The 72,089-nt window shown below is 41.8% G+C and overlaps 1 protein-coding gene across 2 annotated transcripts; it reads left to right on the forward strand.

The window, feature by feature from the left end:
* The first annotated feature begins 16,791 nt into the window (after positions 1-16,791).
* Positions 16,792-50,426, forward strand: NR4A3 (nuclear receptor subfamily 4 group A member 3). Of its 2 annotated transcripts, none has more exons than XM_069474478.1 (7): positions 16,792-16,876; positions 19,099-20,063; positions 23,728-23,857; positions 24,326-24,498; positions 35,015-35,214; positions 37,602-37,780; positions 50,069-50,426. In XM_069474478.1, exons 2-7 carry the CDS (start codon positions 19,101-19,103, stop codon positions 50,314-50,316), a joined length of 1,893 nt encoding a protein of 630 aa, XP_069330579.1. In that variant the 5' UTR covers positions 16,792-16,876; positions 19,099-19,100; the 3' UTR covers positions 50,317-50,426. The 2 variants fall into 2 exon arrangements, with proteins under 2 accessions (XP_069330579.1, XP_069330578.1); XM_069474477.1 differs by lacking the exon at positions 16,792-16,876 and adding an exon at positions 17,801-17,831.
* Positions 50,427-72,089: the final 21,663 nt, after the last annotated feature.

Consider the following 72,089-nt stretch of genomic DNA (forward strand, 5'->3'; position numbering starts at 1 on the left):
GAGAAAGGGGGATGAAAGGAGAAGGAAAAGAGGAAAATAAACCTATGAAAAAATCTTGAGGTCAAGCATAAGACACAAAATATGCAAGAGCAGGGACCAAGATCAAAGCAATAAATTAGAATCAGGAAAAGAAGGAACAAACGACAAACAGGAGCAGTCACACCACTAGATGTTCAAACAACCCAAAAGGTTCCAGAAGAGATGATGACTGCTATTTGGCTCCTTGCTGCTTTCTGTGATGAACCCTGGTCTAAGGCAGAGCCCCTTTGAAAAGACTGAGATGAAAATTGGTAAGTTAGAACCTACACTTTATGAAACCAGAAGACAGCGGGAGGTAGGAGCCCTACTAAAAAGAAACCTATCAAAATAAAAACAAATCCACCTGACACGAATCTGCTTGGGACAAAGTAAGTATACCACTCAGGATGTTTTTGGCTACAAGTAACAAAATTCCAGATCACGCTGGCTTACACAATGAGGAACTGTACTATCTCACAGAACTGGAAGTTCAGAGGTAAGGCAGACCAAGTACAACACAATCAGCAGTTCAGTAAGGTCATCAAGGGCTCAAGTTTCTGCCATCTCTCTGTTCTGCCATCTCTAGATCAGCTTCACCCAAAGCTAGTTTCTCCTATTATCCCAAGATGGCTAGCACAGTTCTAAGCATCATACTCAAACGCAACTTCAGAGGGAGAGGAGGCATCATCTCTTTCTGTTCTCTCTTTTTAGGACCAGGAAATCCTTCCCTAGAAGTACTCCAGCCCTCCTCCAGAGTTTCCTTCACATCTCACTGGCCAGACTAGGTTATCAGGCCATTCTGAACCCTTTACAGGCAAAGGAAATAGGATTAACCACAACTGCTTAGACTAATCATCTGGGGTGGAATGAATACTGGGGAGTCAATCACCATGACCATACCATGGCAATTTATAATGATGAGTATTATTGTGACATTGTTTTCACTCCATAACAAGTCTATAATTTAATTATGCTGCTTCCATGATCTTAACCATGAGGCATGTGCTTTGCCTGAGATCCAGATAATTATTCTTTGCTCGTATCCCATATTTAACATCATAAACTTGTTTATAAGATATAAAACATTTTATTATAACTTTTTTGGTCAATCCACTATTAGAAAAAACAACATAATGTAACATTTGAGAGCAAGAATGGTAATTAGGTTTGTCCCCACAGCAATTCTAGTGGATACAGCTACCTAGAACCTCATTTTGAGAAAGACTGAAAGCCAATTTTGGATCCAGTGAAAAATAGTACCATGACTGATTAGTGAGTCTACCATGGACTTGGGTTTAGGCACAACACATAGCACTTATTTGTCAACCCTATTTTAGAGAAAATATTTTTAAATAACTTCTCCCTAATGATTATGGATTTCTCTGCTGCAATGCCTTTTATTTTCATTTTAATAGAGACCCAATCTAATCTCTCCCTTCTCTTTACCTTCTCAAACTAATTTGCATACATAAACCATAACATGTATCAAGCATGAAGCCCCCAAAATATTTTATGTATAATCAGAGAGTTCACAGGAATTCTGGAACCGGGTCTCTTTGGTAAATCCATTGAAAGGCTTTACAGAATGGCTTCATTTACAAACTGTCTCACTTAAAGCAAGCAGAGAGGCCTCAGGGGCTGGGCTAGATGCAGGCCTAGGCAAGACTGAGAGACAGAAGGGAAAAGAGAATGGAAATCTATTCCCTATCAAAGGTGGACTGGCCCACAGTTGCAAAAGGAACCAAAATATCCTAAACAAAGGTGACTGACCAATAATTGGAGAATGATTAAATAAATTATGGCAAATTACAAACAGTAGGCAGAGTTTATGTGTATAAAATGCATTTAAAAGGACAGGGAAGGACAATAGTGGTTATTCCTGGGTGAATTAACTTACTGCTTTTTTTATTCCATTACTTATCTATATTTTTCTGAGTGTCCTGTACTGCACATGCACTGCCTTTATGAGGAGAAAAGAAAAATGATAAAGGAAACATGTTTATCTTATCACTAGATGGTTCGTTTTTTCCAATTAACCTCTTATTGCCTTTTAGTTAAAATCACTCTTACTCAAGTATACTCCTATTTGGGGGCAGCTGGGTTGCTTCAACTTTTTGGTATCACAAGCAACAACATGCTGTTCTAGCTGAAAATATAAACTTGAAATATAAAATAGAAAAATCAGAAAAATCCCCCAAAAATGGGCCAAAAGTGTTTAATCACCCCATAATACAATAAAATTACTACTCAAAAACTAATAACTTAGGATACTCATTTTTTACCAAATCATTGTCTTGACCAAATCATTGTTTTAACCAAATTGACTAGCTGACTAGTTGTCTTCAACTAAATTGTGTAACAACTTTTAAGTCAAATTGGTACACTAAACAAAGAATGTACTAACAACATCAGGGAAAATCTGAAGGCAGAGATAAGAAATAGGATCAAAAGGTAAGGTTCAATAATAAAGAACAAGCAAGATGGCCTGGACAAGTTTAGAAGGGAAAGATGGCCTGGGGCAATGGTTCAAAGTGGAAGGAAGTCTTTTATCAAAAAGTTGTAAAACCAGCCCAAGTAGCTTAGAGAGTGCTAAGTAAGGGTATCAAATAAAATCAGTTTCACCTGCCTGCTTGGACACTCTTTTCTGGTAGAACAAAGCTAGGGTTTTCCCTAGATTTCATAGATGAAAAAACTTCATCTGCTTGGGGTTTAAATTGAGGAGGCATGTTTCCAAAACCATTCCTCCACAATCATTTTCCCAGTAAATGAGGTTCTGGAGCTGGCCATCGCATGATGAGAAATCCAGCACTACGTTTTTGGCATATTATGGTTCCCATTCCAAATTACAGAAGGCAATATCCCCATACTGTCAGACAAAGAAGAGATGGCAGATGATACGAATTTGCATGGAGGAATGCAACCCAAATTGGACTCCTTCAAGAGAGAAGGACCCAGGTAGTGCACCTTAAGTTTCTGGAATACCTGGTTAGCATGACTAGAGACAGCCAGAAGACATTTCCATTGGAACAGTTTTCTAGGGCTGCAGTCCCAACCTCCCTCCCCACCAGGAGGTGAATGGCAGCCCCGTGAGCTAAGCTTCATCTGTATTTACAGCCGCTCCCCATCACTCGCATCATGGCCTGAGCTTCACCACCTGTCAGATCAGTCACTGTCTCCCATCACCCCCAGATGGGACCGTATGGATGCAGGAAAACAAGCTCCCACTGATTCTGCATTATGGTGAGTTGCATAATTATTTCATTATATATTACAATGTAATAATAATAATAGAAATAAAGTGAACAATAAATGTAATGTGCTTGAACCATCCTGAAACCCTCTCCCCCTCCCCCCATCCGTGGAAAAATTGTCTTCCATGAAACCAGGTCCCTGATGCCATAAAGGTTGGGGACCACTGTTCTAGGGAACCTGATTACAGTTAGGATTTCTTTTTAACCAGTTACTGCTCAATGAAAAATCCTGAAGAGCCCTCTGAGCAGCCTGTACTTGTTCAAATATTAATTGGCTGCCAGGCTATGGTATTGCTGAGGAGAAGCAGGGAGGCAGCATGAAGAAAGGCATCTCTGCCACTGAAGGTGTCTTACAGGAAGGAAAGCGGAGAATTGTATTCATATTCAGTCAGAGCAGAGTAGGTGTGAAAAAAAAGGAGATGAATCAGTCTTGTTTTGGGTAAGAAGTAAAACAGTGTAGAGGTAGACTTCACAAATGGTGCTGAGGCAACTGAGTAGCCATTTGGAAAAAAATAAAGTTGGACCAATCCCTCACACCATATATTAAGAAAAATGGATCAAAATTTTAAATGTAAAATAGAAACCATAAAAGTAGAAAAGGCCAATATGAGAGAATTCCTTCATAACCTTGGACTAAGCAGGTTTTTCTAACTATGACTAAATCCAGAAGTCATAAAAGACTGACAAATTCAACTACATTTTTAAAAAAAATCTACATAGCAAAAACATCATAAGCAAAGTTGAAAGACAAATGACAAACTAGGGGGAAATATGTTGCAATGTGTATTACAAAGGGCAAATCTCCATATTATAAACAGCAACTACAGAGTGATTTTTAAGCCACCCCCGCTTCCCAAAATAAGCAAAGGATATAAGAGACACTTCACAAAAAAGGAAATATAAATGGCTCCTAAACATGTGAAAAGATGTTCAAACTTACTCATAAGAGAAATAGAAATTAAAATTATACTAAGATAACATTTTTCACCTACCAGATTTTTGCTGGCAAGAATATGGATAATCAGGCACTTGCCTGTATTTCTGGTGGGGTGTAAATTGTACAACCCCTATGAAGGGCAATTTGGCAGTACCTATCAAACTACTCTGATACAATTCCACTTCTAGGAATTTACCCTATAAATATATTTGCACAAGTGTGAAATAATCTGTGTAACAAAATTATTTATTGCAGCATTGCTTATAACAGCAAAAGATGGAAAATTTCCCAAATGTCCATCAATATGGGGCTTAAATAATGATATATTAATAGTTACACAGTGAGGTGGAAGAGATCTCCAAGATACATTATTAAGTGAAAAAGGCACAGCAATGTATGTAAGCTTTAATTTGTATAAAAAAGGAAAAGGAAACAGAATTTATATTTGTATTGGGTTACAAATGCATTTTAAAACTCTGGAATAACTGTAATTTAGTAGGGAACAGGAAGAGAAGGGAAATTTCTCATTTCTAAATGATTTGTTGTTTGAATGATGTGAATGCATTATATTCTCAAAAATTAAATCTTAAAATGTTTAAATACATTAAGTAGACATAATTGGAGTTCCTAGGTAATGTTCTCCATGTGGGCCCCTCAGTCTATGGTTGATTGGTAATAGACAAGTGACTGTGCACTTGGAGGCCTTCAATAGTAGCATCCAGAAGTGGAAAGTAAAGTGAGGGTTACAGCTGGAAGTCTGATGACTAGAGATGAGAAACTCACCAATGAATGGGTTGTATATGCCCAGGCAGAGAGTGAAGAAAAGAGAGAAGAACACAATCTTGTGAAGTATCATAACAAAGGTGGTATATCAAAATGAAGAGATAAGCCAGAGATTAATTCTTGGGGGTGTTTGAGATCAAAAGATGGTAAAACAATTCCTTAGGATACCTGAATTGTTTCTTAGTTCAAATACAGATATCACACAGTGGTGTACTCAGGCATACTGTCCTCCAATTCTCTGTTGACTCATTCCAGTGGGGGGACGGGGCAGTGTAGCAGCAGCAGCACAATGCCATAATGACATACAGCAGGCCTTCTCTGCTCCTCCCTTATGCCCAACTCCTGAGTAAAACCATCCAGAAAAGTTCTAAGGCCATGAGGCCGGTCAGGATAAAGAAAATAGAATATTTTGAATGGAGCTTCCTGAAAACTGGTTTCATTTAGTCATCAAATGTTTACTGAGCACCTACTCTAGGTCAACAACTGCCCTAAGTGCTCAATAAATTCATCTCAAACAATATTCATCCCAAAGAATATATAGGTTCAAGATGATTGAAACAAAAAGACATTTTTAAAAAGTTGAGATAATAGAAGCTCTTCTCAAAAAATTTTTAAAATATGGAAAAGTCACTAAAAAGTCAATCTGACAACTATAAAACACTATGAAACTATGGTAAATGGATCTCAAATTTTATCCAGTTTATTCTGTTGTTTAAAAAAATGAAAATAGTGATTTAACATGTAAATTTAAATTAAGAATCATTTTCAGAAATTAAAAAAAATGAGGTAGGTTATTTCAATTTTACTACACTTAAATAGCAGAAATCTTTAAAATACGGCTTTCTATTCTTCTCACCACAATTGATAAAACGGGAAAACATAACTAGAAAAGGGAACTAATTTAGAACAGATGTCAGGGAAGAATTTTTCCAGTAGTGAACTATAAACATGTGGAATAAATACTGGAAAATGTATTATGGCAAAAAATCAGAATCAGTTACTAATTACATGATCTAAGTAGAAAATCAGATGCCTAAATATGTAGAACAAGCATTTAAAAAATAACCCTAAATTAATGGAAAAACCATGTTTTTACTATCTAAACCTTCAATATAATAAATAAACCTGCAATCTGTTAAAATAAAGATACTTCCCAATGCCTATAAAGTCAGCTCTTATTTATTTATAAAGATGTGTCCAACTATAAAACCTAACAAGTTTGCAAACAAAAGTCAAATATATTTTTTCTGATTATTTGCCAACATTTTTTCAACTTAAGACCTACATGGTACTTTCCCTATGACCTGCCTTCTTAGTATTTCACTTTCTCTATTTACTCACACTCTGAAAGGAGATATAAAGACTTACAACCTCACCATCACCAAGCCTTCTCTAGGAAAAAGCAGAAAGTGGACAGTTCTGCTTCAGCTGCTATATTTAAGAAGAAATGGTTTATACCTAGAATGCAGGGAGGATTAGAAATGAAATAAGAGCAAATAGAATCCATTCTGATGAAAGTTTGCTAATTTGTATGAAGTCAATTTGCGGCTCATCCATATTCAAATGAATGCACAAAAACAAATTCCAAAGCTAAATATAAAATGACTTTTGGCCTATCCAGGTTTCTGCTCGTTTCTACTACATGGACAGGAGAAGGCTATGATGCTGGCAGTATATTAACTCTCTCAGGCCATCAAGATCTCATTCAATGACTATATTTAATTTCCATGCAGGCCAAAGCACTTTAATAATATGACTACTAAAAGCACATGTGTTGTATACAAAACAGTTAATGAGCATCCTGACCACAGCAATCATGGAGTGACTTAGGAGACCAGGGCAGAGATGATTCATGATTCACAATATTTAACTGGCCTAAAATAGCATTCAACTTTAGAACCTGAAAGATCTTTAAAGATCATAAAGTGAGCCCAACCAACACTATCATTGTAGAGATAATGATGTTTAGGCCCTCAGAAAGATTAATTTACCCAAGGCTGGGCAACTTCATGGCAGCAAAGCCAGACCTATGCCTCTGGGAAGCAGTCCCATGCTCTTGTGACATACAGCATGTTACTCTTCGGGAATATGTTCAAGGAAGTGAATTGTACATGTGAGGCAATTTTTTTTCTCAGGGTTGGGATGATGGGAAAGGGTTATGCAGTTATATTTTCAAAGAGGTTATTTACTTCGTCTGTTAATTCTAGTTAAAATGCAGATCTTATCTCACAGACGTAAGTAATATCCTGAATTGATTTATCACAAATGAGGAATAACTTTTCTCCCCCAAATTATTGAAGTCTTCCAGAGTTACCAGTGAATGGGGAAAACATGACTAAGAAATAAACTGTCTTTTTAACCACATTGTAAGCCTGTCCTGACTGCTGTTATTACTAATAGATGGAAAAACATTATTTAGTGAGATTTTAAAATATTATTGGCCCTTATAATATTAAGTAATCTTTCCATCTCAAATTTTTACTTTTTTCTAAAATTTTCTACAACATTGAAAGTCTTTCCTGATCTATTACTTTTTCCTTGTTAAAGTAAATTTTAATATTCAAAGTCACATGAGCTTCTATCTAAAAATTCTAACAAATGATAACTCCATAATCTTTTTGCCTAATTTACCTTTGCATATAGTGTCATATAAATCTATTTAAATATATTTTAGAAAAGATAAGAAATTCAAGAATTTTTATATGTAACTGGTTATACATGTATCTTATCAATTTTCTAAACCTTAAGAAATTTTTCTGAAAGAAGCCAATATTAACATTTCCTAGCTTATAGCATCTATTTCATCATTGAGAGAAAGCAGCATAAGAGAAAGTACAAATTGAGAGAGAAAGCGGTTAGAATAAGATTCAAACCAAAAGTCTACAAGGAAAAAAAAATCATAGCAAATCTTCCTACGCAGATATAACAGGTACAAGCCAAACTGCCATTTCCTCGTATCACCACGCAGCTAGCTGTCTGGGCTTGTGGCAGGCACCTTGACAATATTCAATCAGGAGGATCAAAAGCTGAAGTAAAGAAAACAAGTAACGTATGGTCTCACACATGTCCATTCATGCCAAGAATATCCTAATCCATATAATTTGTTACTTATATTATGGTTGCTGTCTATATTCACATTAGATGAGGTAATATTTTATGGATATTTACTATGTTGAACATTCTTAGGTGCCACAGAGATTTCAAAGATGTGTGAGGCATGCTTTGAGCTTACAGTTAGACAAGGCAATAGACTATGTACGCAAGAGCACAAAAAGAAGGCAGTAAAATGAGAACTTTGTGAAAGACTAAAGCACAATCTGAGTTCACTTCTTGAGCTACTTTTAGAGGAAGGGTAAGATTTCAATTAGTAGAAAAGAAGGGGGAGGAGGGAATGCCATAAAAAGGAAAACTATGAACAAATGTGGGTGGTTGAAAGGATCTTTGAAGAACAGTGAGAATACCAGTTTGACTAGGACAGGGAAATTCTATGGAAATAAAAGAGGTCTTTGGGTTTGATTTTGTAGACAATATACAGCTGCTGAAGATTTTTAAGGCTGAGAGTGAAATAACAAAAACTGTATTTTAGAAAAACTAATCTGGCAAAGTTAGAATTGATAAGAAAGGGATGGTACGCAGGTAGGTCGGATAGAAAATTACTGTAATAATTCCAGGTTCCTCAGCCAGGTACATCTTATGTGTATAAATCAATGTCAGCCAAAGTTACTAAATTTTATAAATGTACCTTAAATATAGCATAGAACTTCTACAGTGATACTAGAAAACTTGGGTAAACACACAATTTTTTATTTTTCCTTCCTATTTTCACCTTAGGTAACAACTTCTGGCTCAGGATTTTTATTTCACTTTTTCTCACCTAATATTTGCATTAATAAGAATCATCATCTTTCTTATTAGCAAAATCCACAACATTGTATGTCTTTGCTTCATCAGAAGAGCATTTAAAGCAATTTTTAAAATCCAACTTTGTTAAAACAATTGCTTCACATCACACACAGTAAGTTTCCCCGAAATTTCATATTTTATGTTCCAAGAAAGAGTACTTTCTTTCTTGCAGGCAGATTAGGCCTACAAATCCAAAACAAACTGATACGTAATTATCTAGTGACTCTGTAATAGCTACTTTATAGAAAGAGTTTTTAACAGATTGGCTGCTCTAAGTATCATGAAAGCAGAAACTGTAATAATTGCTGCTTTCTTTACTTTGTGTGTGTAAACTAAACCACACATGAATGTCCCTCTTCTAGAAAAAGGACTGAACCAGGAAAGTTTTAAACATTTCCCAGATTATGGTGGTCCTATTTTATTTGATTTCCCAAGAGGAGATTTAATTGCAAAGCATTAAGTTTCACTTAATGTTTTTTAATTTTAAAAACGTGATTTAGATTGCTGAAAGTCCTATTACATATGCCTTACAGAATAGTATACCTGATTTTTAATAAATCAGACTTTTGAAGAGGTACAGAGCCAATAGATTCTAATTTGAAAAAAAAAATAGAGAAAAATTAATTCCATTTGGGTCACCTAAAGAATCGCATATGTTTAGGGACCTAGGATTAAGCAGAGGATGGTGTCTCTTGTATGTAAGAGAGTATGTAAGAGAGCTGTGGTGTCTCTTGCTTCCATGACTTTGCACTTGTGTAAAAAAGTTGCCACTTAGTGACCACTGGAACCTCTCCAACGGTAAGTCCAGCTTCCTACGAGAGAAGCACTGAGCCAGGAACAGTGTATTGACTCAGGCCGGTCAGACAACAGCCCTCAGTCTAACATAGCCCAGGAACAGAGGTTGGTGACCTGATACTCAGGAAGGAAAGGATGCAAAGGAGGCAGAAGGTGGGAGAAGAGGGGCGGGGGAAGAACAGAATTAACCAAGATACTCAAAGAGAGAAATGCTTTACCTGGAGATTCTCAGCCAGAGATGGAATTTTTTTTTTTAATTTAAGGTAAACAAGGATACTGGTTTAAAATGGTCTGAAGGAGCCCAATTGGTATGAACAAACTTGGTTAGTAGCTTTATAACGACACTGAGTGGGCAAGACTTACCTTTTATATATTAACATTTAGAAAACGTAGTTTATTCAATAAACTAGTTGAAAGATGTCATGTTTCCTAAAAACTGTACCTAATTTTAGGATTCCTGCTTACAGTGATTCCAATTCTGCATGAGATTTTAAATTGGAGGGGGAATGGGAGGGTGCAGAACACAGATGAAATTTTACAGCATGGAAATAAAAGTATTTTTAAACCTTCTTGGGGGTGAAGAGTTAGGCAAGAAGTAATACGTGGAAACTGTCAAGTGCTTCTCTACACACCCACCCACCAGATACCATCGCAGCCGGCTGGGGGAGTCTCCCTCTTCTTGCCTGACAGCTTCACTTTCTTTGAGGTCTGGAGCTGGTGATCACACTGGCCCGTCATGGTATTTTCAGTTAACAAAGCAGTTACTCAACAGGAGAAAAAGCCACAAAGGAGCAGAGCAGCTGCTGCTGCACCCGTGATGCAAGTGCAGGATGAGCCCCGGGCCGCCACCGCCGCCTCGGCTCCTCCGTGACGTCCGGGAGGGGTATCCCCGGCTCTCAGGAAGTGGTGGCCGCGGGCAGCTCCGCCCCCACGCGACTCAGGGCTGGCCGGGCTGCCGGGTGGCAGGACGCCTGGGCCTGCGGCCCGGAGGGCGGGGATCACCATCCCTCCGCCCCCTACACACACACACACACACACACACACACACACACACACACACACACGCCGCGCGCCCCGCTCGGTCGCCCGCGCCACTGCTCAGTGCGGACTCCGCGCCCGCGCCTCGCCTTGCTCACTCCTCACAGCGCGCACGGGTCGGAGAACCGCCCGCGCCTCCCTCTCTCCCAGGGCTCACTTCCACTCACCCCAACCCCAGGCGCCGAGCCTGGCCCAGCGTCGCGGGTCACCAGACAGGGTCGAGCCGAGTCCAAGATGGCGACTCCGCCCCCGCCCCCTCCGCACTCCCGGCGGGGTCAGGGCGCCCCCTCACGCCGCGCGCTCGCGCCCGAGGCCCGGCTAAAAATAGCCAGGCCCGACTATATTTGGTGCGGCCGGATCCCGGCGCGGCCGCGCGCGCCCCGCCCCGCCCCGCCCCGTGCGCCCTGCCCCTCCCCGCCCCGCCCTGCACGGCGCTGAATGGAGAAGGGGCGGGGGTGACCGAGGGGAACCTACTCCGCTATCTGCGGCGCGCGCCGGCGGCGGGGCCGGGCCAACCGCCGAATTTAGTAACATCGCCTGCGTCAATCACGCGCCTAGCGTGCGTCAGCGCCGCGCGGCTCCAGGTCCTGCTCCCCCCTCCAGCCTTTGAATGGATACAATGTAGCAGCGCCCTCCTTCCTTCCGAGACTGGATTGGAACCTGCGGCAGTACTGTAGCTCGGTTCCTCTCTTCGCTGGGTCCACTTTCAGAGCCTCCTCCCACGGTCTTCTCCACATCACCCTGTCTGAAGTGGAAGTGGAGGCGAAGAAAGATATACATGCCGTATATATCTATACGTAGTCTTGTTTTCAAGTTTCTAGACCTAGCTCGAACCTTCTATTCTGAAACGTCTACAATTCTATGCTCTCTACAATGGAATCCTTTCTTCCCTGTCCTTACCCCTCACGCAGATTAGGACAAATCAAAGAAATTAAAAAATCACATCTGATTCAAACGGACTACGTGGGGACCACGTCTGTCTGCATTGTTTCACTCATACGGTTTCCCTCAAAAACTCATTTCTGAAGATTACTTTCACTCAGCAGCAACCTTTGGAACTAGGAGTCTTTAACTCCGATAAATTTGTGTTTTTGTTTTCAGCAAGATATTCACACCTAAATTTGTCATTTCCAGGAAGAAATTGCTCTCTCATACATGCAGTCGCCCAGGCTTTCAGCACACCATTTCATGACAAATGTGTCCCAGGAGACCAGAGCAAATCCCCTTAGCGAGGGACTGACTAATAAGTCCTGTTGATTGATTTCGAAATGTTTAATTTGGATGATGAGAGGGGCGCCAACTATAATCATCAAAAAGTGAAAGTGCGAGTTGAGAGTTCCATTTCTGACCGGGTGCTGGGGAGGAGGGTGATTTGCAACAGTCAGACCCTCTCAGCTGTTCAACACGTGTGCGTTTGTTTTATACACACTAAGTAGTTTCTGCTGCAGCGCGCCCGTGGATGATGGATGTGCACTTCGTTGGGTTATAATGTGTCCAGTTAGGAAACCCACACCGTAAGTGTAAAGAAATAAAACCCGTAGCCATCTGCATCCGTGTGCGAAACACGCACCCAGTAAATGATCGGGGTCGGGGGCGGGGAGCGTGGGAGAAATTAGACTGGGCGCAGAGGACCCGGGAGAAGTAAACAGCTTTACATTGCATGAGGAAAGCGCAGCTGCACCTCAGGGAGTCTTCGGGCTGGTGCCAGACTCCTTTTGCACGCGCTGCCAGGTCACTCGGAGAAGCTGGCTGGCGGAGCCTTCCCTTTCGGAAGAGCTGTCCTCTCTCTTACCCCCTCGCCCTGGCTCCGTGCCTCGGGGCAGCCTCGGAGGCGCGCCAGCAGCACTCCTCCAATTCTACTCCACCCGAGCCTGACAGCTGGGCGGTCCTGCCTGACCCGCGGGAGGTTGTTGCACCCTCCCGCAGACGCGCGCCCTGGCTAGCAGCGCTGCTGCAAAGGCGTTGGCAGGCAGGGGTCCGAGAGGCCCCCAGGCTGGGGCGGGCGGTGCGGCGTAGTTTCCATTGTGCTGCCGTGCGAATGGCTGGGGAGCGCGCGCGCGCGCACATGAGCACACACACACCCTCCCTCGCACACGCGGAACCGGCTGGGCCAGGGGAGGGAGGAGGAGGGTGACGTAGCGTCCCATGGCGTCACATTGACGTCTCGCATTCCAGGCACTCTATGGAGAGGCCGCTAGGGCTCCTGTGGCATAAATGACGTGCCGAGAGAGCAAGCGAACGCGCAGCCGGGAGAGCGGAGTCTCCTGCCTCCCGCCCCCCACCCCTCCAGCTCCTGCTCCTCCTCCGCTCCCCATACACAGACGCGCTCACACCCGCTCCCTCACTCGCACACACAGACACACGCGCGCACACACGCTCCACACACACACTCCACTCTCTCCCGCGCGCTCACACCCCTCTTGCCCTGCGCCCTCGCCGGTGCAGCGCGGCGCCGCAGCCGGACGTCCCTCCCGGGCTTACTTTGCAACGCTGAAGGCGCCGGCGGTGGCCGTGGAGGTGGGAACAGCGGCGGCATCCTCCCCCCTGGTCGCAGTCCGAGCCAGGACGCCTGCGGAACCTCTCGGCGGCGCACTCCCATGAGTCGGGATCGCAGCATCCCCCACCAGCCGCTCACCGCCTCTGGGAGCCGCTGGGCTTGTACACCGCAGCCCTTCCGGGACAGCAGCTGTGACTCTCCCCCAGTGCAGATTTCGGGACAGCTCTCTAGAAACTCGCTCTAAAGACGGAACCGCCACAGCACTCAAGTACGTATGAGATTCGCCCTGTTAATAAGGGGACTTGCTAAAAAGTTGGCTTGCTGGGAAGCGTCGCTCCTGAAATTGACAACTTTGAGTGTGGGGTTCCCTCTCCCCCACCTCGCCTCCCCGCTCTGGCTTTGCTTGCGGAGCAGCCGGTAGGTTCTGAGCTGAAACTTTTCCCCTGTAGCTGGCCCGCGGGGATCTCTGGAGCTCGTGGGATTCCTCCCCCCACTGGAAGAGGCGAAAAGCCTCTAACAAAGAGGAGGACCGGGATTTGTGCTGTAGCGGCTCCGGCGATGTAATTCAGGGTATTTCGGCTCTAGTTGTCATGGTAATGATGCTCTCGGCGGCGGCGGCGGCGGCGGCGGCAACGGCAGGGAGTTGCAGCTCCGGTGATGAACGGCAGTAATTTTCCTGCCTTTTAAGTAGGACTGAAAACAGGGGCTCTGGTGGGTCCAAGTGAATGTACCTAATGGTGGCACCGAGCTGGTTCTCTGGAAGGAAGCTCGGAAGGGAAGGGGCCTGGGCAGTGGCCGCCAGAGTTTGCACTGGCACTCAGAGGACCTCAGGAAAGAGAGCGTAATTGTAGGAATGTGGCTTATTGTATTGAAATGAGCCTGGGGCTCCACTAGGCACGTCTGCCTGGCGTCGCCGACTTGCCGGTGTACGCTTTTCCCTTCGGAGGTAAATCGGGCGTAATTGCCGACTCCCGCGCCCCGACACGCGTGGGGACGGTGTCCCTCTCCTCCAGACCTTGGCTGGGTATGGGAAAGGCACGGTTTACTTTTCACTGACAGAACTCGCGCTTTTGGAGAAGTTGCTCCGACTGTTTTACTCTCAGTAGAAATGAAAGTTCTCGGTCGTGAGAGGAGGGCGGTCAAGCGAGCGCAGCCTGCGGAGATTGACTTCCGAGGGCACCTCTCGAACCTGTTGGAAGCTTCGGGGCAGTCGTGAGGGAGAAAGCATTTGTCGCTTGATTTCCAAGAACGTTCTTGGAGATTGCCTTTTATTTGTGCCTCCAGATTCTCCAGCGGGAAATGCTGCAAGGACTTTAGTAATCAGAAATCTCGGGCTGTTATCCCAGGGCCTTAGAGTGCCAGGAGAGAGATACAGGGCGCCGTTCAGTCATTCCATCGTCAATCTAATCCTGGATCTCCTCTTCCCACGACGAGGAAATGTTTTTCTAGAACCGAGTTAGGGAAAGAAAAAGCTGCCCAACGTGGCTCGTGGGCACAATGAATGAAGTTACTTTATTCGAGTAATTTCCTTGAACAAGATGCTTGCAATGTGAATATCAAAGACTCCTTAGGCCACAGCAACCTCCACACCCGCTCCCTCCACTGCTCCCACCCGCCCCCTTCCTGGGACCGTGCGCTCGCAGAAATTCTCCCCCGCGGTGGTTTGTCTAGTCTTCCTCGGTCTTTCTGAGAACGTCTGTCTTTCCCTTTCTGTCGGTCTCTCCTCCACTCCTCCTGCCCCCACCCAACCTCCGCCCCCGGCTCCCCAGGGTTGGAAACTCCGCGGAGGTCACAATGGTGCGTTTCACGGTTTCCTCCACACACTTCACCACGGGGAGGGGAACACGGGGGTGTTCCTTTCGTCTGCCCACGAGAAAGAAAGGAGCTTTGACAGAGGTAGTTATTTCTTCCTAATTTACAACCCCAAGGCTCTGTGCTCCCGGCCCGGCGGCCGCGAGCGGGAGCGGCGGAACGTGTTTCCAGGCGCGGAGGCTTTGCCTAGGTAACCGGCCCTTTGAGGGGCGGAGAGAGCGGTGGGGCGCTCGGCTGGGCTGTAGGAAAGGCTGCGTGGCTCTCTCCCGCGAACGCTGGGCGCTCGAGGGGAACCCCTTCCTTGGGAAGATGCGGTCCCCGCCCACCCGAGTTCAGAGGCCGCCCCTCGGAGAAAGATTCCGCTTGAAAGGCCCCTGAGGAGGAATGGGAATAAGGGCACCCACTGGAGGGGGGTGCTGGAGACCCCCATTGAAGATGCAGGGGGACGGGAAGCACATGCCACCGCCGTGGGAAGATCGGCTCGTGCCTGCGCTCCGGCGAGCGCATGCTTTCCGTCGGAGCAGCTCCGGCTGGAGCTGGGAGTGGCAAGGGAATCCCCCATTTGCTGGCTGTCGAGGGGTTCCCGGACCTGGGGGCTCCGAGTCCCTTTCTTTCTTCCTGCAGGCAAGCCCCGGGCGCAGGGGCGCCAGGAGACGACTCCCGCGGCCTGCGCACCAGAGAGGTTTTTTGTTTGGTTCGGTTTGGGGTTTTTTCGGTCCCCGTTCCCACCCTTCGAGCTGTGCCCCCGCCCCCGGCAAAGGGGGCGCTATAGGCCGCAGTTTGGGGCAGCCAGATTCTTCCCCTACGCCCGAGGAGCGGCTCTTTCAGCTACAAAGTTTCGCTGGAGCTGTGCGTTGAGACATTCGCCCCGGAGCCGCACTGGGCACCCTCCGGAATGTGCCCCCTCCGGGGCGCAGGGTGGCCAGAAGCCTCGAAGCGGCCCACCCTCGGGGACACCGCCCGCTGGCTGCAGAGGACCTGCCTCCGCCGGGCCCACCAGCCGCGAACGCTGTCTGCCTGCTTGTCTTGCTTCCAGCGCCGTCCTTTCCACTGTGCCCTTTTGTTTGCTTGACCCCTGGCCCCCGAAACTCGCGGCTAATAGAAGCGAAGCTCCATTAGCATTTAGAATGAAAAGCGCAGACTTTCTTAATTCCTCGGGGCATTCATGCATTCGTTCCGGACCGCGTGCATTTCCTATGCAACATGTAAAATTTGTATTTGAGGGGTGGGGGCGGGCAGAGTTGGAAAATGGCTATTTTCCGCTCGTGCAGGCTCACTGACCCCCAGATTCGGTCGGAACTCGTTCCTCAAGTGTTCCCCTTTCTTCGGTTTTCCTGACTTCCGAGCTCAGAACCAGTTGGGTCAGAGAGATCAATTTCGGGGAGACGACAGGCTACGCGCTTTTTAGCCTCGGTTCGGGTGCCGCAAAACTGCGGTGGGTGCGGACAACCTTCCCTTGGCTTCTCCAAGGCCGTGAGATGCTTCTTGCCCAGGGGGACTCCGGTACCCTTAAGCATCCTTACCCTTAGTTCTCTGTAATTAACGTAGCATTTCTAGAGGCTTCCCACGAACGCCCCCCACCCCCAACACACACACACACACAGCCCAGGCTGCAGTAGCCCAGCCTGGTCCCGCTGTGACCTCTGTCCTCTCTCCCCGTGCCTGCAGAGCCCACTGCGGAAGAGCGCAGCCCGGCAAGCCCGGGCCCTGAGCCTGGACCCTCAGCGGAGCCGGGCAGCGCCGCCGCAGCTTCGCCTCGCCGAACACCCCCGCCTCCTACACTCTCAGCCTCCGCTGGAGAGACCCCCAGCCCCACCATTCAGCGCGCAAGATACCCTCCAGGTAGGTTTGAAGGTACCATCTCTTCTTTCTCCCGGGCTAGGAGAAGTGAGTAGGGGAACCACACACCCAACGGGCAGGCTGGTGGACTTCCCAGTGCCAGGACAGTGACTGCTGGCCACGAATTTCACAGCACAGGTGGCTTCCTCGCACAAAGCTCCTCTGTATACCACACCCTGTTGCTACTGAGTGGAGCAGCCAAATTAAATTAAGCACTACATTTCTCAAAATTATTTTTCCTAAGAAAAATGCAAATACACCAATAGATTTATACATTTTAATGTCTTTTGCTGTCCTTTTATATCCAGTGTATGCATTTAAGAGTTATGGAATCACTTAGAGCAACACTGAGCATTTTTGTTTGTGTAAAACCAAAATCATTTGGGTGCAGAAGTTTGGGTGATTGAACCTCAAAGGGAAAGAGAAAAGCATTTGAGATGAAAACCAAGGAGTAAATCTGAGTTTGGCAAAAGTAGATTGCAGGTTTGGTTTGTACCACCTCTTTACGAATTTGCTAAAGGAATCATAGGTGCCAGGCCTGAGTAGGCACCAGAAATAGCATAGAATAATAGAATACAGCCCCAGCAAGCTCGTCTTCTAGCTAGAAACCTCAGAAAGACACAAAGAAGAGCAATACTTAGGGATTGGCAGGGAACTGACAGAAAAGACTAAGGGGGAAATCCTAGAGGTGCTGAAGGGAGGAGAATAGATGAGAGATCAGGCAGTGTTCTTTCTTTTAAATGATTGTCATTCATTTCATCCCAACCACTGGACAGCAAGATAAGTAAACCTTTAACTTCAAACTATTGAGTGTATTTTTAAGGTCCTACTTGGGGAAATAAAAAGGTTTGAACTGGCCTCTCCTCCTCACTGCTTCTTCTAACAGGCCCTCATCACCTTTTTTCAAGTCAAGATTTCATCCCATACATGCATGACTCAATCAGATTTGGAAATGTGGGTAACAGAAAGATGTCAAAGGAAATGTGAAGTACTCACGTCTCTATTAGTCACACCTTTTACACCATAGAATCCAAATAGGCATTAAACACCTGCTTTTCCTTTGGCTCAGAAAAACCAACCACCAGAAACTGTCCATTTTACCCTTATATTTAGCCATAAAGAAAGGAAAATAATTAGATAAATCATTCACTACATTTAATGATTCCCAGGGCCTTCTCACCCAGTTCAACCTCTTTGAATAGTTGTAAGCACCCTGGATACCAGTTGCTTTGGGGGCTCAACATAGTTAAACTGTCAGAGAAACCAAGTCTCTTCAGAAACTTCTTTCGCCTTTTCCAGGGGTACTAATTCTTCTGTCATAAGAAAATACCTAGACTAACTTGCCTATTATGATAGCTGCAAACTGTTGTCATAAAACAACCACTGATATATTTTATTAGTCAGCCTTGGGAAATATATATTAATATATATACATATATGTATGTTTTATAGCAAAGAGCAGGTTTGGTGGGTGTTTTGTTGCAGCTGCTGATCTTTTTCTTTACAGATGGTGCAAACTCCCCCGAGTCCATTTCCTGGGCCTACTCCCCATCTCACCACCTAGCTGGCTGAAGTCATCAAAGGGGGACCACTTTGTGCAGGCTGCTAGCCCTGTTTGGAGGAGTGGGGAGGGGGTGGGAGAGAGCGACCACAACATGTGTGGGCAGCCTCAGTTGGCACTCATAAAATGTTAGAATGTCACTGTCTCCCTTGGCCAGTAAGTCTCTCATAGGATGCCTTTTTCTACTGAGTAGGTTTACAAATCAATGTGTGTGGCTTGGGAGACCAATGGCCTCTTTCCCTCCAGAATAAAACAACTGGCTTTGTCTTTGTCCTCCCAGGTTGTGGCTGAGGAAGCCACTCCAATTAGTTTATAGGACTCAAAGCCACTTTTTAAAAACATCTCTGGGCTTATGATGAAAGACATCAAGTTTCCCATATCTGGTGCAGGACAGAAAAGGAGAGAAGATGGGTACAGAGATCCCCAGGAGGCGGGAGTTTTGGCATCCTGTGGCCCCTTTTTGTCTGTCAGGGATTCAGCTTTCTTCCTGGGGAGGAAGAAAGTCAGTGTGGGGGACTCTGTGTCTATCTACCCGAAGGAGGAAAGAATGTAATTTCCTCTCTGTTTCCCAGATTAGGGAGCAATGAATCCAATGCTGTCTGTTAGCTAGGAAATGAGTGTTGACTTGCTTTTGAGAGACCCTTTTCCCTGTCTGTCCCTGCAGATATGCCCTGCGTGCAAGCCCAATATAGCCCTTCGCCTCCAGGTTCCAGTTATGCAGTGCAGACATACGGCTCGGAATACACCACGGAGATCATGAACCCCCCAGACTACACCAAGCTGACCATGGACCTCGGCAGCACCGAGATCACGGCCACAGCCACCACGTCTCTGCCCAGCTTCAGTACCTTCATGGAGGGCTACTCGAGCAGCTACGAACTCAAGCCCTCCTGCCTGTACCAAATGCAGCCCTCCGGGCCGCGGCCCTTGATCAAGGTGGAGGAGGGGCGCGCGCACGGCTACCACCATCACCACCACCACCACCACCACCACCACCATCACCAGCAGCAGCAGCAGCAGCCATCCATCCCTACCCACTCCGGCCCGGAGGATGAGGTGCTGCCCAGCACCTCCATGTACTTCAAGCAGTCCCCGCCGTCCACCCCCACCACGCCAGGCTTCCCTCCGCAGGCGGGGGCGCTGTGGGACGACGCGCTGCCCTCGGCGCCCGGCTGCATTGCGCCCGGCCCACTACTGGACCCGCCGATGAAGGCGGTGCCCACGGTGGCCGGCACGCGATTCCCGGTCTTCCACTTCAAGCCCTCGCCGCCGCACCCGCCGGCGCCTAGCCCGGCCGGCGGCCACCACCTTGGCTACGACCCGACGGCCGCCGCCGCTCTCAGCCTGCCGCTGGGAGCCGCCGCCGCGGCGGGCAGCCAGGCTGCTGCGCTTGAGGGCCACCCATACGGGCTGCCGCTGGCCAAGAGGGCAGCGGCGCTGGCCTTCCCGCCGCTCGGCCTCACGGCCTCCCCTACCGCGTCCAGCCTGCTGGGCGAGAGCCCCAGCTTGCCGTCGCCGCCCAACAGGAGCTCATCGTCTGGCGAGGGCACGTGCGCGGTGTGTGGGGACAACGCCGCCTGCCAACACTATGGTGTGCGCACCTGCGAGGGCTGCAAGGGCTTCTTCAAGGTGAGCGCACACGCCCGCCCCCTCCTGGCGCCCCTCGCTTCTCCCCAGCCAGCCCCCTCGCTGAAGGGAGCTTCTGAGTGGGTGTAGGGGCGATCCTTGTCTTCCCTGGTTTGAGAGGTGTAATCGTTACACTCTGCATTTCTATACCCTTTCCTAGCACCCTCACACCCATAATCACCAGGGATTTTCAGTTGGGGTTCATGTACAGGAGGCCACCCTAGATGGACTTGAGGGGTCTGGGAACCTCCTGACCTGTCATTGCCTTATGAGCATTTTTCTGGAGAGCTTTCAGCAGATTCTCAAAAGGATCTCTAACTTCAAAAATGCAAACATCTCATTGCATTCCTTGTCTGTCCAGCCAGGGTGTCTGAAGAGATAGGGTCTGCATGTCAGGTCCTGGACATTTGTGTCTCATTTAACCTTTACTGTAAGAGCTGAAACTCTAGAATCAAACCTGAGATTGAATTCTGGCCAGTGTCTCAAAGGTAGATATTATTTATCCTTGTTTGTAGATGAGGACATTGAGGCTTGGAGAGGTTATTCAGTTGCCCCAGGACACATACGCATAGAGTGAGATGGAGGCAGGGTGCCAACTCCTGTTTGTGTGACCCCAAATTGCACCCCTTTTCATAACTCTGCAGCATTGGAATAAATAGGGGCAACTGACTTGATGCAGTTTAGGGCAGTTCCCTCAATAAAAGATAGAAGTTGGGGTCTTAGCAATCCACTCTATCCTCTAGGAACACTTCCCTACCTCTGTACCACACACTGTGCCAGGTGTAGACATTGTTTTTTCTCTCATAGGTATAAAGGAGAATTTTACAGTGGGAGGGCCATCAGTCTCCCCCATATTTTACCCATGAGGAAGCTGAAGCCTAGATAAGTGAAGTCTTATGCAGGCTGTAAGCAGTGATTTAGCTGCACAGGGGATGTTGCCAGCTGGTTTCTCCTGACTCCTGAATTCAGTGTTCTTTCTACCACTGGGGAGAGGGGAGGAATGGAAAGGCCTTGCTCTTTTGCTGCTCCTCCTTTTGCTACTAACTCCCAGACTTCTCCAGACACTTACTTCTGTACCATCCTCCTCGTTCCCCACCCCCTTGGCCATTATTTCAGGCATTTGCAAAGCCACACAAGTCACTCCTTATCCTCCAGTGCTGGGCAGGGTAGAGGAAGAGGGCAAGCAGGATGCTGATTGGGTAACCAGGTTTTGGGAGGCCAATAGGATGTCTCTGGGAACATGCTGGAATTAGAGTAAGAAGACTCCAGCAGGAGACCTTGATCTGTCACGGGCATGACAATTCTTTCTAGGCCTCAGTTTCCCTATCAGTGAATAAAAGGGCTGTGTATTAAATTAGATAAAAAACATATATGAAAGCACTTTATAATCTTTAAAGGGCCATAAAACAATACTTCATTATTAAATGAAACTACAGAGTATTTGTAAAAAGGTACATATTTGTGGATGGGTATACATAGCAACAAGCAACAGTCATTTTTGATCTATAGATTGTAATCATTAATTGAAATCTACAGATAAATGAGAAAATGCTATGGAAAGACTACAATATGTTAAGTGCCCTACAGGTATGCAGGGTTATGATGTTTAAAGAACCGTAGCCTTTGTTTTAGCCATTTTTTTTTTTTTCTGTTTTACTCAGGCTTTACCAGGGCTACTTTCAAGTAACTGCATTCTTTGAGCAGATTTGATTTTTATAGGATTTCAGTGGAAATGCTGAAGGGCAGTAAAACTGGCAGCAGAAAGAGGGAAAAGAAAGAAAAACAATTAAGAGAATTATGAATAATCCACGAATATAATCAACCCTGAATAACTGAGAGTTGACCAGAATACTAGAGTGGTAATACATTCTGAGTCTAGAAATGTCAATTAAGTGTTCCCCAACAGCTTCCCTTTTCTGCAGCAATCCCTTGAAAACAAATCTATACTTGAAACGGTGGGGGCAGGATGGGGGAGAACCACCCCACAGATCTGTTAATTAAGGGAACCAGAGCAGGTTTTACCCAGTGGCTTTCTACCATTAAATTGAATTCTTTAAAAATGTGACATGAAGTGCAGTTAATGATGGGAATTCGGTGATTGAACCATAACGATCTCTCCCTGTCCTTAAACTGTGCAGGCACACACAAATGTGAGGACGGCTTCAGGTTATTGGGAAAATGTATACCTGAAGCAAAATGCCACCAGCACTCAAATTGGCATATAGCCTTGAGGATGATGGCAAGAAAAAGAGTGTTAGAAATTACTGCATGTTCAATGAAAGAGAGCTTTATTCAGGAAACACACATTTCCTATCCTTACAGACTATGAAGAATTTAAATGCTGGAAACTCCGAAGTATGTTTGTGTTTTAGAATTTTGCATTTTAAACTAAAATATACTAAAGCAGAGCAAATGTGTCTTAGACTTGAGATAGGTTGGCTTTGTTATATTAGGTTTTATGAAAGCAATTTAGAAACTGTCCCCTAAAATGAAATTAAAACATGAAGATAGGGTAAAACTGACACATGGAGGTTGAGGATGACTGAAAGTAAAGAAGAGGTTCAAAGTAAATCTAGACTTTTGGATACAAAATAAATCAAACAGCCCAAGTTACCTGAATTTTTTTTTTTAATGCAGTCCAGGCTTCCCAAATAAATATCAACTTTCTGCTCTATGTGGAGTTGTATAGATCCAGGTAATTTCTGAACAAATTTACCCTAAGTGGTAAAATAGATCCATTTGCACAAATGTTTTCAATTTAAAAAAACACAAGCATTCTTTTAAATTTGGAACATAAAATATGTTTACTCTCTCCATGTGTCATTTCAAAATTATATGGATTCTGAAAAATACAACGTTATTTTTATATCCAGGCCCAAGTTTTATGATGTGTCTTTTATAGTATGGTTATTTTGGTGTCTATGTCAATAGTCATTTATGAAATTACCTATTAATGGGAAATTTCACTGAAAATATATAGCTCTCGTATTTCCTTCTATCATTCTTTTTTGTCCTTTGAGTTTTTTCTTTCTTTCTTTCTTGGACATGATGGTGATTTTTAGGGTTCAATTTTATGGTGTTGCTTTCAAAAATATTCTTTAAAGATAAACTAGAGAGGCTGATTAACTGAATTTCTTTTTTGAATTAAAACATTATTTCCTATATATTTTAACTAGACAAATCCTGATTTTGCTTTTTATGATTTCATCTCTATTGGGTAACAAAGCTAGTTACTGTGATATTTGACTTACAATACTGATAGCAAACAAAGTACATCCCAGATAATTTTGATTTTATTTTAATAAGGTCAGCAATAATCAGGGGAGTGGAACAAGTAGAAAATTGTTCCCAAAGGGATATTAAAAGTGGAGATAATCTAATTCTCCAAGGTATGATATGTTGACCTGGTAATTTCAGATATGATTTTATCATTCAGAGTTGAGTGTCTCCTGAGACTTGCTTCAGAACAATCCAAGATGATTTTCATTGTCAGCAGCTAACACTAATAAAATTGTTTTTCCTGCAGGCTAGCGTGTTAGGAAATTAAATTTATCGAATTATACGAATTGCACTGTCGCTTTTCACATTGTAATTAAAATACATCTTGTCAGGTTCTACCTCTTTCCAGAAACTATTAGTTGACTATCTCTGTATTGTATTTTCTCAGAGAACGGTGCAGAAAAATGCAAAATATGTTTGCCTGGCAAATAAAAACTGCCCAGTAGACAAGAGACGTCGAAACCGTTGTCAGTATTGTCGATTTCAGAAGTGTCTCAGTGTCGGAATGGTTAAAGAAGGTATGGATATTATTAATGCTTTTTACTCTGTTTGTTTATATGTGTTCTCAGAAATCACTGAAAAAAAAAAAGTTAATATTTAGGTTGGAATAGTGAATTTTCCCAGTTCCTCTTTCCTTCAACATTTTATTTTTATGGCATATGTTTACATTTAAAACCAACTGAGGACTATTTATTCTAATTTCTCAAAATTAAAAGAGAGCTTGTATACATACATTTTTGTTGTATTTAAGAAGGAGACTTTTAGGGCTAATTCATTACCAAATGTAAGTATGGGGTGGCTTTTATGTTGCTTATTTCAACTTTCATTAAATCATTGTGTGAATATTATTCCAAACTATTGTCACTTTTAAATGGTTATTCTCACTAATGATTGCTCAACTGTAATGTGTTTTGATTCCTTTTTGTGATTTATGGATATTCATAACATAAACTTTGAAGATTGTTTTCTTTCTCTTTGGGCATCAGTTGTCCGTACAGACAGTCTGAAAGGGAGGAGAGGTCGTCTGCCTTCCAAACCAAAGAGCCCATTACAACAGGAACCTTCTCAGCCCTCCCCACCTTCTCCTCCGATTTGTATGATGAATGCCCTTGTACGAGCTTTAACAGACTCAACACCAAGAGATCTTGATTATTCCAGAGTAAGTTTTATGATTTCCTGCTTCCAAACGAATGATCAGTGTCTCTATTCATGATACTAGTAATAAGAGTTGATGGAATGACTTTGTGCCTGGAACTGTGTTAGACAGTTTTTCATACCTTTTCTATATTTCTCACTTCATTTAGCAATTCATTGTGCATCCATTGCTCCAAATAATTTTTGCCTTATTGAATCTCTAAATGCCTTAACAAATGACACTGACAGTGCTGCACCTGTCATACCCATTGTTTCAGGATTCCTGGTGGTTGTGCCAATGAAAATCTGCACAGGTGAACTACAATTTGTAGATTTCTCTCATCATCTAGACAAAGTGACTACTGTTTTTTTCTTACTGTGATCAAACCATCTGGGTGAACCTCAAGTTATCCTTAAGTGGTTTACCCAAAGCATTGGCATTGATTGATCTGCTGCTTATTCAGAGGGATTATACCATTATGGAGAGGAGTGAGCTCTGGCCTTGACATCGGGAGATGTCAGGAGGACTGGGATGGAAGGCCACCTCTGCTGCTTCCTGCCTGTGTCACCTGGCTCCTGCTCTTGGCTTTCTTATTCCTACAGTGGAGATGATTACAATATTTAACCTCAGAGGGTGTTTTGAATACCAGTCACACAAGAATGATGGTTTTGAAAATGTTTTGAAAACCACAGATGATTAGTGGTGTTGTTAAGTCAACCAAAACCTATGAATATTTTTATTTCATATCGGTTATATAAAATCTCAATTGGAACTCTGAAAATTCCTCCAAAATTTGGATAACACAGAGAAGATCCATGAAAAAGGATTTTCTGAGAAAAATGTATAAACAATTCTGCAAGGCAGTTTTTTAAAGGACTTAGTAAAGCAAACTTCTAGTAAAATAGGATCTTACCGAAGAGGGAAGGGATGGTAAAAGGATCACAATTATTGAGCAATTTCTACATGCTAGACATTGTGGCACATTGTCTCATTTAATCCTTTAAACCACCATAAACTTTAGGGATCTTTATCTCCACTCAAACATAAGAAAAATTAGACACACAGCTTGCACGCAGGTGAAGAGGTACCAGTCCAGGGGTCCCCAGTTGGTCGATCTGACTTGGCAGCTACTACCAGATTGCCTTCCCCAGGTCTAATCAGCATTTAAAACTTCTGGTTGAATAGCTGGCAAAGTGTGAGTGTGTCTCTGCTACGTGCCCTGTTTTTAGGTTGCAGTGTTGACAGAAATGATTGGTGTACCTGCTGTGATCCTCTCTCCCTCATCCCCAGCCTCATTATAGGCTGTGAAGCCTCCTCTTTGCACCTGATCACAAGACATCAAATGAGAAGCATGGTAGATCCTTAGCACCAAGGTTGAGGACTCTTATTCTGATTACAAGTAGCATCTCTTGACTAAAGTCAAGTCTCAATAGTATAATAGAATAATGCAATGGTTAAGGGCTTAGGCTTTGGAATCATGCAGGCATAGATGAAAATCCCAATACCATCATTTACTAGCAGGGTGACCTTAAGCAACTGATTAAACCTTTTAATGCCTCAGTTTCCTCATCTGTGTTATGGGGTAATAATAATATCTACTTCCTAGAGTTGCTTGTGAAGATTAAACATGATGATACTTGTCAAAGCTTTAGCACAGTACCAACCAAATTTTCTTACTGTGCCATTTGTTGAGTGTACTAATGAGTATAAACACTACACATGTCAAGTATCTGCAGCAACACCATTAAGTATTATGATCTCTATTTCATAGATGAGGATTAAAACTGGAAGAGGCTAAAGGGCTGACTTGTCCAAGGTCACATAGTTAAATATGCATCAGAGATAGAATTAGGAGCCAAGTGTGTTGGACTCAAAGTCTGTGCTCCTAAATACCAACCTTCACTGCCTCTCTGGTTGCAGTGAGAGAGGGTGCTAGAAAAGTATTCAGGAATGAAGATTTCTCCCTGAAGCACCCCTGGCCTCTCCTTATGTGATTTATCTGAATTAATGAAGCTCCTAGGCATTGCCTAGGCTAAGGCTTGAGCACACAATCTGACATGGTTCCAGGGCATTTGAAAGCACTATTGATGGCCAGTTCAGAGAATTTTAGGCCCCAAAAGTGATTTTTTTGGCCCCGAATTATCCAATTATCAGTCTACACAGCCTAATTAGTCATTCAATGGCAAACCCTCCCCAGCACTTTGAGTTGTCCCAGCTGGGAACTGTCTCCACACTGAAAAATCAATCCAGTGTGTTTGCTTGCCTCTGCACCATCCAGTCTGTTAGTCTAGAGTCATCGTCCTCATCAACAAACATTTATCCAATTTAATTGTTAGCTTTGTCCAAAATAGCAGATTGACCATGCCAGAGTCTGGGTCACATTGATACTACCTTTGGGGCCTGGCTCAATTTTGCAAAGCATATTTATTTTAATTGCATTGTTTTGGAATCAGGTTGAACCTCATAGCTTGGATTCTCCTGCTTTTAGATAGCTTTACAAAATTATCAAAAATTGGACCCAAATCAACTAAATTAAAAGACTTTAAAAAAATACAGTGAGTTTTCATCAAAAACTTGGATGAAGGCATAGGAGCATGCTGATCACATTTGCAGATGACAGAAAGCTGGGAGGGATCGCTAATATGATGGATGTCAGTATCAACATTCAGAGTGATCTCGACAGGTTGGAACAGGAAGGGCTGAAACCATCACGAAGAAAGTTAACAAAAATAAATGTGAAGCTCAGCAGTTAGAATTTTAAAAAATGGGAGCGCCTTGGCTTGTCAGTGGTTCATGTTAAGAAAATCTCAGGAGTTTGTTCCATACACACTTGATATGAACCAACAAAGTATATGTGTAGTGGAAGAAACAGATGCAGAATTACCTTAGGCTGCAGTAGTAGAAGCATGGGACCAGGACCAAGTTGGTGATGGTCCCATGGACTCTGTCCTGTCAGACAACACTTCAAGGATTGAGTATACTTCCAAGCTGGGATTTAAGAGGGATATAGATACACTGTTTCTGGAAAGTTATAAGGATGGTTGTAGGAAATGGAAATATGTAGACAAGAAGGGAGAAGATTTGGTAGGATTAGGTCATTCTTTTGCTCTGGGGCAAAACTATTGTTACAACCAAGGACAGATCTGGGGGAGAAGGAGGGGTGCCTCTTCCAGTTCACTCTGATGACAAGTCTTGGCCACACTACCTGCTGTGGAAGTGTGAGTCCATCAACACAAGAAGTAATTAAGGAGATCACGTAACAGGATTCCTCACAAGGGGAAAGGTTATTTTGGATGACAGTAAGTCCTTCCAACTCTAAGATTTTATGATTCTGAGGTTTACCTTACTGTCCCTAAATGCAAGTGCTTACATACATACACATATAAGAATATATGTTGTTAAGTAACTTGCTAGTTAACAAGATTGAACTTGCTTTGTACTCAATCAAACATTAGCATACAAAATGAATGAAACAAAATAAATGTATTGAATGTCTACTTTAAGCCAGGCACCATCACATAATATTCTTTGTTTTGTTGATATACCATAGTTGTACATATTTTGGGGGCACATGTGATATTTTGATACATGTATACAATGTGTAATGATTAAGTCAGGGTAATTGGGATATCTATCACCTCAAACATTTATTTTTGTTTGTGTTGGGAACATCACAATATTTCTAGCTATTTTGAAATATACAATAATGATTGTTAATTATACTTTCCCTACTGTACTATCAAATACTAGAACTATCAAAAACTAGGACTTCTAACTGTATTTTTGTACCCATTAACCAACTTCTCTTCACTCTCCCCTCCCCTCTTTCCTTCCCAGCCTCTGGTAACCACCAATCTACTCTCTGTCTTCACGAGATACACTTTTTGGCTTTCAAATACTAGTGTGAATGTGTAATGTTTGTCTTTCTCTGCCTGGCTGATTTCATTTAACATAATGACCATGTATGTTGCTGCAAATGATAGGATTTCATCATTTTTTATGGCTAATATTCCATTGTGTATGTGCTACACTTTCTTTATGCATTCATCCATTGATGGATACGTAGGTTGAGTCCATATCTGGGCTATTGTGAATAGTGCTGCAGTAAGCATGGGAGTGCAGATACACTTTGATATACTGGTTTCCTTTCTTTTGTATATATATCCAGGTATGGGACTTCTGGGTCACATGGTAGTTTTATATTTAGTTTTTTGAGACATCCCCATAATGGCTGTACTACTTTACATTCCCACCGACAGTGTACAAGGGTTCCCCTTGCTCTGCATTCTTGCCAGCATTTGTTTTGTGGGTTTTTTTTTTTTTTTTTTTGGCTTTTTGATAATAGCCATTCTAACTGAATTGAGATGATATCTCATTGTGATTTGGATTTTCATTTCCCTGATGATTAGTAATGTTGTACATTTTAAAATATACCTGTTGGCCATTTGTATGTCTTCTTTAGACAAATGTCTATTTAGGTCTTTTGTCCATTTTTAAAATGGATTATTTGGGTTTTTGCTATTGAGTTGAGGTCCTTATATATTAATCCCTTGTCAGATGGATAGTTTGCAAATATTTTCTCCCATTCTGGAGGTTGTCTGTTCACTTTAATTGTTTCCTTTGCAGAGCATCACATATATTCTTACATAATTTCACTTAAGTCTGCAGCTTTATGTGGTATAATTTATGGTTTGAGTAATTTTTTTAAGACTGTCATTTGTTAAAATTCAATTTTCATAATACCTTCCCCCTTAAAGTTTTATATTTACAAATTCATAGAACTGGAGGTGACCTTGGGATCATCTAATCCAACCCCTATATTTTCAGAGGAGTAAATTAAGGTTTAAAGGGGTTAAGTGGCTTGCCTAAGGTCAGTGGCAAAGCTAGGACAAGATCCAAATCTCATCACTCAAGGTAATATATTTCTATTTCATCATATTGCCACTTTTATTTAATGGCAATTTACTAGATTTTTTTTAAAAATAGAGGCTTTAATAGATTTTTTAAAGTTATAATACTAGTAACATCCATTGGCTTTTAAAAAGGCAAACCATTTAGAAGTGGATAAAATGAAAAACGAACGTCATCTTCATTTATACCTGCCTGATCCCCCTCCGTAGCAGTAACCGATGTTAACATTTAGTGCGAATCCATATTTATTACATTCTAAATAAGAATTTGCTCTGTCAAGTTTGAGTCAGAGAGTTGATTTGACCCATACAATTTATTAAAGGTGCCTGATTCCCCAGTGAGTAAGGGTCAATAGAGAAATGAGAAAATGTGTTGCCAGCCCCGTATGTTTTAATCTTCATGTATCAGCATATGTGCCTTTAAGGTAGTAAGTGAGCAGTTTTCTCCCTGTTTGTGGGAAGTGGAGGCGGAGGAGTTCTGTTCCAAGTCACAGAGAGAATGAATGTTTTAGAGGCCAGAAAGAGAGCTCCTGAGCTCTGTGAGGCATTCCTGGCTCTGGGACCTTCGCTTCTCCTTTGGGCCAAACGTCTCTCCCTCAAAAGTGAGCTCAGATCAGTGTACATCAGTGCAGTCAAAACATGTCATGTTTGATTTGTCTCTCCTCAAAATGTTGCTATTCTCTGCCCTACAGTTGCTTTTAATTTAGCAATACAAGCATATATAGATACTGGGCTTGGCTTTGGAACCTGCAGGATTACTAATGAGAAAATACACTTAATGTCCTCATTAGTTGGTCATTTCAAGTATTTTTCAGCACACTAGAATGTGTTGTGGTCGTCAGCCACTTAGTGTAGTAACAGACTGCAAATACAAGAGATTACTGCAAATACAAGAGATTCTATCCAGATAAAACGAGGCACCAGCAACTGGCATTTAAATGTGTTAACAAGATAGCCTAAGAAACAATGTGACTGACACATGTTAGACCTACAGAGTAAGCTGCCTGAAGACAGTAAAAAGAGTGGTTTCATGAAACTTTTCAGAAGACCTTCCCAAATTACCACCAATTCACTAGACGATTTCAAGCCAGTTCCTGCCCCTCGGTGGGCCACAGTTTCCTCATCTGAATGGTGGAGAGATTGGACTAAATGCGCTCCCAGGATCCCTTCCAGCCTTCTCACTCCCTGACCCTCTAACCGTTTTACCTGCTATAATTCCACTACGGGTACAGATCAGCATTTCCCAAAGCATGGTGCCCAGATGACTCTACCAGAAAGAAATGGTGGTGTTTGTTTAAAATGCACATTCCCAGGCCACACCCATACCACAGTAAGGTTTGAGAACCACCAATACAGTTTAAGAACAAGAATTCCATTTTAACTTGAATTTCCCAGCTTTTCTTGGGGTTGGGAAGGGATGAGCAATGAGGTATAAATGTTCTGGAAAGCAATTCCTTTAACAAATATATATTGAATGGCTGCTGGGTGTCAGTTGGTGTTCTAGGTCAGTGGATACATTGTTGAACAAGACAAAGCTCCTGTCCTCATGAAGCTTACACTCCAGTGAAGGAGAAATAAAGTAAACAAATACATATCTGCAGTGATGCCACTGGTAGGAGAAGAAGAGTTTTCTGGTTTGAGGTTTTTTTGGGGGGGGGGCGGTGGAATAGAGTTAGAGAAGAAAAGATTGGGGGGGAATATATACATTGACAATTTTTAAAATGTCTCTTTTTAAAGTGTAAGAACCTAAGACTATGTATACATAGTTTGACTCATAGCATGATCACATCTATAATTTTTAGAGATATAAAAACTCAGAGAAATAGGGAGAAAAACATGTCCTTAGGATATTTTATATATTTAGCCAGGGCTGAAAGTGAGATAGAGTAAATATTAGATTCCACACTGCTATTAAAGCCTCACATTGATAATTTTTTAGGGACAGTGTTCTCCAAGGGTCTCACTTCATTCCTATGCAAATAACTTATTTTAGACCTGGACTATTGCTGAAGTCTGAAGAGTGGTATGGCTGTGTTATTGCCTCAAGGGATGTGCAGACTCATTTTAGATTAAGTAATATCCATTACTATTTTTTGCAGCTCTAGATCCTTATTCTAGGTGATTAGAAGAAATCTTCATTAGGCATTGGCTGTTAGTAAATGTAATACTGTGTCTTTGACTAGTGGTAAAGCCAGAGCTTTGATAGATCAATGATCCCTATAGGCTGAAAAAAAATTAGCATAAACAGCAAAAAAAAAGTTCATTTTAAAAATGTCTGTATTTGGCCCATGTCTGATTGACGTGACTGATAAAAAAAAAAATTCTAGGTTTTCTTTGTTGAGCCCTAAACCTACCTAGCAATGTAGGGGAGCACAGAAGCAGAGCTAGGGGTCCAGTTCTTCCAATTTTGGGTCAGTATTTCTTGGGTGAGTTTTTTCTAAACTGCTAGGCCAGGCAGAGAAAGAATCTAAAATGTTGTGTTCCATTTCTTTGAATCTTATGTCCAATAGAAGAGATTTGTCTTTTCCTCCTGAATTGGATGCTGAACCTCCAGTCACCCCCAAATTACTGGTGGCTCAGGCTGAGTCCAGTTTGGCTCCAGAATTCTGGGACTTGAACCAGAATCACTGCAGGTGAAGCCCAGAGGATCTGGCTGGAGCCTGGCGGGCCGGGCTGGCTGGCTGGCTTTCCTCCTTGCTGGGCTCCATCAGAGAAAAGTATACATGCAGGGTAGGCAGAGACTTCACTTTCCTGTGTGCAGGAGGCATGAAATGTGAGCCCAGCAGGGACAGAGGCCTCCAGAGGACGCTGGGTGAAATCTGTGTGCTCTGCTGGATTCTGAACAAATGTTGGAAGCAGAGAGATTGTTGAGTTGTGAGCCATGGTTTCAGGGAGGTCAGTGCAGGAGGGAGCAGTTAGATCCCATTCCCAGCATTCTCACCATTTAACCCACTATTTTAAAACAAAATATTGCTGAATCAGTGTCAAATCTAGGCAAAAACATCATACCTGGTTTGGTTTAGCAACATTTAGAATCTTTGAGTGCAAGAGCCAGAGGGAATCTTAAGGATCAGGAAGTGCATTGGATTCCTATTTCAGAGGCAGAAACAGACCCAGGTTAAGTGACTTGTCTAGAGCTGTACAGCAAGTCAGTGCCAGAGCCTGGACGAGGACCCCATGGCCTGCCGCCTGGTCTAACATACTTTCCTCTACTCCATATTACCACTCACTTGGGAGTTTCACATGTAGTGCTGTCACTTGTTAGAAGAGAGATCTGTCCTGCATTTCATCCTGCCCTTGGAGAAAGTAAAAAAAACAAAAAAGTTAAATCCCTTTTCTCTACTCTCTTCCAGTTAAGAGTGTGTGTGTCTAATGAAGGTGGTGGGAGGTGTCTCTAACACAGGATCCTGCCACCATCCTTGAATAGCCTTGGGAAGGAAAACTGCTTCCTTATCCTGGACGTTGCTCCCATGATCCATTACATCACAGAATATTCAGAGCTTCCTAGAATTCCAGGCACTGTGTGGGATTATTGGGAACATAGGAGCCAGGGCTCTGAACTGGACCAGAGGTTATAGGATCTTTGAAAATCAGGGCTGAAAAGTAGAAACCTTCAGCTTCAACCCATTTCCCCATTTTGTAAATATGGAAGCTGAGAGATGGTGATAGTTCCAAGTGTCCTAACTGTTATCAATATCATCACTGTCATCATTTGTTAAACGTGTTCTATATATCAGACCCTTCACATGTATGATCAAATTTAATCATCACAACAAAATTTTGAGGAAGGTATTATTATGTCCATTTTACAGAGGAGAAAACTGAGGTTCAGAAAAATGAAATAACACTACAGTTATTTCTCAAATTAAGGGCCAAAACAAAAGTGGGATTAAAGTAGCTGGGCTCTTTGTCTGATGTTTCTTTAATTACTTCATACTGCTTTTTGGGAAAACACAAAAACACAATAAGACCAAATTAAAAAAGTGCCTCATTTCCTCTTACCTAGGTAGCTCTACAATAAACACCTAGATGCTTATTGGCTGTTTCTCCTCCAACCAGGTTAGGGCATTGTGGCAAACCTGAACACTTCCCTGACTATTCTTTCATTGAAAAAATATCCAACACCTATTAATTGAGAGTCTGTTATGTGCCAGTCACTGTGCTCTTGACAGAAATATAGGGCCAATGAATACATACCCGGAGAGCTCCAATTAGAGGAAAGCAAAATGCTTTTTAAAGATTGCAAAAACCATCCCACAGGCTACCAACTGGTAACATCAGACATACTCACAGCCAGGAGGAGTAGGACCTCAAGTCACAGGGACAGTTTAAGTCCTGGCTGTACCACTGTTGGTTATATAAATTGGAAAAGTCTCTTGGCTTCTCTGAGCCTCATTTTCTCTTTTGTAAAATAAGGATTAAAATCCCTGCTCCATGAGGATCGACTGAGAGAAGAGATGCAAAATCACATACTGTGTTAATGTGAAGGAAATGATGTGCATAGTTACATGACTGTTTCTGCCTATCTCTTAAATCTGTGTTGTTTGTTGTACCTTGATTATCTTGCTATATCAGTCTTCCTGCCTGAAGCAGAAAAGTTTTTCCTCCAGTGATTCAAAAAAAAACCCCTGGTTCTACCAGAATATCCAAAAGCTGGGTAGAGACTTTATTCTCAGTTGTACCCTTCTCTGGGGTCTGGATCAATGCTCCGTTCTGCACCATGTACGGCTATTGAGCACTTGAGATATGGCTAGTGTGACAAAGGAGCTGAATTTTTAATTCTGTTTACTTTTCATTAATTTAAGTAGCCACAAGCCCTGAGTCTGATGACACACAGCTTCCTGGGCTCTACTAAAGAGCCCTCTGGTTCCACCATTTACTGGTTGGTTTTATCTCACAGAAATCCATCGATAGCAAGAAAAATCATTTTCTCCTATCGGTTATTTCTAGGATTCCCAAATTTCAGTGTGTATGAGAATCACTTGAGGGTCTTAATAAAAGTTTGGCAGGCCTTTCCCCAGATCTTCTAACTTAATAGTTCTAGGGTGGGGCCTGAGATGGTCATTTCTAGTGCAGTCCTGGGTGTTGCTGATGCTACGGGTCTGGAGAGACACACTTTGAGAACCACTGGGTTAATTCAGCACCTTGTTGGGAGACAACTGTGCTACAGTGGAACCAGCAGACCCTGAAAACCCATATGGACACAAAACCTTGGGGCCGTAGTTCTCAATCGGGCTACCCTTTGGAATCACTGAGGAAGCTTTTAAAATTTCTGATGCCTAGGCCCCACCCCAGACCAATTAAATTAGAATCTCTGGGGGTAGGACCTGGACAAGAGTGTGTTTTTAACTCTCCAGATGATTGCAGTGCACAGTCAAGACTGAAAACCACTGCACTAATGCGACTTAAGCAAATTTCTTTGCCTATTAAGTGATACAGTTTGCTCTCTCTACATATCACAGGGCCATTGTGAGAATCAGAAGAGATTGTGAATGGGAAAGGGTTTTCTAAACTGTAGAACCTAAAAGTAAGGATTTAGGCATTGACAGGCTTGGAAGAGCCAATATGCAAATGATGATATTATCCCCACTGAATCAGGATAATGATGCTCTCTCTGGTTTGCATTCTAGTACTGTCCCACTGACCAGGCCACTACAGGCACAGATGCTGAGCATGTGCAACAATTCTACAACCTTCTGACAGACTCCGTTGACGTATCCAGAAGCTGGGCAGAAAAGATTCCAGGATTCACTGATCTCCCCAAAGAAGATCAGGCATTACTTATAGAATCAGCCTTTTTGGAGCTGTTTGTCCTCAGACTTTCCATCAGGTAATTACTATTATTTTTTTCTTCCTTCACCCTACTCCTTCCTTTGAAGAAAGCTGAAGGCTTTTGTGTTTGTAACTGAATCATCAGTGAAAAGTTTGATCAAGAAGCAAATATGAAATATGATCAGAAATTTAAAAAACTGAGCAGTGTGTGATGGAAAGAGCACTGGCCTGGCCGCCAGGACCCCTGGGTTCTAGTGCCAAGTCCAGTATGGACTTGCTGGGGGACAGGTCATTTGCCTCACTGCACACTCAATTCCCTCCTTGTAAAATGAAGGGGCTGGATTTGGTGATCTCTGAAGCCCCTTGCAGCTCCAGTATTCTATGATTTTAGAAAGATTCTCAGAGTGTGTACGGTATTTCCTGGGAGTATTTGCTTTGGAACAGGGTTTCTGTTTAACAAGTTACTGTTTTAGTACACCTGATGGGGCTGTATAGAGTTCCCACAGCTGCTTAACCCCCAGTGTTTACTCCAAGAGAACAGCTCCTAGATCCAAAGATTTGGTCCAACCTATCATGCTCAGTGATATCAAACACATAAAGAAGTGAATTTTCAAAAAGCTAGAACCTCAGATCTAAGCTCCCCTCATAAATTCCACATGTAGTTTTTAAAGGAAACTTTATTTGTCACCATTTTCATTTTCACACATAGCATGTTTAATTCCATCTCCTTTGCTTCCTTTCAGTTATATATTTTTAGGAGATGGTACCAACATTTCACCAAATATTACAGGAAAACTCCTCATCTTTCTCCTCTTTTTCTTCCCTACCACCCCCTCCCCAATTTCACACTGTTACCAGAAACTCCTGTTTCAAGTGCAGGTTCTCATGCCTCATTTCCATCTATTTGGGTTTGCTAGACCTTGGGAAAGTCCAGAAGTCTGCATTTTTCACTCCTGCTTAGGTGATTCTGATGCTGGTGGTCAGGGGTCCATGTTTTAAAGATTGAGTCATTCTGTCCTGTGTGTTCCCTCTGTGGAGGGATCAGTGGGAAAGACAGGGGTGGACTTAGAACTAGCGTGCCAGTAATTAGCTTAATTTACAGCCAGTCCGGTGTACACCAGAGAAGAGCCAGCTATGTGACTGTCATCTCTCAGGCATGCAGCAAAGGATTAAGCAGACAATATGCTCCATGCAGGCAAGCACATATATGTCCTATTCACCAGGTTTTCTCTGGTGCCTGGCTCTAAGAATGGCACTTATTTATTGCTCAGTAAATACTTGCTGAATGAAGGAATGAATAAAGCTGTTTATCCAAGAACAGTTATAGAGATATTGACTTGTGAATACAATAGGCCAAGATAGATAAGTATGTGGCAAAAGATTTGAAAGTTAAAGGAAAGCTAAAATTAAAGTAAGGACCACATGGAATTCAGAATTAGTCACACCCAATAACTTGTTGAATCCTCCTGTGTACTGGGCACCATTCATGGGCTTTGGAAGCCTTCATTTGATCCGTCAATTTTAGGAGGTACAATCTTAGGAGATAGCAAATAGAATTTCTGTTTATAGATAAGGAAAAGGAAGTCCAGTGAGATTAAAGAAGTGCCCAAGGCCACACCACTAATTGGTGATGTCCAACGGGAAGTCCCAGGGTGCCTTTCATGAGTGAAGAAGGGGATGATTATGTACACAATGTAAACTGTCAGAGCAGATTTTGAAGTAGCCCTCTGCAGCGCCACTGTTAAAAGCAGAGAAGGAGCTGGGTGCAGTGGCTGGTGCCTATAATTGCAGCTAATCAGGAGGCTGAGGGAGGAGGCTTTCTTGAGCCCAGGAGTTTGAGGCCAGCCTGGGCAACATAGTGAGACCCCATCTCTTAAAAAAAAAAAGGTACTACAAAATAAGGAGTTGTTTTACATTAGGCCACATTTCAGTTTGTGATTGACTTTTGGCACTTGCAGAGACTTCATGTTTTTAGAGTCTGCACAGTGGAATTATAGTGTCTAGCCTCAGGCCTTATCAGTTTTTGACATTTAAGAAAATGAAGGGCAAGCCCTGACTCAGGAGCCCTGAAAAACAGTCTCATGTCCATTGCAGAGAGAGGTGGTGTGCTGGGTGTCGCCTGTGTAGTCAGTGAGTGCCTGCTCCTTCGTGTCCTGTCCCAGGTCAAGCCAGCAACTGATTTTAGCAATAGGACAGCAGATGCCACACACCCCCCATCTTCCCCTGGGTGACATTTGCTAAGGACATTAGCACAGACAAGTGGTGCTGGTTATTTATCCCCAAGAACATAGTCTTGTTCATCGTGGGTGTCTAGGCACGCTTCACAGCACCATGGTGAGTTCCAAATACTGCCCCATGGCTGTCTAGGTGCCTCTGTGTCATGAGGTTCTCATGCTGGACAGACTAGACAGACCTGTTTAATGTGTCTCTTCTCCTCACCCTCAGGTCAAACACTGCTGAAGATAAATTTGTGTTCTGCAATGGACTTGTCCTGCATCGACTTCAGTGCCTTCGTGGATTTGGGGAGTGGCTCGACTCTATTAAAGACTTTTCCTTAAATTTGCAGAGCCTGAACCTTGATATCCAAGCCTTAGCCTGCCTGTCAGCACTGAGCATGATCACAGGTAAGCACCACCTTGCCAAAACCACATCCTCAGTTCTCTCCTTTCCTTTATTAAGGGGATGCTGGCCCAATTGCCACTTTTCTGAAATCTGCTAAGTTTAACCTAGTTTAAACAAAGAAACATGCATCTACAACTTGTCATGAACTTCTAGGAAAGAGGATTCCTACACTATTGGGTTACCATTGTCAACAAACCCAACATATAAAAATCTAAGTTTTCACTGGAACTCTGTTGACAGTTGGACTAGTTGCTTCAGGGTTATTTTACAAAGTGTTTCCAAAGATGATTACCTTAACCAGCCCATTCCTGTGGGGGCAGAGGTGACGAGTTGTCCCTTCTCCCCAGTCATTGGCTAATGATCCAATAAAAAGAACTACAGACATATAGAGTACAGCCTGATTTAATAACTATGATTGGCAAAGGACAGAGAAAATGGGATATTTGTAAAAAGCCAAAATGCCTCAACTCAACAGTTTTTTAAAGTTAAGAACCAGAACATAAAACATAAAAACCTAATCAATTTCTATATTATGCCTCTCCCTCTCTCTATGTCTCCCCTTTTCTATCTTTTGGGAGACAAAAGATCCCAAGTCAGGGTGATGAGAAGGCATGTCGGGCAAGAAAAGGAATATATCTCCCTTTGCCCCTTCGTCCTTTCCGAGTTTCCTGTTAGATCCTATCCTTTCCAGTCAGACTGGGGCTAGGGGAGGCCAGCCAGGCCTCTGGGGCTCACCCCTGTCCTTTTGGTCAGATGCAAGCACAGGCTAGGCTGTGGGCTGAGGGCTGAAGTTCACATCTGATAGACTCTTGGCTGACAGTAAGTTTCTAGAGAACTAAATGTGTCCTCTGGTACAGATGCCCCCCTTTTTTCTGTTTCATCAGAAGTGTGCATTGGTTTGCCCAGGCATTGTTTACATGCATTTTCTTGGGCCATCTCCTATTAGCTAAAGTGAGATGTGTCATTATGCGGTAAGAGGTTAGGCTGGTTCATCATTTTCATGTTGACAGTTTCCATGAAGGCAAAGAGAAGGAAGTGGCATAGGTGCAGTTAGAAATCAGATGCTAGCTTGCTCCCTCAGCATTCCAATTGGAACCTGACTTCCTCCTGGTCTTTGGTCCTGGATGAGAAACTTACTTCTTTGGATGGGGTTGCCAAGGATTTCCGAGACAGCCATTAACAAAAACCTAGGCAGTCACAAAGAGTATGGATTCCATTTGGAGGATTTTCAAATGGCATCCTGGAACACCTGAAGCAAATAAGCACATTTAAGGCACAAGCATATTACTCCAGCAGGACTGGAATGAAACTGATTCAAAGGCTTCCTTTGAACTAAAGTTCTTCAGCTCAATTTCAAAACCATTTAGCTCTTCCTAGGACCGTTAAACATTCAAAACTAGAAAGTATGGAGTTTAGTTCATTTTAAAAAAACAAAAAACAAAAACTAGAGCCAGCCTTGGCTTTCTGTAAATAAACTCAGTACATTGCCACATCTCTATAGAAATCGGTGCTGAGTCTAGTTTATCAGCAAATGATCACTGACCTAGGCACCGTGTGCCATGTCATTGGGTTTTCAGAGATGATAATACACATCGCTGGTGGACAGAGACATGCAGGCTACGGCATGTGATGTAAGGTGTTGAATGCCACTGTGGAGACATGGGAGTGGGTTCAAAGTGCCCAGAGAAAGCAGGTGGGGATGGTCTTCTCAGAATAGATCACAGAAGCTGGTCCTTCATAAAAGCAGAGGATGTCTCCAGACTAAAATGGAAGGGGCGAGAATCCAGGCATAAATAAAAATTTGCCAAAGACTTGCTGGGGAAGGAGGCAGTTTGGCATGACAGAAATAGCAGGGACTTTGGAATCCACCCCAGATTCTATTCTTGGGTCCTGTATTTAATAAGTATTGAGAAATGTGTTTCATTTCTCTGAACTTCGGTTTCCCCATCTGTAAAATGGGGATAATCACATCTATTCCATGGGGTAGCAGTGAAGGTTATAGGAAATTAGGTTGGTGATGTAGCCAAACTGGATTCAGGATAGGCACTAAATTCACCTGCATTCCGCCTTGGAGCGATGGTGACAGAGACATCCTAAAATTAGGCATATGCCTGCCCCTTCCCCTTGGGAACCCTGCATAGTCCAAAATCAAACTCAGTGGCATGAGGAAACAGGTGGTGGCTTTAGAAGGCAGTATGTTTGGTGAATATGTCCTTGGGCTCTTGCGAGAGGCTCAAAGGAGGACAATGATATTAAAGTAATAAAGCTGCATTTACCTAGCACTTAAAATGGGCCAAGTGCTTTACGGCGGTGGTGTCTTTGGGCCACTCCCGTGGGGTAGCTCCAGTTTCTGCCCTCATTCCTGCCAGACTGTGCAGAGCAAGTTGTCATAGGCGCTGTGGTTATAACCCACAACAAAGATAAGCCCTCTTCTCTGGACCTCACAGCACTCTCTTTTGATTTGCTGGTTGGAAAGGGGTTTGAAATGTGTGAAAACAGCAGGAAATGGCAAAAAAGTTGATGCCTGGGAAACATGCGCATTGTTGTGGGTATTAATTTTCATTTGAATATGGGCTCTTATGGATCTTGACTTCTGAATAAGCTCCATTGATCATAAAAGGGGATTGTAGAATATCAGCTGGGCTATTTGCATTAGAAAATTCATCCCAAAATTACCTACCACAGAGAAGAACTCATGAAAGGTAAATGGTCTTTCCAGAAGTTTAACTGGTCTTGCTTGCAGGAAAAGTATTAAGAATCTGGACAGTATTGCTGCTTTGCACAAACATAGGTTTTTCTTTTTTTTTTTTCCTAATTCTTTTTTCTTCTTCCTCCTTTCCCTGTGCCCCTTCGTGAAAAACTAGGTGGTAAAGTGGGGCAGGAAATGGTTTCTTTCAGATCACTCCCCTTTCCTACAGTAACTAGGAAGTTCCCCACAGCAGTGGTTTTCAAATGTTTTTAAGTCTCCAGTTTATCCACGCTAACCATTGGCATTTTGCTGGTACCACATCTCCGAAAAGGCTTTGCTTCTGATGAGATACCAGTGAACTGATATCTGGTCACAGTTATTTAATAAACAAGAAGTCCTTCAAACAGAAAGTTGGCACAAAATTACCAGTTTATAAATATCCATTCATTAAGTAATGAGGGCCTACTGTGTGCCAGGCGCACTGTGGCAGTCTCTGGGGATTCAAAGATGAGCCAGGCATGAATTCTGCTGCCAGAAGTATGTAGTCTACTAGAAAGTCATGTGTAATTATGATGTAATGAACTTGATATATGGTGATTAGTGCTTAGGTCCTTAAAAGGGACTGATTCAGTGTGGGAGAAGTACAGATTATTGCTAACTTTTTGCAAGTGAAGGAAAGTGGAAGTTGTTGGTGATGAATGACCTCCCAAAGAGGTCGCATCTGTACATAGGAAGATATAAAGGACATTCCAGATCAAAGAAACAGAATAGCAAAGGCATGGCAGTGCAACACCTCAGCACATTTGGCGGTGGGGGGGGGAGGGGGGGCGACATGTACAATGGAGTTGTGTTATTCATGTATTTTTTTTTCTTCTTGAGACAGAGTCTTGCTTTGTTGCCTGGGCTAGAGTGAGTGCCATGGCGTCAGCCTAGCTCATGGCAACCTCAAACTCCTGGGCTTAAGCGATCCTACCGCCTCAGCCTCCCGAGTAGCTGGGACTACAGGCATGCGCCACCATGCCCGGCTAATTCATGTATTAAATCACATGTATAATCTAAGTAGAAGGAAGAGAAAAATTAGAGTGCAGGCTATTACACTCAATGACTGTATGTCCTGGAGTGAGCATGAGAGAAAAGATGGGCATCCACTGTGAGTCACGGTTTCTCTGCTTCTGGTGGTGAGTGCTGTGAGCATGTCCTGTGCTTTGGGGAAATTTAAAGGCTTTTCAGGGATAAAAGTGATTCTATATGATATTTACCTTATGGCCCGATATTATGACTTAACCTCAGAGCGAAGTGCATTTTCCATGTAATAATAGGGGAAATAAGGTTAGAAAGGTAGTTTTGAACCAGATGACAGAGGGAATCTTGAGTATCCAGATGCAATTTTGTGAGTCACTACACTAAAAGAATTTTCCCCATGGCTTTCTTTTCCCTACTCAGGTATTCTTTCAGGTGAGAAAATGACACCTTTCTCTTCTGCCTGTAGTCTTTTTCCTAGTCTAATTGAAACATGAACTCTAATAAGACTGAGGAGGAAGGAGGTCAGAATCAGGGCCAGAAAGCAGTGAAACAGTGACGTGGTGGGACCAGACAGGTGGCTGACCCTGCCACACCCTCTACCACCTGTCTTTCCAGAGCTACCCCTGCTTACTCTGAATGGTTACCTGGTTACCCTGTTTTTGCAACAAATATAGCCATCAGCTATGCTGCAAGGAAAACTAAGTATAAATCCTGGCAGGGCAAAATAGTTAAAAACAAAAATAGGGGGTTGGGGGAGTATCATAGGATTTGGAGTTTGGAGATCTGAGTTCAGGTCCTCACCCTGCAATCTGTGTGATCTTGGGTAAGTTCTTTGCCTTCTCCAAGTCTCAGTGTTCTCATTTCTCACAGAGATAGTGATGTCTACTTGCAGGTTTCTTATAAAGATTGAATGAGCTAATGCGTACTTTGCAGAGAAAAAAAGGTCAAACCTTCGTTGTTATTATCCTAAACATTATTTGTTTTACACACTTCTAGAAAGAGCCAGCTGTTCTAAGAACCCATAAAAATTTTCATGCATCCTTACAATTGCATATATACATGTATTAAGGAATTTCTTTGTGTCTTTCTTTACCCAATAGACTGTGGGTTTCTTAAGCACAGGGAGAACCTTATTTATCTTTAGCACTTTAGCATTTACAAGTGTCTGGCATATGGCAAAGATTCATTGAATGAATGGGTTAATTGTGACTATCAGAAAGTCTTGCAAATTAGAAAAATCTGAATTAATTATTTTTAGCCTACCATTGTTATTAGAATATTGTCTGAATTCTTGGTAATTGCCTTATTTCAATTCACATTAATTTGGTATATATTTATTGAGCATCTACTACATGCAGGGGACAAAAATCCCTTACCTTCACAGAGTCTGTGGTCCCATTGGACCGAGAGATAGACACATACTCTAAAAAATCAAAGACAGTCAGACAAAAAAGCACTATTACATTCTCAACACAGGCTGCCGACTGGCTTGTGGCTTCCCAACCAGCTGAGGTGCAATGTTTCTGGGATAGCCCATCAGAAAGGGATGTTATACATGACAAAAGATGACTTCCCAGAAAAAGCAGTGGACTTCAGAGTGGGAAGTTCTGTTTGTTTGCTGGTGTTTGATTTACACACACAGCTCTCTCCAGAGCCTGCCTCTCCTTCCCTGTTGGCTAGAACTATATTGCTGTCACTGAGTTGGCCTGCGCCCTAGCCCTGCTCAAAAGGAGGAGTTTCTTTTCCTTGGTGGGGCTCCTGATGGCTACTGTCATCCCTTTCTTCCTCCCCTGCTCTCTGCCATGAGGAAGAAAATGTGACATTTCTCATAGGAGCCCAAGAGGCAGAACTGGAAACTATATATTGGATGGCAAAATTTAGCTCAATCTAAGAAAAACTTTCTCATAGACAGAATTATTTGAAATTGGAATAAGCTGCCTTGGGGAATGAGGTTTATAATCAGAGGCTAGATGAACACTAGGCGTAGACTGGGTCAAGCGTCTTATGGGCACTACAATTGGCTAGAGCAGAGCGTCTCCAATTTTCACGTGCATACACATCACTGAGCACATTGTTAAACTGCAGATTCTGATTAGGTAGGTCTGGGGCAGGGCCTGAGATTCTACGTTTCTTTTTTCTTTTTCTTTTCTTTTTTTTTTTTTTTTTTTGAGACAGAGTCTCACTCTGTTGCCCCAGCTGTGTAGTGGCGTCATCATAGCTTGCTGCAACCTCAAAGTCCTGGGCTCAAGCAATCCTCCTGCCTCAGCCTTCCGAGTAGCTGGGACTACAGGTGTGCACCACTGCACCCAACTAATTTTTCTATTTGTAGGAGAGACGGAGTCTCGCTCTTGCTCAGGCTGGTCTCAAACTCTTGGAGATTCTGCATTTCTTACAGGTTTCCAGGTGATGTTGATGTGGTCCAGGGCCCACACCTTAAGTAGCAAGGAATGAGGGAACCTATTAGTAATTAGGATTCTTTGAAATTAATAATAACTGCCATTTTTAAATACTTGGTTCCAGGCACTGTATCAATGGCTTTACATGTGTTATTTTGCTTAATGTTGTTTAATAAGTAAATTTGGAAATACCTGGGATGGATTATAACAGATATGGTAAGCAGGGAGACCCCTCAAGAGCTATTAAGACAATCTAGGGAGCAGATACTGAAGATCTGGTCCAGAGGCAGTGGGTACTGAGAGAAGGAGATAGGTGTAGGGAACATCACAGAGATAATAACTGAAGTTCTTGCAACAGATTCAGTATGGTGGGCCAGGGGAAGGAACTGTTAGAGATGATTATGACAGTGACAGGGAAGATTGTGATATCATTAACAGACAAACTCTGAGAAGGGCCTCACTTGAAGGCGAAGGTAATGAGTTGAGTTTTAGATATAAAGGATACTTGCAAATTTGTATTAAGTGGTTGCTATATGCTAGACATTGTTCAAAATACTTTACATGCACGAACTCATTTAATTCTCATAACAACCTATAAGGCAGGTACCATTATTAGCCCTATTTTACAAATATGGAAATAGAGCCAAAGTCACCCAGCTAATATATGGTAGAGCCAGGATTTACAGCTAGGAAATCTGGTTCCAAAGATGTGGTAGGTTTTAGAGTTTATAAAGTTTTTTATTGTTGTTAGGTTCTTAATAACTCCCAACCCATGTATTAATTCTCAACAACCTCTACTTTTAGTATTTATTTAATGGCATTTTATAGGTCCTTGAGCCTCCATTTATGTATTCATTTGACAGATATTTGTTGGGTGTTCCCCATGTACTAGGCTTGGTGCTGGAGATACCATGTTGAGCAAATACAGTCCACGCTCCCATGGAGCTTACATGTAATGGAAGAGGCAGGCAAGCATCACATAAATATCTGATTTCAAACTGTTTTGTCTTGTGAAGGGACAGAGTAGAGTGCCATAGGAAGAACATAGTCTGGGGCTAAAAAGGGAAGCTTCCTTAAAGAAATATTTGATCTGAGATCTAAAGGATGAGTGTATCTTAACCAGATGAAGATGGAAAAACATGAATACAGACCTATATAGCACTATTATTTCATTCAATCAATCTCTCCCTTTTCCCCACCTCCCCTCTGCTCCTCCTCTCTCCCTCCCTTCCTCTTGCCTTCCGCAGAGGTATATGGCATGGTCAGCTAAAATGCACAGCCAGCCAACAGTGCCTTTAGATGTTAACACCACACACAGGTTAGGAGTATGATCTGTTGTCTGCTGGCTTTGTTCACTGCTCTAACCCTAGTGGCTACAACATTGCTTGCCATGGAATAGGTACTCAATAAATATTTGTTGAAAGAAGTAATTAATCAATTAGATAATTAGGTACACAGAAGGTAGGAGGGAGTTATAGGAAGGCTAGTTCATCGTAAGATGAGGAGAAACTCAAACAATTAGAGACATTCAGAGATGGAAGGCAGCCTAGTATAATAGAAATATCTCTGGACTTGGAGTGAAAGAAATTAGCCACTTGCTAACTTTGACTATAGGCAAATTATTTAACTCTCTGAGCTGTAGCCTTCTTATCTATAAATTAAAGATAATCATTGTCCTGCCTAATATACAGGGTTGTTGTGAGAGTGAGATAAAATAATCTAAGTAAAAGAGCATAATAGAAAGTGCTATAAATATGTTTTTATTATTAGGGTAAAATAGTTAACTCCTAGTCCAGCTGGTGCCTGACGCTCTCTTTGTAGCACCTTGTTGCGGAGATTTCTTGTCTTAGGAATTTGAACTAAATGACTCAAATCTCTTCCAATTCATATATACAATGATTATGACACATAAATCTATTACTTCACCATTTCTGTAAGTTGTACTTTAGAATTTTGAATATATAAGGCCTGAGTTAAAATACTAAAGTACTGGATATAAATTATGTAGATCAACATGCAAGAAATACCAAGAAGCTTGTTTCATTTAATGGTGAACAAAGACCTTAAACTAAAATTCTCTGTGTATAATTCTCTAGGAAGGGGGATAATCCAAATGTCTGATTTTCCCCAGAATTTATGAAGTCTCTGTATATTAGCTCTGCAGCCATGTTTACCAAGCTGCAAGAAGAAAGGAGATCCCTTCAACTAAAATGTCAGTGATTGGGTTTTAAGGAATTTGAAATTACTAGGAAGGTCCCAGACACTTAGTGACTCCCTAGTGATTTGAAAATCTTGCTGGCTGCTGGCAGTAGTTTGCATGGAGACTGAATTTTATCTCAGCCCTTTTGAAAGAGTAAAGAAGCTACAAATCCAGTGGCTGTTCAAAACAACAAAGAAGGGTTGAGGTGCCTTTGGCTTCTAACAGGAGTGTCTCTGAATTCCTCAAGGAATTCCAGGCCTAGAGTTGATCCAGCTGGCAGGAGGTATCGATCTCCACTTGAATTCACTGAATAAATAATGGTTGCCATAGTTATTGAGCAGTTGCAACTGGTTGGAGAGCAGGGAAAACTCCGCGGCACCTTCTGTGAGTTTGGCCATGAGAAAGTCTGGTTATAAGGTTCCGCAATCAACCCCCTCCCGAAATCCAGCCAACACACTGTTCAGTTTCTTTATCCTAATAATCAATATGGGATCTTGAATATTATGTGAGATATGAGACACTGAAAGGAAGGGGAAGCTTAAATCAATGGATTGTTATTTTATTCTAAGAAAAGCATCTCTCCCTAGGTTATGAATCGAACTTGATACATCTCAGTATTAATGGAATTTGGTATTAGCAAGATGATGTTTGGTCATGTTATACCTACTAGAGGGGCTTCACAAAAGACCAAATCTGTCTTGTATTATTTTAACATTATACAAACAGCACTAACCTGGAAATTTTAAGAGAAAGGAAAAAGATATCCAACAACCCCATAAGTATTTTCACTTTTTTGTGTGTCCTTTCATCCTTCTCTATATGCAGAAATAATTTTTGCATAGAGGGAATCACATCTTAGATATGATTTAATATTCTGCTCTTTATTTAATGTTGTAAATATTTTCCATGTTGCTTCATAGCCTTCATATTCGTCTTTTTTGATATCTACAGAATCTTCCATTATATGGATGTACCATCATTTACTTAAAAGTTGCCCTATTCTTCAACCCTTTACCTTCTTCCAGTCTTTTGTTTGTTTGTGTCGTTTGAGGGGGCGGGGATTTCTTTTGGTAATATACCAAATGTCTCCATGCATACAGTTTATTCTTCTGTTAAATTTTTCCTTTGGATAAATTCCCAAGAGTGGGATTACTTGTCAGAGGCTATGAACATTTTATAGCTCTTGAAATTTACTGCCAAATTTGCAGCTTGCTTTTTTGCTTTTGGGGGAAAAATAAAACTTTAGGCGGAACACCAATGCAGGCAGAATTTCTCTTAAAGTTCACTCTTGGGTGCTTCCTCTGAGACTGAAACATGGGGACTATGTATTTCGTAAAGATAAGCCCTAGGAGACAGGTTTGCACCTGGGCTGATTAGCTAATAGTTTCCTGGGGAAAGGAAAATCATGCACTGCAGAGCCTGGGAATTAGGAGTCTTTGCTGCCTTTTGTTAGACATTGTAGATACCAGCCACTTGCCAAGTGTCAGGCATTGTCTTAGGTGCTGACTATACCATGTGGGTAGTACTCTACAGTCAACAGAACATTCTTCCATAACATCGTCTTAGTGTAGCCTCACAACATCCCAGGGAAGTAGGTTTTATTATAATCATACTTTTTCTTTTAATTTATTGTGTAACATTTAAGATACACAGGAAGAATACAACTAATAAGTATGTATCTGCCACCCAATAATTCCCATTTTCCTACGAAGACACTGAACCTTACAGAGATTAGGGTACCTGGCTAGGAAGTGATAGAACCAGAACCGGAACTCCGGTCTGTCTGACTCCAAGTCCAGTGCCTTTTTCCCTATAGAATGTTGTATGGAGATGAGATGCCTGCCAGTTAGAATCCACTGAGATTTTTCTGGCAATGTTCATGGTTGTGCTGTAATGTAATTATAACACATCAGAGCTGAATGGGACCTTAGAGGTCATTAAATCCAACCTCCTCCTTTTACAGGGCCCTAGAGAGGGAAGAACTTTCCCAAGTCTTACACAACTAGCCGAACTGAGGACAATATAGATTGCCTAGATCCAGATCTCTTTTATTTAAGACAAGAAAAGAGGAAAATGTCTGGATAATAGCTTCGCTTTTCTGATTGGCTTTTCTTCAAGGAAATAACTTTTCTAACAAAAATATTCCAACTAAAAAAATAAATAGGCCGGGCGCGGTGGCTCACGCCTGTAATCCTAGCACTCTGGGAGGCCGAGGCGGGTGGATCGCTCAAGGTCAGGAGTTCGAGACCAGCCTGAGCAAGAGTGAGACCCCCGTCTCTACTAAAAATAGAAAGAAATTATATGGACAACTAAAATATATATAGAAAAAATTAGCCGGGCATGGTGGCGCATGCCTGTAGTCCTAGCTACTCGGGAGGCTGAGGCAGTAGGATCGCTTGAGCCCAGGAGTTTGAGGTTGCTGTGAGCTAGGCTGACGCCATGGCACTCACTCTAGCCCGGGCAACAAAGTGAGACTCTGTCTCAAAATAAATAAATAAATAAATAAATAAATTTAGTAAAATCTAGAAGCAAATGCGTGATTTCCCAATAGAAGGATGTCTTCCATCGCTCAAAGATTATGATTTTACATGTAAATGTACTGAGAGAGAAAAACTTTGAAATAGCCAAACTCTTCCCTTAGAGAAGAGTCTCTGATATCTAAATGCTGAGGGAAAGCAAAGTGATGTGTATTGGAGGTCAGACTCCTTTCTCATTACAGGGAGATGCAACATTGCTCTGGAGCAAGAGGCCAGAATCTGCCTCAGAAGACTGGATTCAAATTCCAGCTTTATTTATTTATTTTTTTTTTGAGACAGGGTCTTGCTGTGTTTCCCAGCTAGAGTGTAGTAGTATAATCACAGCTCACTGCAGCCTTGAACTACTGAGTTCAAGCGATCCTCCTGCCTCAGCCTCCTGAGTAGCTGGGACGAAGGGCACGTGCTATCACGCCTGGCTCATTTTTAAAAAATTTTTTGTAGAGACGTCTCACTATGTTGCCCAGGCTGGTCTCAAACTCCTGACCTCAAGTGATCCTCCTTCCTTGGCCTCACAAAGTGCTGGGATTACAGGCCTGAGCCACTGCACTGGCCCAAATTCCAGCTTTTAGCAGCTGTGTGACTTTGGGAAAATTATTTACCCTTATATGTAAAATAGACGATAATATTTAACATGGGCATCATTTTATATATTGTTTTGTAAAATATAAGCTACCGGTATTCATGTATTGATATGTTATAAAATGCCTGCTCCACATCTTTCTGGGCCTCTTCCCCTTCTCTTTGACTCTTCCATCTCCACAGCAGGACATGTGTATTTCGTGCAGAGTGCCAGGTGTAGTCAATAGGTGTTTCAAAGCAGGGGGAAACAAGGAAAAGAAAAGCTGGATTCTCCTCGGCGGTGATTATCATGAAAACACAAGAATGCACTTTATATTGGGTCTTGCCGGGCAGCCTTTGCATTAGCAAATAGAACGTACAGCCTCCCCACCTCCCTCAAGTGAGTCTGTCAAGATGGGAACATTAATTCAGCTGCCTGGATGTGTTTCTGTGCCACTCTGAAAAAGAGCTGCCTTCTGACAGGGCTTTTGTGAGAGCTTAGTAGGATAATAGGTACAAAATAATAACCACGCTGCCATTCATTCAGTGCAGCTAGGTGCCAGGAACTAGGCTTCACTTGTGGTATCTACCTAAGTCGGTCCTCCCAGAAACCCCGAACTGAGTATGATCATCATCTTCATCTCATAAGGAAACTGGGGCTCAGAAGAGACTTACTCAAGGGCACATAGCAAGTAAGTGGCAGGACTGGGATTCAAACCCTGGTGTCGTTTGATACCAATGGCCATGAACTACCTCTGAGAGGGAGGGCACTTTGATTGTAAAATGCCATCCCAGCTGGCAGAACAGGACACGGACCTCAATTAAGGATTGGAAGTGTCTTAAGGTGTGTCTGCCTCCTAAACTTGCCCTTTTCTGTTCCTCTGCAGAACGACATGGGTTAAAAGAACCAAAGAAAGTGGAGGAGCTATGCAACAAGATCACAAGCAGCTTAAAAGACCACCAGAATAAGGGACAGGCTCTGGAGCCCACTGAGCCCAAGGTCCTGGGTGCCCTGGTAGAACTGAAGAAGATCTCCACCCTGGGCCTCCAGCGCATCTTCTACCTGAAGCTGGAAGACTTGGTGCCTCCACCTATGATCATTGAAAAGCTCTTCCAAGACACCCTTCCCTTCTAACCAGGAGCAGCCTGGGCAGGGAGCTGCCTCATCTGCCAGCACCTGCTTGCTAAGCAGCCAAGGGATGGGTCTAGACACCTACCAGTTCCTGTCCTTCCTTAAGGGAAAAAGCCGCTCCTGTAGAAAGCAAAGACTTTTTTTTTTCTGGCTCTTTTCCTTACAACCTAAAGCCAGAAAACTTGCAGCGTATTGTGTTAGGGTTGTGTTTTATATTTAGGCTTTGGGGGGTGGGGTGGTAGGGAAGTATAGTTCATGAGGGTTTTCTAATAAATTGCTAACAGAGCACTTTTGGACGATGCTATCCCAGCAGGAAAAAATAAAGGATAATATAACTGTTTTAAAACTCTTTCTGGGGAATACAATTATAGTTGCTTTGTATTTAAAAACAAGAACAGCCAAGGGTTGTTCGCCAGGGTAGGATGTGTCTTAATATTGATCCCTTTAAAATATGCTTCCTGTATCAAAGGTACATATGTAGTGCAAACAAGGCAGAAATTCCCTTTTCTTAATTTCTTTCTTCCTTTATTTTAACAAATGGTGAGAGATGGAGGATTACCTACAGATCAGACATAGCAAAACAATAATGGCCGTTTGCGTCCATATACAAGTGCAATTTTTAAAAGTGTTGTCTTAGTCTTGTTTATTAACTCTCCTTTATTTTATATGGAAATAAAAAGGAGGCAGTCATGTTAGCAAATGACACATGCTAATTTTCCTAGCAGAGCCTTGGTTCACCTGCCCTGCAGAACCCTTCTGAGGTATGGCCCATCCAAGACTTTTAGGCTATTCTTGATGGAACCAGATCCCTGCCTTGACTGTCCAGCTGTCCTCAAGGGGGATCAGATTAAAAAATGGATTACATATAACTGTTTTGGTTGTATTCTATCAGCCCCACCAAGAGTCCCCTAATCTTGTTTCAGTTGTAGCAACTGACTGATAGATTCATTCAGAAGCCCCAGGAATGTTTGATAAGTCAGTCAAGTATTTGATTCTGAGATGAGAACATGCAAATAAGTAGGAATTGGGTCATACAGGGTAAGCACCAGGGATAGTAAGGATTTTTATATATATAATTTAATTTTTGTTATTGGTTAAAGAGACAATTCTGGAGAGCAAGCAAGTCTTTTTAAAAAAATAGTATGAATGTGAGTACTAGAAAGGATTAGTGGGCTGCGTTTCAACATTCCGTGTTCGTACTCTCTTTTGTATGTTTATACTGTTAATGCCATATTATTATGAGATACTTTGTGGCATAGTGTCCTTATTTGTATAAACATTTGTATGCACGTTATATTGTAATAGCTTTGCCTGTATTTATTGCAAGACCACCAGCTCCTGGAAGCTGAATTACAGAGTAATTAAATGGGGTGTTCACAGTGATTTGGGTACACCAATTAGAAATTAAATAAGCAAATATATATATATAAATATAGCAGGTTACATATATATTTATAATGTGTCTTTTTATTAACCATTTGTACAATAAATGTCACTTTCCATGCCGTTATTTTATGGTTCATTTGCAGTGACTTTTAAGGCAGTACTGTTTAGCACTTTGATATTAAAATTTTGCTTATGTTTTGCTAAATTCGAATAATGTTTGAAGATTTTTAGGTCTAAAAGTCTTTATATTATATACTCTGTATCAAGTCAAAATATCTTTGGACATTTTGCTAAGAAACAAACTTTGAATGTCAAACTGATGTCACAGTAGTTTTTGTTAGCTTTAAATCATTTTTGCTTTAGTCTTTTTAAAGGAAAAATAACAAAACTATGCTGTTTATATTATCATTAAATTATACAATCAAACAAATGCCAAATGAATTGCCTAATTGCTGCAAAGTATAACCCAGTTAGGAAATCATGTACTTTTTTTTTCCAGGAGTCATTCTGATATTTGATCATGTATTATGTTTGAGCTTTTATGAAAGATTATTATTTTTATATCAAGATTATAGGACCTGGAATGTTAGGATTTTTAAATGTTAGACTTGGAAGTGGCCTGACTTGTCAACTAGTCCAACCTGAAATTCATGAAGGAGAACACTGGAGCCTATTGAAGGGTAAAGAGTTACTCAAGGTGAAACAGCTAGTAATGGAATCAAGACTAAGACCTAATTCACCTTTCCATAGTCTTTTTTTTTTTTCCCTCAACTTACTGCATCTGTAGGAAATCAGGCTTTTAAACATAACCATTAATATTTACATTTTACCTGAAGATAACCATGAGTAAAGTAGTACTTTTGCATTAATTTTTTGAGCTTATATGCAAACATAATAAACATTATTAAATACCAGGAAAGCTAACATTTCATGCAAGATAGCTTCAGACCAAATTCAAATTGAATTTGAATAAATTAGAAATACTGTGCATACATAACCTCCTTGTGCACCATTAGTATTTGGAAAGTTAATCCTTGTTTTTGTCATGTCTGTAAGGGAAGAGTAAAACAAAACAAAAAAGCAGAGCCCTAGAGAAATGCTGTTACTCTTTATTTTTACACTCATAAGATTTAAGGAAAAGACTTTTTAGCCATCGTATCTATTGGTTGGGAGGAATGAAGAAGCTTTTTTAGTAATAGGTCCAGACACTAGTCCTGAAAATAAAGATCATAGTATGTTCTTCTGTCTTCCATAGTTATTACAACTATGAGGGCCTCGCAAATCATCTATCAATTCAACTCTCTTTTTTTGTCTTAATGTTGCACATAAGTTTATACGGAGTGGATGACCACACTAGCTCAGAAGAGGACAAGTATTAAAGCAGGTAATTCTTCCCCTAGTGGGAGAGCTCTCTCAGTGTGAACATGCCTTCTGTGGGCAGAAATCAGGAATCCACCAGCTGTTAATGGAGAGTGCCTTGCTTTTATTTCAGACAGCAGAGTTTTCCAAAGTTCCTCTGCTCCTCTAACAGCATTGGTCTTTAGTGTGTGTTAACTTGTGGTTTGAAAGAAATGGTCTTGTACATTAACAATGTAAATTGAAATGATTAAATTAAATTACATTTTATCAATGGCTATTTGTGTGTTGAATAAGCACGCTTCATTTAATAATTTCCTTTTTAATTATTATATAATAGTATTTGCTGTGAACTCTTAAACACATCCTAAAATTGATTTTTTTAAAAGGCTTAGTGATGCTGAAAAATTAATAGGCATTCTGAATTGGAAATATATTAAACCTCACTGATTGGAAGGAAGGGCATTCTAAATTCAATAACCATTTATTGACTACTTCCTGGGGGCAAAGCACTGCTGGGTGCTTTGAGGAGATACAAACATGCACAGTGTGTGAAACTCCATTTTTCTTTCAACTGTATATAGCTTAAATGGAGCTAACAATTTGTTGCCTAAAAGTATTCTTTAGAAGTATGAAAGATTCATTTTTATATCAAGATGATAGGATATTAGTTGTTTGTGAACCAAAATTTCCAAGAATCAGGGTTAGGTTCTCAAAGATTGATGAGCGCTCTCTTTTTGTTTAAGCCATTACTACTACATTGCTTAGAAACTCCTTCTTCACGGGTAATGCAAATGCAACTTTTATTCCACTCCACCCAAAACATCATATATTCGGAGTTAGTGCAAATACAGTTTTTGTGCGTTGATGGCTAAAAGTAAAAATGTAGGAACTCTGATAATTTACTTCTTCAGTGGGTGAATAAAGTATTTTCTGTGACATTTAAGTACTGAGTGTGGTCTAGGAATCAAACCATTTTTCTTATTTCTCAGCAGGACCTTCATTACTCAACTATAAAATACTACTAGTAAGAGTGAGAGATATGGTAGAGCGCCATCTTATATATGAATTCAAATATAGATGCTTGTATCAATAATAAAAAAATAATATATATATATATATATATATGCTTGGCCAAAAGGAAAACAATAAGAGGAGAGGGTTATTCCCCTTCTTTAGGGATGATAGGGACAACAGTCTGGTTTTAATGGGGAGGAAGCAGGAAGGTCAGGGCTAAACAAGTGACACTTGCCTGTAGTTGAATTTCTATAAGTTCAATACACAAAGATAAACACAAGAAGCTAATCATTCCAGCCTGGGCAACATAGTGAGACCCTATCTCTACAAAAAATAAGAAAAATTAGCTGGTCATGGTGGCATGCATGTAGTCCCAGCTACTCGGGAGACTGAAGTGGGAGGGTTGCTTGAGCCCAGGAGTCAAAGGCTGCAGTCAGCCATGATCGTGCCACTGCATGCTAGCCTGGGAGACAGAGTGAAACTTGTCTCAAAAAAAAAAAAAGGCTAATTGTGGACTTTTTAAATTGTGGTAAAATACACATAACATAAAATTCGCCATCATAATAATTTTTAAGTGTACAGGTCAGGAGTGTTAAGTATATTTACACTGTTGTGCAACTAATCTCCAGAAAGTTTTTTCATATTGTAAAACAAACTGTTTACTCAATAAACAATAACTCCTCATTCCCTCCTTCCCCTGGCACCATTCTACCTTCTGTCTCTTGAATTTGACTACACATATAAGTGGAATCATACAGTATTTGTATTTTCATAACTGGCTTATTTCACTTAGCATAATGTCCTCAGGTCCATCCATGTTACAGCATATGTCAGAACTTCCTTCCTTTTTAAGGCTGAAAATATTCCATAACGTGTATATACTACATTTTCTTTATCCATTCATCCAGCAATGGACATTTGGATTGCTTCCACCTCTTGACCATTGTGAACAATATTGCCATGAACATGGATGTGCATATATCTCTTCGAGACCCTGTTTTACATTCTTTTGGCTGTTTACGTTTGAGCTTAAGTATGATTTAAATGCTTTCCAAGGATAATCTTGATTACACATGGTTTTTTGCCTTAGGCATTGATTTCAGAGCCTCCCCATTCCTTTCTCTTAAGGAGGCACCTGAGGTTGCTCCATGAGCAAGGTTGTTTATAAACCTTTGTTCCAGGGCTAGGCTAAAAGCTGAAAGGACTAAAATATAAGAGGCTTAAATGGTCCATAATCTCAATCAAACACCCTTCTTTGAGAACTCCGCCCAACCAGTTGAAAAATCCCACCTAATTTCAAAGAGGGCTTTTGCACCTTCTATTATGTAACATCCCTCATCATGAACAAAATTCTTCAAGAAATACTTCAGAAAATTCTTCTTCATGGTTGTACTGTGATATTGACATAAGCAATGCTTTTCATGTGTGTGTTCTGTTTGGCTTGTGTTGCAAGCACACTGTCCTTCCTGCTCTATTTTTTCTGTCCCTGTCTGACTCATTTCATGGCTCCCTCAGTGAGCCCAGGGATCATCAGCCCCGTCTCTGACTCCCTGCTGTGATGCTGGCCATCCCCCATACTGGCCCTCTAATGGTACTTGATTTGAGAGGAAAAGAAAAGAGATCTAACATTTATTAAGCATCTATGATGTGTGCCAGGTACTCCAGTAAACGCTTTCATCCATAATCTCACTTAATATTTACTCTTTCTAAAAAGGCATGAACATGCCGAGTCTGAAAACGGGGAAAGAGGTGGGGAGAGGTTAAGTACCTAGCAGCAGGATCCCACAGCTAGCAAGATTTGAACACAAGTCGATCTGGTTCTGCTACCCCTAACTGCCTTCATAGAGCTGTCATTAGACCCCTGCTCCTTCTCATAACACAGGGGTCATTTAGCCTCAGTTCCTTGCTCATGAGCAAATGATAAGAATTCTACCTGGGCACCATAGTTATTAACCAATACTCTGATTCAACCTCATTTTCCTTCTCATTAATCTTATCACCTGTCTTGCTAATTCTTCAGACCCTGTGGCTCCACAGGTCCCCACCATTCTATCTCCATGGTACTCAAACTTTATCCTTCACCAGCCTTAGACCTACTGAGCCTTGTAATAAGGAGGCCCTGCTCCACTTTCAGAATCCCTTTCTGGGGCTTTCCCCTCTAAACACAAACATTCTCTGTCCTCAAAATGGACTTCAATCATTCAACCTCTCATGACTCTTTTCTGCTTCCAGCCAACCTCCCAAATTCCAGGTGATTTAAAACTTCCACTCTGACTCTATGGTCAACAGCTTCAAAGTTGTGCTCCTTTGGACTCTACGGCCACCTCTCTGTCTCCTTCTGGCCACTTTCACCAAACCCATCACCCCCAAGACCTGCTTTCTTTGTCCCTGCAAAGAGATGCTGGAACAAATGCAGAGAACCAGGCGATCCTTGCTCATCTCAGAGTTGTTGTTTTCCTAGCAGCCTGGCCTTCACTTTGCCCTTTGAGTGTATGTGTCACCTAACACTGAGATCCCCAACCCCCAGGTAGCGGACCTCTACCAGTCCGTGGCCTGTCAGGAACGGGGGCCGCAAAGCAGAAGGTGAGTGGCAGGTGAGTAAGCAAAGCTTCACCTGTATTTACAGCTGCTCTCCATCACTTGCATCACTTCCTGAGCTCCCCCTGAGCTCCGCTTCCTGTCAGATCAGTGGTGGCCTTGGATTCTCATAGGAACACACCCTCCTGCAAACTGTGCATGCGAGGGATCTAGGCTGTGCTCCTTATGAGACTCTAAGGCCTGATGATCTGAGGTAGGGCTGAGGAGGTGATGCTCGCACTGGGGAGTGGCTGCAAATACAGATCATTAGCAGAGAGGTTTAACTGCACAATAAATGTAATGTGCTTGAATTATCCCCAAACCGTTCCCCCAACCCCCTGTTCACCGTCCATGGTAAAATTGTCTTCCATGAAAATGGTTCCTGGTGCCAAAAAGTTGGGGACTGCTGCCCTAACACACTCTCTACCTTTTGTTCCTAAAACCCTGATTTCTTCCCCCCAACCATTTCATCCTTGTTCATTTTCTCCTGCCAGTTTTTAATCAATTTTTCAGAACTATACAAAGGTATTTTTAAGTATAAACACACACACGTATACTATCCTAAATAGTTGTTTTCATATTTCCTTGACCATATATACACATTTAGGGGTTATTTCCTTTATTCTAAAAAAATAAAGAATACCTCTTTATATTTATATTTTTGCTTTTCACATTGGCAAGATTCTATGAGAAATTAAAATAATATAAAATTGGAAATATATAACTGATTAAAAAGAAAAAAGTAAAATAGTTCATACACATAAAAAATGAACTGATCTAAAAGCATAAAATAATTGTAAATAGTTTATACATATGAGAGAATAATATAACAGACATCTTTGAACTTACCACCCAACTCAAGAACTATTGGAGTCCCTATGCCTCTCCAATCGAATTTCCCTCTTCCCCTCACCATCCTGAATTTTGGTCTATCATTGCACATGTATGTGTTCCTAAACAATTTATTGGTTAAATTTACATATTTTTGAATTTGATATTAGTAGTACCATAAAGTATATATTCTTATGCAACTTGATTTTTCTTTGCTCAAAGTTATATTTGAGATTTATCTATAATGCTGAATAGCTCTATTCACTAATTTTCACTGCTGTATATACCTCTCTTAATACATTATAATTTCTCTATTCATTTTTCTGAATGGATATTTAAGTTGTTTCCAGGTTCTTGCTATTATTAAAAACTATGATACTCCGAACATTTTTGTACAAGTCTCTGATGAACATGGACAAAAATTTCCCTAGGGTGGTGGTTTGCAAATTGTAGTCCCAGGACTGGCAGCATCAGCATCACCTGGGACCTTACTAGAAATGCAAACTCTCAGGCCTCAACCCAGGCCTCTACTGAATCAGAAACTCTGAGGAGGGTCCAGCAATCTGTGTTTTAACAGACCCCCCAGGTACTTATGATGCATGCTAAAGTTTGAGACCCACAGCTCTAGGCCTAGTAAGAAGTAGAGTTTGCTAGGTTATGGGGAATGCAAACTGTCTCCTTTATTAGATATGCCAATTTTCTTCAAAAGTGGTTATATCAATTTACATTCCCACCAACAATGTGTTAGAGTTCCTACTGTTCTACACCTTCCCCACACTTGGATTTGTCAGAATTTTTATTATTGTTAATCAAGTGATTATAAAATGGCATCTTAGTATGCTTTACACCTCATTTTTTACAGAACAAAGTCAATATGCTCAAAACAATTCGTCCGCCTTACCTTTCAGAACCAGCTTTCTTTTCCTTTCCAGCTCTCCTGCTTCTGAGATGGTGTAATTTCACCATGATGAGAGCTAGAAATCTGGGTACTATGTTTTATATGCCACCCCATCTTCCAGATGGCATTTGACAGTGGCCTTCTAGCAACAATATTACTATTCTTGCCCAGGGAGTGGCTGTATGCATGGAGATTTCAAGTTGGAGAGAGTCAAGGGTAGTATCAGGAGAGGTAATATTTTAGAATGGCTTATGTATAGGGTTGCTCTTGGAATATGTTTGATTTGTATTATAACTTATATGTTACCCGGGGTCTCTTTTCCTTAGGATCTAAAAAGGATTATTTTGAACTTTCTATTTTACAAATACAGAGGTAAAAGACCTCGCCAAGATATCTTTAAATTCTACCAATCTTCACATTAGCTCTCACTTCAGGCTCCCACTTTTGTTTGATCAGCTAGCTGTTAATGGGTCGTCTTGCTCTACTGTTGGTATCATCTCTGCTTCTGGTTTTACTCTAGAAGTAGAACTCAGATCTTTCCCATAATTTCCAACCAAAAATCATGAATAATACCCTCCTAGGTTCTAGAAATTTATCTTAAGTTACAGCTGGTGATTTTGGCCCCTTTTTCTTCACCCTCTCTCCATCCTTCCATCTGGGACATGGATACCATCTTAGACTATGGAGATAAGGGTACCTCCTGAGAACTGTAGCAAAGGAAGTTAGAAGGAATCAGGTCCCTGAGGGTTTTGTGGAGCAGAGCTACCCCATCACTCCGGAATTGCTCATAACTAGACTTTGCATGAGACAGAAATAAACTCCTTGTCAAACCACTATTTTGAGTTTTTCCATCCCTCAAAGCTAAGCTGTATCCCAACTAAGACACACAGGATGCAAGAAATACGGCTCACCTTCAGCATAGGTGGAAAAAGAGTTAGGAGTGTTAAGGATAGTGACTTATGGTGAATCATTCATGTTTTGAGGCGACCAAAAAAAGCCAAAGACATCTTAGGTCAACAATTATTTGTTTCTTTATTCATTGCTTTATTCATTCAACTTTGAACTAGGTCTCGTGTTTCTGCTTCCTCATAACCTCATAGACCTGATGATGCCAGCCTCCTCAAGGTCTTAATTCTTTCTATTTTCTAATTTTTCTCTCACTACCTTCTAATTTCAACTTTATCCCTAACTACCTCATCCAGTATTTTCCAATTTCTATTCCTAAGAAAGAAAATTTGATTAATCCAGCTCAACTTTTCATGTCAAACCACATTATAGATGCCTGGACAATCTGTGGATCAGGTGTCTGTGAGTAGTCTCTGGTCCAGTCAGCTATGGTTAAGGAGGAACATACACTGACCCTTCAGAAATTATTGTAGCTTGGATGGTTTCACTTGGAAGGGGCTGTGAATATCAGGGCACTGTGACTATAATGTCTAGCATACTAGGAAGCTTAACCTGGCTCATGGGGCCAATTGTGAGGGGCACGTGTGATAGAATCATTTCTTCTTGATCGCCTTAGTGCCTAGCACAATGCCTGGTTCACTGGAAACCTTACAAAATGCTTGTTGAGTGAATTCAAGTTAGATATTCATTGATGGGGGTAGGAGCTGGTAAAACATGTCAAATTCCCAAGAGATAAACTATGTCATGATTTCCAAAGTTGGTATCCAGAGCCAAAGTGTGTAGTTTCATCCTTTCTTAACTTTAATGCAAGAGACAGAGACAGAGAGTGAGAGAGAGAGTGAGAAAGAGAGAGAGAGAAATCAACACAACCCCAAGGAAGGTTTGTTTTTTCCTTTCCTTTAGAAAGCAGCTGTCAGTTTAACTTATCCCAAAATACTGTCAGTGATGAGCATGACTGAAAATGCGTTTTATCTGTAATTAGAGAGATTACATTAAACACTATTATTTGCAGACACACATTGAATTAACCCTAATCGAGGCTAGCAAATAGTAGAGCCTGCCTATTTCTCGCCTCAAAATTTTTAGAAAATTGTGACAGTTGACACACAAGGGACAATGCTGACGAGATTCCTTTCCATCAAATGCCAGACAGTAATTGTAATTGCCTTTAAAAATGTTTTAAGCAGTTTCGTTAGTAAATCAGAAGTTGCCACAAATCATGCTGATAGTTTCTAAACATGGGGGCTGTTGACTGTGCATTCTGATATGAGTTTAATGAATTGATTTTCTAAGGAATTTAACATTGCATCTGTTTTCAGGTGTAATTAATTCATTCTGATTAATGTGATTAGCATGGAGATCAGTGGATTACACATGATACTCTTTATTTATTCACTTATTTTTAATCTGCCATACTGTCCGTTGGGAAATGATATAAGTGGTTTTGGGGGAAACATCTTGCTGTTGGCTCTGATCATTTTGGATTTCTCTAAAGCAGAATCTTGGTAGGAATTCACTGATTATTCACAGCCTGTGCAGCAATGTACTTTTGTTTGAGGGACTTATTAAAGTTTACACAGTCCCCACCTTTAAGGATCTTATAATCCAGAGGAGAAGATGAGACAAACATTCCAGTGCAAGTTGTTTGCAAGGAAGAATGGCTGTCCTCAGATTCTTCATTCTCTGAGCATCTCTCATACACTCCCCTAAAATAATGCTATTACTTAGGGTATGTCAATGGCCCTCCTCTGCATGAACGCTTCCCACTGTCCTGAGCAGTCTTATTCAGGGCTTCAACTACCACCCCCAAATCTCTATCTCCAACTCAGTCCTTTCTCCTGAGCTCCAGACCTGGAGGCTCCAGATGCCTCCAGATATCTTCACCTGAATATCCTAAAGGTACTTCAAATTCAACACACCAGACCCAAATTACGTATTCCCTGTGATCCTCAGATTTTAAATGTTCATCTTTAATGTTCACTGGAATCATCTGGAAACCTTACTAAAAACAATTTCTTGATAATAATGCCAAGAGATTCTGATTCATTGGTCTGGAGGCGGTCCATAAATTTGCATTTCTAACAAGCTCACCGGTGACAACAATACTGTTGGGCCAGGGACCACATTTTGAGAACCACTGCCCTAGAGAATGAAAAGAACGCAGACACATTTCCATGAGCCACCAAATCACTACTGTATGAATAATCATCGCAGGAGAGTGAAGGCCCAGGAAGAAAATCTCTGAGTAGAGCAACTCCGCAACAGCAAGAGACAATATGAATGAATGAAACAGCATGTGATTTAATTATTGCTGTATCCATCAACTATGTGCTGAATACCTACCCTCTCCTAGGCACAAAGCAAAGCACTGAGCTAGACGCTGAGATATACTGCTGAGTAAAACCATGACACAATCCGTATTTACAATCTGGTTTGAACAGGTAAGCTCAGGCAATTTATTGAGTCTCAGCTGTCTCATCTGTAAAATCAGGAAAATAATGCCACTGTATGTAGTAGACCTTATGAGAGACATCAAATAGAGAACTGTGTTAAGCGCCTAGTTCAGTGCCTGGCACATTGATTCTCAATAAGGATAGGTAATAAATGGCAGTTAATTTTCATTATTTTTATGTTAGGGAAAAGGGGCGGCCTTGCAAAAATAACAGGAAAATACTTAATCTTACAATTTCCCCAGTAACAAAGATCAATCCTATGAGTTCTCTCACTAACAGGCACCCTGCAGGAGTTCTGTTTTGCACAACTTCTGAAGAAAGCTGAATGGACGGAAAAGAGATATAAATCTCTCTCTTTCAAAATTGGTTTTCTGAGAATCTGCTTTTACAGTGTTCCTGAGTAAACAGGTGAAGAATGAGCTAGAGCCTCAACCCTATCTCCAGGACAGAGTCACGTCTCCTTGATGATCCCTTCTCCAAGGAAGGCAGGAAACCAAGTCCTGGACTTTGACGTCCTTGCAGTTTTTGTTATCTACCTGCTGCCACTTTTATTATCAACTGACTGTCATCACTATTTTTTTCTCTCTTTGTCCCTGTTAAAATCAGTTATCCACTCGGCCTCACTTCTGGCACCCTCTTCTCTTTTTTGGGGGGTGCCACGCCATATTTCCCTGCTCTCTCCCCCCGCCACACCTTCTTCCTTTCTTTGCTTTCTTCCTCTTTCTGTCTCTCTCTCCCTCCTCCAAAAGGATAAAATAAACTTTTTTTACTTTTATATGTCTCAATCTCTGCATGAGAAATCTTTCTCAAAACCTGTGTGCACCAGCATCTCTGCCCTAACGTTAGGGTTATCCACTCCGAAGTGCTATGCAAATGCTAGCTGTTATTATTCTTAGCATTATGACGTAGACTCCCTCAACAAGGTTAACCAGGTAGCAAGCTAGGCTTAAACAATGTGATAAGTGACACCTCAAACAACTTGAAGACATGCTGGAACTTTTAAGGTTGTAGAACCCTGAGTTTCTTTCATTCTCTAAGATTATTGGGGCTTGGGTGTTAATAAGAGTTTCCAAACTTTCCTCCAAAAAAACTTTTTCCAAACTAGTGTACTGTTTGATTAATTGTAAATCTTCCAGATAAATTGCAGTTGGCTCAGAAGCCAAGAGGATTGACAAAATCTGATTGTCCCTACTAGATTTTAAGATTTCAAGTGTCTCCTATGAAAGGAAATGGATACGGAGATACAAAGAAAATACTATTTGTTATGAAAGACTAAATAAGATACAGTCCTACAGTGCAATGCTATAAAGTATTTGAAAACAATATTGATTTGAATTCATTGACATGGTAAAAAATGACAGGAGGTATATTTTACAGCAGTATGTATATCATTTTTGATTAAAGAAAGAGTATGGGATGATTTATGTATATATGTAAAAAAATCTGTGAAGGTATACACCAATTGTTAACAGTATTTATTTCTTTGTGGAATATTTGTGATTAATCTTCAAAGATTAATCTGCATTTTCTAGATTTTACGAGACGATTTATGATTGGTATAATAGGCATTTAGAAAAGAGAAAGACAGAATGAGTTCACAAACCCTATGATATAGTTTGGATATTTGTCCCCTCCAAATCTCAGGCTGAAATTTGATCCCCAATGTTGGAGGTGGGGCTTGGTGGGAGGTGTTTGGGTCATGGGTGCAGATTGCTCATGAATGGCTTGGTGCTATCCTTACAGTAATGAGTGAGTTCTTCCTCTATTAGTTCCCAGGAGAACTGATTGTGAAAAATATCCTGGCACCTCCTCCTCCTCCTCTCTCTCTCTCTCTTCCCTCTTTCACCATGTGACATGTCTGCTTCCCTTTGCCTTCTGCCTTGAGTGGAAGTGATCTGAGTCCCTAGACAGAAGCAGATGCCAGAGCCACGCTTCTTGTACAGCCTGAGGAACCATGAGCCAAACAAACCTCTTTTCTTTACAAATTACCCAGCCTCAGGTATTCCTTTACAGCAAGGCAAACAGACTAAGACATCCTACAAGGAACAAGGAAACTGTGGAAGCCCTCAGGCAATGTTAGTGAATTTTTGGCAGCATATTAGTATCACCTGGGGAGCTTTTAAAATATCTAAATGGACGTCTGCCCCCACACCAATTAAGTCAGAATCTCTAGGGCTGGAACCCAGACTTTAGTAGTGTTTAACGTTCCCCAAGTGTTTTCAGTGTAAGCCCAGGTTGAGAACCACTGCCTCAGGAGACGTTCTCCTGCATTTCCTTGGTCTTGGTAGATCCCCTCGGGGCCTTGGCTTATGGGGTCCCCACAATCAAACTAGTCCCCAGGAGAGACATCAGAGTTCCCTGGCTCTCAGTATCAGCAGTTTTACTCAGTTTTCAGAATAATTTTGAAGTGGATCAGAGCTAAAAATTACTTTGGCCACTGAACAAACATAGGGAGAAAAGGTGGAAAGAAGACAGGATTTAAAGAATATCTGGGTTCCTGATGAGGTCTGTCACCTAATAGCTGTGTGATCCTTGGACAAGTTACTTTTCTGTGGTCCCTCAGGTTCCTCATAGCTCTGCTTCTCTGGGTTGCTATTAGGATTAAGTGAACTAAAATACATGAAGGGAGTTTTGTAAAATGAAAAGTACCGTGTAAGTGTTAATATTATTTTTATTACTGTATTTTGTAACAAATAATATGAAGAATATGCTCAGGGAAAGATAGTATCTGAGGAAGACACGAGAAAGGTTGACTTAGTCTCCTACATGCGTCTAGGCCTTCATATGGACAGGGAGACCTAAGTTCAAAGGGAATTAAATAAGGGGCAAATCCATGGGCTGAAACTAAAAGCAACTTGAGAGCCCAAGCATGAAACGCTTCTTTCTCAGAAACCTAGAGCGGAGACTCTGAGAAAGATCTTCCCTTTGCTTTTTTGATAGCTTCCAGGAATTTATCCCAAAGTGGTGATGTCCCAGAATAAATAGGTTTTCTTCTCATAATTAAGCCAGAGGTTCTGGGAATGAGCCAAGCGCAAGGCTGAATTCATTACTGAGACTGCTTGCAATTAAATTCAGGTCTCAGGGAGGTGGTTCCTATGTGTCACTGGAAAAGAATCCTTGCATCTAGACAACAGCCTACATATGTCTCCAGATTGACTTTGAAATGGGGGCACTTTTTATCTCCTCTGCACTTAATTTATTCTCTAAAAATAGTAGGCCCTGGAAGGAACTTCACTACAACACGGTCTATGGAGGAGCTCAGCATTATGGACCATCTGTGGCATCATTTAACATGGGCAGTGACTGAAGAAAGTTGAGTGCCTTTCAGAATAGAGACCATAAATTTTTCATCTTTGCATCCCCTGCATGTCACATAGTGCTGGGCCCAGAAAAAGTACATAGCGAATCAATGCCATGGAAGCTTCTCCTGCAAGCACAGTTCTAGCACGTGGTAGGAAATTAATAAATATTTATAGAATGCACAGCATTGCCATCAGGTCTAACACACTGAAAATGTCCACTTTTGTGCACGTGTGTTTTCCTTTTGTTCATCTTAATCCATTATTGGCTACAACTTTTCCTATAAAATGGAATTATTGCTCACATTCTCAGGGCTAATATGGGTCTACACTGAAAATAAACCATAATGTTCATATGGTGCATTCTAACTGCATTATATAATTGGATCTTCACAACTTCTGGAAGAATACTGCATTCCTTTAGGCAAGAGATAAAGGAAACCTAAACAAGGAGAGTGGCAGTGGGAAGGAGGCAAGTCGGAAGATTTCAAACCTGGTTTCTGGTTTGGAAACCTGAGTGGATGATGGTGCTATTCATGTGGTATGACGGAGGTACAATTTTGAGGGGAGATGTGATGAGTTTAGTTATGGACATATTGAGTTGTAAGTACCTGTCTGCCATCCAGGTGGAGGTATTGAGCAGACCACTGGATATGCAGGTATGAAATTCAGAGGAGACATCTGGGTAGATATAGTCTTGATAACCATCAGCATATAATAGTATTAGACTATGAAGAATGAGTACAGGGAGAAGAATGGTGAGAACAGTTTTAGAGGGAAGGAGGCCAGTAGAAGAGGATAGAGGAGAAAAGTGAAAATGGACACAGCTAGCATAAAAGATTAAGAAAGTAGTATGGAAGGGGACAAGACATGAAAGAAGAGATTTTTAAAGATGGGAGAGATGTGCACTGTCTAGGGAATGGACACACTTGAAGCTCAGACTCGAGGGGATGGAGAGGCATGGGCAATATATATAACCTGAACTTTTGTACCACCATAATGAGCTGAAATAAAACAAATAAAAAAAAATGGAAAAACAAACAAACAAACAAACAAAAGTTAATGGGAGAGAAATGACAAGACGGACCCACTGGGCACGTCTGTATCCATCACATCTGACCACAACATCCTTTAGAGAATAGTGACAACTGCTTCATTTTTGCCTTTCAAATCAAGCACAAGTTCTTCTCTTGGCCAACTATATATCAAAATCATACAAAAAATGGAATTCTAGGCAATTGAGTTCTCAGTTTATCCACATTGACATAGTACAATCTAGCATAATCCACCACTTGGTCACATACTTCTTTAACCATATTTAATTTCCAAATTAAAAAAAATAACAAGACCATGCCTCTGCAAGACCTGATTCAACTCATGAATTCTGCCACTCATCTGGCACTTAGCTGAGTCTTTTAAAGGCTACTGAAAAATTCTATTAGATCATGATTTGGGATGAGGAGCTGAAGAGGAGTGTGAGTCTGCAGAACAACTGTGGGGGAAGGGGGAAGATTTTTGAAGAGACAGGAAAGCTGCTGTCCATAATGTAAAATATTTAAATGGGATTTTATTAAGTTTGAAATGTGATTTTGTAATACATAACCTCTTCCATTAGTCCCATGGAATTTTCAGTAAAATATCCATTTCTCATCCATGCGTGGAAGAGGTGGACTCATACTGGGGGTGTGTCAAAGTGCTGAGTGCAGTCTCAATTGCAGGCCTGGAGCAAGAGCTGTGGCTGCTCCCAGGAAGCCTGCTCCAGCCCAGTTACATTGGCAAATAAAACAATGCAAAAGACTGTACTAAAGAGTGGTAAGCTGTTTCTGCCCTAAAAAAGACACTTTGAGGCATATTATCCTTTATTTCCAGAGGACAACACCCTGAATCCATCCTTTAGTTACACAAACATAAAACAAGTTTCTGCCTGTTGTTCTTGGGAATATCTGTGATGCAACCTAAATGAAGATATTTTAGCCCAAAAAGCTAAGTGACTGTGCTATAATATAAATTGTCCTGGCTAGGTTTTAGCAGCCAGAATTATTCATCTACAGACTTTGTTACTTGTTTGGGAGAAATGCTTATTTTCTCTGTACAAAATTAAACTGGATGTTCTTCACCTAGAAGCAGTTGCTTATTCTTGTGGAGATTTATGTGCCCTTACGTGCAGAAATGGGAAGCTATGAGGGAGAGAAGGGCAGAAGAGACATTTAAGTAAGATCTTCACCTAACCTTGGAATAGTCATTTAAGTGACTGAGCTTGGCTTGATGCACGCTAGCTGTTTAATGTCCTGGACACGGGACATGTGATTAAGAGCATGGGCTCTGGAGACACACCACTGCCATCTGAATTCCCCTCTATCATTTGCAGAGTATGTTGCTTTGGGAAAATTACCTAACTTTTCTGTTCTTCACTTTCTTCATTTTAAAATGGGAAGGAGGATAGTTGTTGCTCTATAAGGTTGTTGAAAGGATTGAAAGGGGTATGGAGAAATGCTTGGCACATAGTCATACCTTAATAAAGTTTAGACATTATTATCTTGGAGTTAATGCTGTATAGCCTAGAAGATGCTGATATTGGGTTATCAATGATATAATTGTCTTCTTGGAACAAGAAGGTGAGGTCATACCCCTGTGGGTAGGTTGCAGTCTCTTAAGAGGAAGTGAAATTCCCACTGTCACTCATCCCAAGGTCATGTGAATCCCAGGGGCAGATGACAGAATGAGAAGCCAAGGACAGTGCTCTGGTTTGGATATGGTTTGTTTGACTCCACCAAGTCTCATGTTGAAATCTGATCCTCAGTGTTGGAGGTGGGACCTAGTGGGAAGTGTTTGGGTAGTGGAGGCGGATCCTTCACAAATGGCTTGGTGCCATTCTCATGACAGTGAGTGAGTTCTCACTCTTATTTCCTATAAGAACTGGTTTTTGCACAGAGGCTGGCACCTCCTTTTTCTCTTGCTTCCTTCTTGCCATGTGATGCTGACTTCCCTTCATCTTCCGCCATGAGTGGAAGATTCCTGAGGCCCTCCCCAGAAGCAGATGCTGGCGCCATGTTTCTTGTACAGCCTGCAGAACCATGAGCCAAATAAACTTCTTTTCTTTATAAATTACCCAGCCTCAGGTATTCCTTTACAGCAACACAAATGGACTAAGACAGACAGATAGTATTAAAAAATGGGCCAGGAATGAGTGAGACAGAAATACTTATAACAAAGTTCCAGATTTCCAGAGAGAAATGGAGAATCTGAATTTGAGATTAGTGGTGGGGCTTCTGGGATGTCAGAAATAGATCCGCAAAAACAGAGGAGATGAAGACTGCTCCAGCTCTGATTAAGGGAGATGCCTCATGATGACAAGAAACTTGTGTATTAGGTAGAGGACAGTTGGGATCTGCACCCATCTTGGGACATTTGCTCACAATTTGTGAAGAACACACTAAATAGGGTACTGTTTCCATTGCGCTTGCTGTGTAACAAACCACTCTAAAAACATAGTGGCATAGAACAACAATCTTATTGTACTTATGGTTTCTGTGGATCAGGAATTTGGACAGAGCACAGTAAGCATGGCTTGTTTCTGCTGTCTGATGTCTGGGCCTCGGCCAGGAAGGCATGAGGCTGGGGGTGACTTGATGGCTAGGGTTGCAGTCATCTGGAGGTACCTTTGCAGTTGATGCTGGCTGTGGCCAGGACCTCAGTTGGACTATCAGCTGGAAGAAGTTCAAATGACCTCTCCATGTGGTGTCTCTGCATGAGCTAGTTTGGGTTTCCTCACGGCCTAGTGGCCGGGTTCCAAAAGTGAGCAATCCAAGAGAGCCAGGCAGAAACTTTATCACTTTTTATCACCTAACCTTGGAAGTCACATAGTATCACTTCTTCCAAAGTCATAAGCCCACCCAGATTCTATGGAAGAGAACATAGATTCCACTTCTCTATGGGAGGAGAGCCAAAGTCACATTGTAAAAAGAGCATATGGAATGGGAAATATTTTTTTGGTCATCTTTGGAAAATATAATCTGCCTCAGATGGATAGTACTACCAAACTCCTGTCTTGCCTAGACCTTGGGGAATTATTCTTACGTCACTCAATAGTTGAGACTCAAATGCTAAGAGAGTAAGGTATTGTTCCATTTGGGAGCCCAATAGGGCAGCATTTCTTTAAAAGTTAGATGGATGATATGTAATCATCAGGAAGGAAAAATACTCCAACACAGAGAATTGAAAAATAAAGACATTTCCAAAACATAATTTTGGAAAAATCAGAAGCAATGGAAGCAGACCCTGCTTGGAGAAGCAGTGGAAAACAATGGTGGCAGGACAGAGAGTGGAGAGAGATGGCAGACCAATAAAGGCAACAAAAAGAAAAAAACAGACCTTGTAAAATATAAATAAACCTTGGGCAAAATCAACCAATCTCAATTTAGAAGGAGTAGGCAGCAAACTGTCTTCAACTAGGTAGGCCCTTAACTGAGAAATTATTTTTTGTTAATGTGTATTAATACTAAGCATTCCGTCATACTGGGTAGTGACAGCTCAAAGGGGGTCAGATAGGGACCATACTTCTAAGAAATGATATCTTGCATCTACATAGGAATTTACTATTACTACATCTTATAAATTTGTTATCATAGGTATACCACATTCATTCTTTATTATATTCAGCTAGTTTTGTTTATTTTTTAAAATGTCATATCTTTTATTTTTTATGTTAAATATCCACCATTCTAATTTGTGTTATCTCTGAATCTAGGTTATACTTTCTGGAGTTTGCCAAACTCTTTAGTCATCACTACCTGGAACATTTTAGCACCAGGTGGCAGCAAAATCTGAGGGCTGAAATAAAATGCTTGGCAGGGAACTAAACACCTAATTAAGAATTTACCTCAAATCTCAGGATGTCAATAAGGAGCAGCAAATGCATTACTTTCTCACTCCCCTTGTTTCTGTTTAGGTATCTCTCTCTCTCCCCTCCTCCCCTCCCTTTTCCTCTCCCTCTCCTTCTCCTCTCCACTACCCCTCCAGTGATTATCCAAATTGTGCATATACCCTGTTCCCCCCTCCACCAAACACTTACATATACTCTTATAGACACACAGACCAACCAGACAGCTGAGTGGACTGTGCTGGAAGTTAGCTTCAGAGAGCAAGAACTAGGGTAGACTAGCACCTAGAGAGCCAGCAGCATAAACCCAGTTGGAATTTGTTAAGAAAATCCAGGATCTAAAGAAACCAAGTTCAAACACCAATTCCAAAGAGCCAGAAGCAGAACCAAAGTCAGATGGTAGAAGGAGACAAATGAGAAATGTAAAGCAAGAACAAGTAACAAACATAACAGTGACTTACCTTTAGAGGTCAGCAAGGGCACATGCTTGGTTATTTTGGGCTGGCCGAGAGACAAGAGAAGAAACTAGACTCTAGCTGTTCTCTAAAATGTATCCAAATGTTGAACATATCACCTCTACCAAATTCTCCATTCTATATAGGCTGGCAGAACAGAGTTCCGGGAACCTTTTCTGGTTTTACCCTGCACTTGCAGGGTGATCCAAACTGGCTGTTTGCAAGCTCGAGGTGACTCCCTCATCAGATGTGAGTGTGAGTGCTAATCTAGTCTTGGCAGAAGAGATGGTAGTGATTTGGAATGGCAGTTCCAATTTGCTTTTATTTAAGAAGCACTGCCTTTAGTCACTTCAGATTTTGTCTGGCTAGAGCCTGGTACTTAAGCTGTCAAACTGGATAGAGATGCATACTTTTTAAAAACAAATACAAAATCATTTTAAAGTCCATTAAACAGATTTTTTAGTTGGAGAGTAACACAAAATTGCCAAGCAACTTTATTTTCAGATGATTCCTTAATCATGATATGGTTCCAAATAGTATTTTTCAATAATTATAATTTGGAAGCATTTTTTAAAGTGGGTGTTAGAGCTTTTAGTCATTTTCAATCCTTTTTTCTAGTTGTGGTAAAGGCCAAGGATTCAGTCCTTGGAATGTATCAAGCTCTCACATCAGACGCCATCATTTGAAGAATCCCTGAAAGGTTTGGAAAGAAGTCTATTGTAATCTTTCTTTATTCCTGAAGCTTTCTGCACAGCTGCACATTTCACTGTATGACTGTAAAAATGGATTTTCATGTCATACGTCTAAAGAAGAAACAACAGTCTTTGTTCCAAGGAGCATTTCAGAAGATTTACAGGTGTTAACAGGTGGAAGCATTCTGGCTTTTGGTCTTAGGAAGAAAAGATCTATTGTGGTCAGTAATGGCCTCTTCAGAAGTAGTTGTATTTTTTGTCTGTCCTTGCAAACCAAGAGGTGGACTGTCTTCACAGAGGAGGTGTCTGTGGACAACTAGCAACAAGAAGGAATCAGAGTACCCCACGGAGAAGGGTGGCTAGGTGCCCAAAGGGGCCGTGAAGGGGCAGTACCCTGGTGTGATCTTCATGTGCCAAGGGCTATAACTCAGAAACCTGATTTAGCAGCATGGTGAGAATGGATAGATTGATCTTTCTCTCTCCTTCTCTCTCTCCCCACCCTGGTCTCTCTCTCTCTCTATATATATATCTCTCTGTTTCTCTGTCTCTGTCTCTCTCTCTCTCTCAGATGGACACTCACTAACAAGCTCTGATGTATAAACCAAGAAGTTCATCATCTATTAACTTATAGCTAGGTACTTGGATCCTCTGGTAAGTATGGTCTTTATTTATAGGCAGAGCTACACAGAAAGCCAAATTATTATCAAAAGTCTGCTGCATATGAGCATAGACTTAGGACAGGGGATTCAGTATATGATTCAAGTGTTTAATAGCTTTATCTTTGATATAGCCCAATATACTTCTCTCCATAAGAAACAAGATAGATGAAATCCCACTCTCATTTCTGAATTTGGATTTGATCTAATTGCTTTTCTAGTTCTGACATTTTATACTTAATTTCACCTTGACTTCCATTTTCTTCTGGTGCAAATGGAAGCATAATAGGATCTCAAAAGGGTCACACAAACCACAAGAGCAGAGAACTGTGTCTCAAGATATACGAGGAGGAAGGAAAAGCAGCCTTACC

The sequence above is a fragment of the Eulemur rufifrons genome, chromosome 7, assembly GCF_041146395.1.
Source record: "Eulemur rufifrons isolate Redbay chromosome 7, OSU_ERuf_1, whole genome shotgun sequence".
NCBI lineage: Eukaryota > Metazoa > Chordata > Mammalia > Primates > Lemuridae > Eulemur > Eulemur rufifrons.

Coding starts and splice junctions, on each gene's coding strand:
- NR4A3 (XM_069474477.1), top strand. CDS start 17,801: ATGCATGACTCAATCAGATTTGGAAATGTGG. Junction 35,215..37,601: donor GTCCTCAGACTTTCCATCAG/GTAATTACTATT, acceptor CCTCACCCTCAG/GTCAAACACTGCTGAAGATA. Junction 37,781..50,068: donor AGCACTGAGCATGATCACAG/GTAAGCACCACC, acceptor GTTCCTCTGCAG/AACGACATGGGTTAAAAGAA.